We start from the raw sequence: 72,089 nt of genomic DNA on the forward strand, positions 1-72,089 counted from the left end.
GGTGTTTTCTTATTTAGTAATAAGCTGCTACATATTTGGGGGTTCTAGTGTTTGTAGGTCACTGAACAGACATTGAAATCTGATTTATATTGTATACCTGTAACATAGAAAAAAGAAGTATTTATATATTTTCCGTAAGAATATTGCATTGAGCTGTGTATAATTTAAACAGAGGCTTGTCCCAAATGGTATTGCCCACCCTGATTTTTTTTTTTTTCTGGTTTTCTTTTTTTTCCTTTTTTTTTTTTTTTTCCTTTTTTTCTGTTTGGTTTTGTTTTTTTTTTTTTCTTTCATAGTGTGTACAGTTCATGTCATGGGCATTAAAAGCCTTCTGAAGCGTAGTCTTATCAAAGGGATGCATTGTTAATAAAATGTACTTAAACTTCATACAACTGTTCCGGTCTCATGTGTACCTCTCAGCACTAGAAATGGATTGGAGTTCTATTTAAATTTTTAAGTTACCGTTTAACTAGAACAATCTGAAGCTTTGCAAGTTTTTTTTTTTTTCTTTTGTTAAAAATACATTTTCACATTAATGCTTTCCAAGATGTCTTACAAAAACATTTGGGAACTAAACAGTTTATAACAACATCTTTATTTTGAAAATGTAGCATACTGATAGTTTTCCACTATATGTGATGGTTTAAGTGTTATCATTTCAAAGGCAGCTGTGAAAGCTGAATTATAAACAAGAAGAGAAAAACAACAGTTTTGAATTCTTTAACCATTAATACAAGACAGATGTCTTAAATCTAAAAGTTCTACATACCTCTCCACAAAGGCAAAAACACGTTTCTAATCTTTATTCCTCGTCCTCATGGCCAGGCTGTGCCCCTGGAAAGGTCACTGTGTCCTCCTTGGAATCCTGTGTGTGTGCTTTTGAGCACAGGTGGTTTCACAATGTCAGCCCTCAGGGGCAGCCAACAGAAAGGTTTCTCATGGCCTCACCAGCCATCTGGTGGTACCTGGCAACATGTCCCCTGGCTTCCTGACAAAGCAGTTTCATCAGTGCCAGATCTCGGGGGAGCTGAGGTGGGATGTCTCAACAGGCCTTGGTGTCTCACCACCAGTAAGGAACAGCTTGTTCCATTGGCCCCTCCGCTTGCTCCCTGGATGGAATTACCACAGACAGTGTGTGGTTTTTCTCAGCCACTTCAAAAGCAGCGATCTGTGCTCTGATAGAGCTGTCCTGGTGTGAGGAGCTGCAGCATGTTGAAATTTAAAGGCTTTGTTGGGTAGTTTGACTTTTTTGGACTGACTTGTGTATCAGAGTTCCTTAGATGTGAGCTCTTGGTTTATGGTACCTTTCAAACCTCCTTAAATAAACACACCTTTTCTTGAAAGGCACAGCTAGGCCGTTTTATTTCAGTAGTGCCTAAACAGCTCACTGCTGTTTACTGTCCTTTTTCATAGCACTTAAGCTGTTAAACTGGGCAAGTATGTAGGATACGATGAAACACTGGAGAAGAAAATGTGTTCTAAGCCACAAGGATACTGTGGTATCAAACTTTCAGATTCACTGTAACTCAGAGAGAAATATAAATGGAGGGAAAACTCTGGGATGGCTCCACTGAACAGCATCACTCTTCCTTCTCTGTTCTCTGTGCTGTTTCCTTACCTCACTACCTGATGGCTGAAAGGAAGGACCTTTTTCCTCTTCTAAAGTAGATCTGCATGACCCACGTGTGGGCACAGCACAGTCTGCACTGACCAGATAGCAACCACAGCTAGCCACTGGCCTGCCTACCTTTCTTTGCACTGCTACCTGCCAGAGGACTTTTTTCCCTCTGCAGGCAACACTTGTCTCACCCAAAGTCTGTGCAAGATCTTGTGGGTTTTCCTGAGCAACACAGCTCAGGGACAGTACAACACCATCTGTAAGCAACACTATAAATCCTAGACACAGTTCAGTATTAACACTTGTTCCTCTCTGGCGCTGCTTTGTTTTTGTAAAGTTAAACACAGGAAAGATGAGTAACTGCATTTTAACAAATCAGCTGAAGATCACATTGTAGAAAAACACTTCATGTTTTCCCTTCTAAGAACTACTTGTCCTGTGCTCATAAACGAATTCAACTTACCTGAATCATGAAAGATTCTAGATAGTACAGCAGTTAAGCAAAACCAGTGAGTTCCATGTGTACTAAGGATGGTAATCTGCTAAGACACTCTGATCAATTCCAACTCTTGTGCTTCATTACAAAAGTACAGGTCTTTTTAACTCAAAATGGAAGACCAAATTCACTGTTACCTACTGTAGAGATTCTGGTTAGAATAAAAATACTATTTTCAGTACATGCAAAAGTAGTGGTGGGAGATCCAGCCAAGAGCCTGAATATGACACTCTTCACAAATGGAATTTATATACCTATGCATATAGGCCTGCTTACCTGGTTGGGTGGGGCTTGCTACGTAAGTGCAGGGGTTAATGATAAAAGAAGTTCATCTGCAAAAGCAGAGAAATAGTGCCATAGTAACACCTCTACAAACAGCTGTCCTGTTGATAACAGCTCCTTCCCACTCACCTCCCCACATCTCTGTTCAGTTTTGAGGATTTTGTTTAGGATTTCAAAGGGTCTTCTTCCTGCAGAGAAGGCAGTCACCAGAAACAGAGCAGCAGCCCACTAGCAGGGCCTGACCCTGTTAAAACTCTGAACCCTATAAAAACCTGTTTTCTGTGCTCTTTCACCCACCAAGTGTAGTTAGAAGACAAGGGAAGTAAAAGCAGGACAGTCACTGTATTTTGGTGTACAGGGTAGCACTCCTAGAGAAGTCAAAGTTCCTTTTAATCTTTCAGCAGTGTGCCACACACTGAGTGCCGGTAACCCTTCCATGCTGATTCCTTATATCACCTAAGAGAGGGAAAATACAACCCACACCCCCAGTGTTACTGGGCTGGAGCACACCCCAAAGCTGAGTAATGCTCCATCACAGCTGCAACCCACACTTGCTGGGGTGGCCAAAACACAGAGTAAGCACACTGTAATTTACTTCACAGAGTAAGTAAAATAAATACACTCTGTGAGCACGCCCGCTTCTTTAACTTGTTCCTCTACTTTCTGAATACATTTTTAATCTCTGCAAAATATAGTATTTCTCTGCATCAGACTATAATGAACTGCTGTGATCTAACTTTCTATATAATATAGGCCACAAAGCTGCCTGTAAAGCTGATATAATGCCTGTAACTTGTGATGAAACCATAGCACACATAATTTCTGTGCACAAGACAGTATTTTTAAACTAGTCCGCACAAGACAGTATTTTTAAACTAGTCCTTTTCAGCATTAACTGAAGTAGTGCAGGTGGGCTTGTGAAAGCCTTCATCCAAGAATGTGTGGGTTTGTAAATTCTTATTTACAATGTGTAACCAAAAACCGGATGGGCTCAAAGCAGGAGAGTACATCAAAGCTTCCTCCCTAGGCAGTGCACATCTGTTTGTGAAACGTATCTCAGGTTGGTCTTTCTGCTAGCTGTTTCTCTGGGCGTTGAGGCAACATCTTCCTTACAAATGTCAAAGTAGAGGTGTGGCTGGTACAGCATGACTGACAGTTCTAGCTTGCTTGCTTCTATTGTCTCTGGTAGTTGATAGGGATCAGATTCAACTGCAAGATAAGAAGAATAAGCAAAATTTTCAAACCAAGTATGAGTCTGAGGTGTAGGTGTGGGAGTAAAGTCTCTATCTTCATTTTCATTAAGGTAAATGCAGGAAGAATTGTTATCATCAATCTTATCATCTGTTTTCATTGAAGACAACTGGCTCCAAGGATGTAACTTCGGGGCTTCGGCCTTACTGTCCACTGCTAGCATGTCAGGAATGCAGTCACTTATTTTCAGTACTTTCTCAGAACCAATCTAGAAGAGATCATAAAACAAAATAATTACTCAAAGCAATAAGCCCTAAGTAAAGGACAGGGAACGATTACTTCAAGCACTTCTTCTCCTGTCTTATAATTTTTTTGAGCTTGGATTTTTCAAATAAACATAATTTGAAGGAAAACACATGCACAGAATGCCAACAGAAGCTGTATTTTATGTGGCATTTATCAAGAGTACTTATTTAGAGATATCTAAGTAAGTTCAGTATGATTACATTTCAAGAATGAACCATGTGCCTCTGCTTTAAAGCCTTTGCCAGGTTTTTGATGTGTGCACTTTTTACCCTGAACCAGTAAGTGACAGAAAGGCAGCAGCAGAGGTTAGGTGGTACAGTGTCCACCCTCTGGTGCTACTGCTCAGTGAACACCAACAGCCAAACCAGCAGCAGCCCCAGCCCTATCACGATGAAGTGTCCCCATTTTTTTGACCCCCCTGCATGGAAGGAGCAGACCCTGGTTCGAAAGGCCTGCAGAAGAAGCTGAATGCCTTTTGCCAGTCCTTTCCTCCCAGCCAGACCTCGCAGTGCCTGGCAGGTCTCCCTGCATCCTCACAGGGGCCAGCAAGTACGTCTCTGCAGTGCCCCCTGCTGCGATGTAGGAGGCAGGAGGATGGGGTAGAGTGCCATATCCTACGGTCTGTTGTGTTTGGACTGTGCTGGGTTTTGAACAGTAATACTGGATCAGTCACCTACTGTATCAACAGATTTAATTTATTCTCCAATTCCACTTTCACTTTTTGCAGTAATAGACTACAGAATATAGAATGACCAATGTAGAGTCAAATGAATATTCAAGAACTTTCCACTAAATTATGATATTAAATTATGTTGATTTCTGTGTAATAAGCATCACTCATTTTTAAATGTAGCCAACACCAGGAGAGTATTTTTCTGAACCTTCACTAATCAAAGAATGGGAAAATGAAAAATACTAGATTTTCAATGGCCTTACCTTAAACTCTTTGAATGACAGCACTTTGCTCTTGTTAGGACTAGGTATTACAGGACAGCACCACTCTTTCACCCTGGAAACAAATGATAGGTTTTTTTTCTCTCATCAAAGCATATTGTACCAGCACAAGCCACACGTAGGTGTGTACAGGAACAGCAGCAGACGATGCGTGTCACAAACGCCACAAGCCAAATGCTTAAATTGTCCATCCACACAGTTGGACAGCCAAAGGAAAAATGAATGAGGCCTCACAACAGGCTGGAAACAAGCTGCAGCTGTGGTTTGTGAATTACGCTAGTTACGTTCTCTGTCTACAACATTAAAATGCATTAAAACTTACCACTTCATCTTCCAGCGGCATATAGCTGCTACTAGTGCAGGAACTATCACTAGCAGGACTAGGAGGTACAGCATATTGGCTATGGAAGAAAAATAGTTTAAAAATTTGTTTTCAACTTCTACCCTTTCAATACAGCCTGAGTTCCTAAGACAAAAATAACATCATGCCCACATGGGATAGCTGCCACTAACTCAGCTGTAAAACTGTGTGTGTGGTCTCTGGTTGCAAGGTAGTTTGTCTGGAAGTTCTGGGATGCAGCTCTAAGTCTTGAACCTTGATTTCCTTTACCAAAATTGAATTAGTACTACATTGCTTTTAATTTGTTCTCATGTTGACACCTTAACTGTAAGGCTTAATTTCCAAAAGCTAAGACAACAATAACCTCATTTAACTTCACTTTAGGTTTCATTCCGACCCCCAGAGAAGACATTTTTACGAGATGCTGACAGAACATCCATACCTCTGGTACGGCTCATTTATAGCAAGACAGACGCAACACAAGTGTTCATGCTCTCCTAGGACTTACACTGACACAAGAAACACAATGTATTTCCTTCTTGTTGGAAGACACAGCCTTGGGCTGTGCTCTTCTCAGACAGCTGATGCTATAAGGAGGCAGAGGGGGAGCACTAGTTAGTGCTTACTGTCCTTCTGCCCCAGCCAGTGCCCTCTTGCCCTGTGCCAATGAGTCTGTGTGTCCTACCACACACCACAGCAGGGAATGGGCGTGCGTTGCATTCTCCTTTTGTTTTTTCCTGGTTAGCTAACGGTTTTGAGTCCCTCTGCAGTTGTACGTATGTCTGTGTCTACACAAGAGAAGGCTGGCTAATGGGAGCTAGACATAGGTCTGAGGCAGACACTGTTCTGCTAGTTAGTCTAAAACATCAAGTCTCCTTTCCTGAGCCAAGGCTTCACCCTTTCCTACCTCTCCCCTTTCACTTCCCCCCCAAACTAATTTTTCCAAACCAGGCATCTCTGGTTTGGACAGTAAGTTTCCCAACCACGACTGCTGAGCGGTACTTTCAAGTGAACAGAATTACAGGTAAGTGATATCCTGTTCTTCTTTGATGACCAGATCTGCCCAATTAGCGAACTATAATGCTCTAGCCAACAATCCCTTCTTACTGACTTACGCAGGAATTAAATTTGCAATGGATTTAAAGACTGATGAGAATAATAATCACTATTAGAAGTTCAAGAGCCCATTAAGAACTTACCTGTTTGCACACAGGTCTGTAGTTTTATACATTGTTATTATTCACATATACTATTTATATTAGAAAACTAGTTAAATCAAAATGCAATTCTTCAACACATTCTAGCAAACAGGACTCACTAGTCCAGTAAGCATGTATAAATTCAGCTACTTCCCAGAAAGATATAAAACTTCAGTAAGGATGTAATATTATTTTCATTCTAAAATGGGAAAAACAGCAACTTGGAAGTATCACAATGCCGTGTTGGTATGCACATTTTTGTTCTCAGCTGGATTCTTTCTCTATGTATGTCACATTGAATTAAATATTTTTCCTTCTGCTAGAAGACAAATTTTCCACAGCCAATACTCACAGTTAAGCGGTGTATCTATGTATATAAAGTTAACAATGGGAGTCTCTCCTCCACCTGTATATGCTTTAACTACAAGTTTGTATTTTGTGTTTGACAGTAAGTGTTTCACGGTGTATCTCTTTTCTTCTGGATTTTCAATCGTGTATTTACATAGCACCGAATCATCTAAAATGAAACAGATAAGAGAGAATCATAGAATATCAGAATCATAGAATGATTTGGGCTAGAAGGAACCTCAAAGATTATCTGGTTCCACATCCCTGCTACGGGCAGGGACACCTTCCTCTAGACCAGGTAGCTCAAAGCCCTGTCCAACCTGGCCTTGAACACTGCTGGGGATGGGGCAGCCACAGCTTCTCTGGGCAACCTGTGCCAGCACCTCAGCACCTCACAGTAAAGAATTTCTTCATTATATCTAGCCTAAATCTCCCCTCTTTCAGCTTAAAGTTATTCCCCCTTGTCATATTGCTACAGGCCCTACAGGTAGACACTAGACCACCAAAGCAACAAAACATTTGCAATTTGCAGATTCTTTTGAGAAGGATGATGTGTCCTGACTCACTGACACTTGTCCAAACTCACATTCCTTCTAACTGGACTGTCCACAGCATTGCACATCCTTCGACAGACCACCTAATAACTTGCTGTCAAAAGCTGAAACTGATTGATTTCCTCTTGCTAGAGCCTTTGAGCAGAGTGACTTGGGCTTTGCCATTTCCTTTTTCACCAGAATCTTGTAGCCCTTAAGCTTTGGTCAAGTTCTTGGAAGATAATCAAAAGCAAGAATTTGCCTGAAAAAAAAAAAAAAACCTCTTTTGCCTCTCTATTGTGCAACTTCCAGACCCCAGGGAGAAAAGGGTTATATTATTCCTCCTCTTTCCAGTCATGCCCCTTGTCCTGAGCTCAAACAAAGCAGGAAATCTTTGATTTAAACATTTTAAAGTCTAACTGGGATGACTTGCAGAAACCTGATACTTCTATGGTTAGGTTAGTTCTGACAGGAACTTCTATATAAGCCTCCTTCAGTTCAACATAATCTTTTCAACTTGGTACTAGCCTAATCACCAGAAGGATCTGACACAGGACATGACCCAACTGGAAGCAGAGACAAAGGGGAAAAGAAATTATCCTGAAACATGGTGGAAACATCTGAAAATTATAATGAAGCGAAGTCATCTGGGGCAGTTTTAACTGCAGAAGGAAGATCAGATATAAAAGTTTAAACGTGGCTTTGTGCCACCCAACAGCTCAGTTCTGCTGAACTCCTTGGTAGAGCACAGCCACAAATACTTTCACTATAAAAGAATTTAAATAGAGAATTACACGGTGCTACAATTCTGAAGGAAATAAACTGTATCCCATCTGTTTTTAAAATACCCCAAATCCTAGTAAAGCTAGCATGCTTCCTATGACTCTCATCCAAGTAGACCACAAACAGATGTTTTCAAAATTCACCCAGAACTCAGATCATAAGAGGCAGAACCTTGACTCCTCCTACAGTACTACAACAAGCTTTTCTGGAGCTTGCACTGGAGTTAAAAGGAACTATGGACAACATGACAGAGGCTATAAATCTGTACAAAGCCAGGACCCACTTCCATCCATTAGCACCTCAAGCATTAGAGAGCATTTAAAGGCAGCAGGTGTTGAAACCTGTGTATTGCCTAATAAGCCAATGTGCCTCCCTAATGTCAACTTTCTAAGAGGCTGCAGCATCAGCACCAGCCACACAGTTTTTCACCTGCATTAATGACATAAATTCTTAAATCCCAGAGCCCAGTTACCTGGAAGAACATGTTTTTGGGATCCTTTCAAACTGCAGTCCTCTTGTAGAGGTGACACATAAACATGGTAGCCTCTTACAAAACCAGACTGTGATTCATTTGTGCGATAAGAATCCCAAGAGAGTGTTACTGAATTGAAAGTCAGTTCAACTTTTTCCACAACAGGGTCAAGTACAGGAGCTGGAAGAAAGGAAATTCAGGTTAAACTTGCCATTAGTCTTCAAGAATGTTCACTTAAAAAACATCTACAGTCCCAAATGGTGTTTCTATCTTACTTGTATTTAAAAGCTGAACAAAGCCAAAGCTCTCCACAGAGCCTTCATGCAGTCCAACGTTATGCCTGTCCACATGATTGCTAATCACAGCTTTGTTCAGCTATTCTAATTAATGTAGACTCTATGTGGTCACTGCACTAGTCAAATATGCTTGACGTAGGGCTGTGTACACTGTTGTACAACTTTAAAATGCTTATATAGAGACAACATAACAAATACATTTTTAGCTACTTGTAGTAGGAAGGATGTGGTATTCTTCTGTTTGTGATAGATGAATTTAGCAAACACACAAACCCTAAGTATATTGCCAACTTACGTAGCTCCCTGAGAAAACCAGTCTTCTTCTCCAGTAAGGATGCTTCATTAGCAACAGATCCATAGATTTGGAAGTTGTATCTCACCCCCGGAATAAAAGCAGCTAGAAAATAGTGGAACTAGTTACAAAAATAGGTTACAGTTTGTCTTTCTGTTTTGCTTTTACTTAACTACTTTCTACAGAGGTCTATACTCCACTAGAAATCTTCTTTGTGGGCTATTGTGCTCTTAAGGCAACTGAAGGAGACACAGGGTAAACCAATTCTTAGTGTGTCTAATGTGAATTGAACAAATTTATTCTGTCTGAAAGAGGGTATTGAGGGGGATTATTACTATATTTTTGTTGCCCTAGTGTATTCAAGACAGACTCAGAATGCATCAAAAGCAAGATAATTTCAGTTCCATTTCTGGCACAGGCAAGGGTCATGTTTTGGACTGTTTATCACAGACACGTACTCATGCATCAGGATGACATATTACCCTCCCTGACATCCGCTCCCACTTGCGTTAACCAAGTGCATCCTACTGAAGAACTGAACATTTTTGCCACGTTACCAAACCCTGCAGTGAGGATGAAGGTTCCCACGTGTTTGTATGCATTGAAGTGCTGTTCCTTCATTGCATACTGAAATATGTTCAGTCAAATTTTGTTCAAACACGTTTCATTCCGAAGTGAACTTTCAGCTTTAGAGAAACCAGGAAGCCTATGTTCTTTCAGCTGTGGAAGTACATCAGAGCAACTTTCACACAGCTCGACCCAGCCACCACTAGGATGAAAAGCCACAGAACTGGTCCTAACCAAGGACTGGTTCTGAGACACATCACTTGTGGTACACTGACAGCACTAAACCTTTCACTACACAGTGGGTGTTAAATTGCTGCAGTCTAAACTTCTGAGCCATGTTACAGACAAGGCAGAGCTCAGTTTTGCATCTCTCCTGCTAAAAGGTTTTAACTCCTTCATCAACCTCACCATCCTCCCTCAAGACACTACCACAAGCCACGCAGAAGAGGTTTTTCTAAAATGCTGTACTGACTTTTCTAAAATACTGTGCTGATTTCCAAGGCTTACTAGTGCTGGTACATTTGTGGTGTCTAATTCACTTGCTAGGCAACGCTTGATGCCACATGCCTTTGAAGAATTACACCTACACTGCACAGATTTCAACATTCCACAGGATTTGTTTCTTAAATTCAGTTACTGCCCACAGCATGAAAGATTGTTGCACAGGCAGCAAGAAAGAAAAATGGTTCGTCTGTCACCTGAGTTGATCAGAGCACTGGAAGTGTTGGGCCCAAATCTCTTCCACTGCAAATCGCAAGGCTGTAACATTGGAAAGTTACACCAATCAACAATGTAATTCTCATATATATGTCTGGGCTCCCAGGTAATAAAAATGCCATCATCTGTACCATTAACCTGTTCTTCTTTAAGCGATTTGTTGTCTAGGAATGAACAAAACATAGTCGCTATTATTTTCCTGCATAAGACCCTTGATTCATATAAAGATCAATATAGTTTCTATGCTAAACTGCTAAAACAGTAATAATAAAACAGTCACATTCCTTCACTATCAGACATACTGGATCTTTCACAGGCTGAGAGTTGATTTCTTTGTATGCTGAAAGCTGACAGCTAACACAAAATCCACTAATTATTACTATATATCCATAAAACTTCAGAAACCTGGAGACATAATAACAAGAGGCTAATCACACACAAGGGCTCTCTGCAAGGCACTGGCTGCATCTTCACAGCACCAGCCGCAGGTCTGAGGCCCTAATTTAAAGCTAAATGTGTTTTGCTCTGCGGAGCCTCTCTGTGCAAAACAGACTGTCAGTTGTAAGGGACGGATCAAGGCACTTAAGCTGTTACCATTCATGCAGTTACCATCCTGTAGGCAATAACACATTAATAATTTTCAGAGAGCAGTGATGTGAGTTAACAGGCCAGGTTAGTTTGCTCCCCCAAGATGATAAATTCTCATACTGGAAAGCTTCAAAACTCTCATAATGGAAACTAACTGAAAACTGTTACCTGTAGTGCTAGGGATTATCAATACTGAAGGAAGTGAATAATTAACGTTGTTCTTCGCTGTGATACTGATTCTGTAAGAATGGTTATCAATAGAAATCCTTGTGCTATTGTAGACTGATGAAAAGGAGATGCTTTCAGACTTAGAACCATCTTCTACTCTTCCCCAGGTTACTTCATATGAAATATTTTCTCCATTTGCTTGAAAACTTGGTGCTTGCTGGGGAAAAAGTTATAGGGGTAGACACCAATTACTTACTAAATTTAGAAAAAAAAAAAAAAAGAAAAAGGAACATTTAGAACTTTGAATAACTAACTGGATATATTACTTCCGTAAGAAAATAAAGACTTGTTTCCATACATGCATACATATACTGGTGGAAATAGAAACATGGAAATCTCAGTAATGGGTTTTGTCTTGCTATAATAATTAGAAAAACAGAAGTATATGTCTGAAATGCCAGGACAGCACATAGCTACATATGTTCTAACATATGGTATATACGATATTTGCCTCCGATTCTTAAAAAGACATTTTCATACTGAAGTGGTATTAAGTGCACAATAACTTGTTAAAGTTCACAGGAGAAATTTCCAACCTGTTCATGAAAGGCTTTGCTCCATTTCTGTACCGATGCCTTACCTTCCAGAACAAGGTCACATTCCTGCCCCCCTGAACTGATGTAATTTCTCTCCAGATGTCCAGTTTCCCCAGTGGAACTGCAATTAATACAGCAAATCAAAGGTGTTCTAGGTGCAGAAAGGATAAACCATTCAATTGTTTCCTCCTATTTGAAGAAATTCCAACCCGAAACCCTCTTTTTCCATTTTCCCCATCACTGCCAGGTATTGCCAAATCATTATCCTTCAACTTGTTTCTCTCTTCATTATTCTTTCTGAATGAATGTCTCATTCCTCTCCCTAGAAAATCTTTCTTTGCTTGCAGTTCCCAGTTCTCTGCACCGTTCCTCCAGCCCTCACAGAACACTGTAATTCAAGTCTGCCCATCCTCCCAGTCATCTGCCTGCACTAGATGAAATGGCAGACTGGCAGCTAGGATAAGAGTTGCTTAATAAGAGACACCTTCTTAAATTTTGCTTAGTGTGCCTCTACTTTTATGCATGTGACAGGCCTCTGCTTTAGCTACACAGCAAGATCATAGCAACAAATAGTAAACAGAGGTGGCAAGTAAAGAACATCTTCGAGCTTTCCTACTCAATAGATTGGACATACTTGCTTCATTTGTTCTGATGGTTCGGGCTTCACTCCATTCACTCCACCTCCAGAAATGCTTAGCTGCCCCACAGTGCACTCTAGTTGTGTATTCAGTGTATGGCTGCAGTCCATCCAGCGTCATGCTCTGTGAGGCATAATGGAGCTGTGTGTCTGAACTATTATGCTGCAAGACAGAAAAAGAGAACAGTTAAGGATCAGTTCATCTTCGTTAGCAAGTGGTTTTTGTCTAAAAAATATAAAATAGTTCTTCCTCTAGATACTATAACAGCCAGTGAAGTTTCAGTTGGAAAAGATAATCATGCAACAATAGTCAAGAAAAACCCTAAAAAAGATGTTCACAAGATCAAAAGACTGAGAGATCCAAAAAGAAGTCTTCAGGCTGCCTCAGTGTAACTGAGTATGAGTCACTCACAACCTGTCAAATGACTACTTTTCACGTCAAGCAGGGAACCTACCGAGATCTTAACCTCACAGAGTCTGGGCCTCTTACTTAGTTCGTGTAAGTAGTATGCTGTTTCAGATCTATGCACAGCATCTATTCCTTCTATTTTTCCCCCACCCTTTTCCTCCACTCCCTCCCAAGAAACAGAGACAGTTCTAGCAAAAGTCAGAAAGTGAGCATGCTTTTAAGCCTCTCCTCTAAACTGTTTTCTGCAATGATCAACTGCAGCAGCCATTTGACCTAACAGTTCCTGTGCAATACTTAAGACAGGACGCAACCTGATCCTGATCTTCATAATGCCTTTGTAATACGCTAGAGGCAAGCTGCCTTCGTAAGATAAGGGCTACAGAGGAACAACAGTACACATACAAATGGTGAGACTGGCTAACTCTTTGCAAACAGGTGGAACAAGACAAGGAGGCCACTCAGATAATCTTCAGGGAGATGGAAGAACATGGTAAGAACTGTTTGAGGTTCCCTCATTAGAAACCAGACACTCTACCATCAAGTATAGTAAACAGTACACAGAAAGCTCCTGAACTAATACAAAAAAAGCCTTCAACATGCCTTTCAACATTTGTGTGTAAGATGAGATAAGTAATGAAAACATGATAAATCAAGATGAGCTATAGCTAACAGCTATCCTATCCAGCTATCCTGAGTGTAGAGCAAACAAATCCATAAAACAGACACATCAACATGGTCATGAGATTTAGACTGTATTCAAATTGCTGGGGAATTATTTTTTAATCTCACATAAAAAAAGATACTCGCTATGTTTTTGTGTTTGAAATTCAGGTTTCATACCAGTTCTACTTTCCCATCAGGTAGGAGCACTTCAGCCTGACAAAAGAGTTTAATTCCTTTGTTTTGAAGTTTCCAATATAATGTGATTTTGGTATCTGTGCATTCTTCCCACATCTGCGAAGGTGCAGCAGGATAAACTGTCAATGGAAGATCTGAGTTAGCTCTCATAAAACATAAGGAATTTTAAGGTATTTTAGCTGAGCAGTAAAAGCAAGTAAGAAATACAGATTTCTTTGCTAGTCTAGGAGAAGCATATCTAAATTAGTAAAAAATAATTTCAGCATATAAATGCAAGTAAATATTATAAAAAAAAAAACCAACCAACAACAACCCTTGAGCTGACTTGGAAATATTTTAGAAAATTGTGAACAAAAAGACAGACTCAGAGACTCTTATTGCACACACTGGAAAATTCTCTAATCCAGGAGCTGGTGGAGGCTCCTGATGTAGCACAGTGAGTAACATTTCCCACATTTCTATATCCCAGAATCCATCCAGCCTTTTCACCAGAAATTTTATTCATATCTCTTGACTCCTGACAGTAGTTACCCCTGGTAAACAATGACAATAATACTTCTTCCAGAAGATTTCTGAGATCCTTTCCTGCTATGTAAGCAGTATTTAGGGAGAGCAGCAGATCTCAAACTCTCCCATATTATCAATACAATTGTAAGGAATAAGACACGGCCATGTGAGTAAGCAGTATGTTTACACCTTTGGCTGTTATTCTAAATGGATAAAGAATTACTCCTTGAGGACTTCCAGACCCAAAGGAGCTTTGATACAGAGGGTCCCAGCTACCACCTACAGAATTGGAAATGATGGACATCAGTTTTCCTTTACTCACTGACAACCTTTAAATAAGGAAAATTCTACTGTAAATATGTCCAGGATCAGAAAAAACATAAAGGACTTTACAGCAACCATTATTTAAAAGGTTAACTCATAAATATATCACTTTTAAAAATCACTAGAACTGGAATACTAGTAAAACTTTAATGTACTTAGCACATTGAATGTAATCTATTTTAGCCTGAATTCCCATGAAAACTTACTTTATAAAATTGTGTTGTATCACTACAATCTCTTAGTTTGCTCCTTCACTTTCTTCCTGCTCTATTTCTTCCGCCCCCAAACAATCAAATACTCAACTTTTAGAACTCTCCTGCCTTTCTGAGACAAGTTTATCAAAGACAGGAGCTTAACATCAGTTCCTACAATTCATATGAAAAAGCATGTCTAGCAAAACTGTAATCAGTGCCTCTGAGGAAGGAAGCACTGCCAGAATGTAGCAGTTACACCAGACTCCCTGTCCATCAGATGTCAGCTTCAGGACTAAGCAAAGTACTTGTTGCCTCCTGCGTCTTCAAATAGCTAACGTGGCCACAGGATCTTCAGAACACTGAGGTGATGTGGTTTGGGCTAGAAGGCACAAGGAGAACTGGAAATACTGCTGGATACACAGGAAATACCCAGGTGTTTTGAGGCAGAAGTAGGTAGGAACTTATGGGACCTGGGGTACACTGTAATGAAGGGTAAAACTCAGAGGAAAGAAGAAACCACAGCCATCAGCTACTGCTCACAGAATAACCTGTTTTATTTCACTGATGATGAACTACTCTTCTGCCCTTACAGTAGCACTGCTGACGTTACTGCTCAGTATTAGCACCAAAAAAGGTTAGCACTATGACCTCTTTCCTGGCAATGGCTGTTTATACCTGCATCACAACTCATTTGGAGAGGTATTAGTAATTTTATTTACCTACTTTTCAAAAAGTGCATCTCCATTTTATATTGCCAAGACAGTAACATCAGCAATAATACTTTGGAGAAAGGACTGCATTCTCAAGTAACTGACACAGACATTTTTCTTGAACTTCCCATTTTATATCCTTGTATCATGTTGCTTCCTATACTATGAACCAGCTTTAGCAAACCAGCAGATTTTGAAGCATTTAGGGGTCATTTCAGTAACCAAATCTGACCTCTGCAGTGAAGCTGTTTTTTTACCATTAACACAACTTATCAAGGCTGAAACTGAAAAGAAAGCAGGTAACTATAGCACAGGGTCAGAAAACTAATAAAAACTGTGAAGATAAAAATCAAGGACTTCTATACTTTAAACTGGGAGACTCAAGTATTAGGATCAGGAGGACAAGAAAACCTCAAAGAAATAGAAAACACCTTACTTCTGTGAGTTACATCAAAAACATCTGTGGCAGTTTTCTTTCCCAGTGGGTTTTCCACAGTCACTGTGATATTCAGGATCCTCTGCTGGCCTATATCCCAAGAACACGAGCACTGCTCAGAACAACTTACTGTGCATGGAACCTTTTTCTGGGAAAACCTATCAAAGAAAGTGGGGGTGGAGGGGAGATGAAGAGAGAAAGACGTTTTTCCATAATGCACAATTGACACAGATGTTGAAAATGCCCAACCAGAATACAACATTATAAAAAATAAGGGGGAGGGGCACTAGAAGAGGCTACCCAGTTCTTTCCCCTAGCCTGCCATGGAATGTTTATAGTTATTCTTACAATTAGAATAAAATTTTCTTCAAAGACTGAGTTTACAGCCCAGAAAGCCAACCATATCCTGGGCTGCATCAAAAGGAGTGTGACCAGCAGGTCGAAGGAGGTGATCCTGCCCCTCTACTCTGCTCTTGTGAGACCTCACCTGGAGTATTGTGTGCAGTTCTGGTGTCCTCAACATAAAAAGGACATGGAACTGCTGGAACAAGGCCAGAGGAGGGCCACGAGGATGATCAGGGGACTGGAGCACCTCCCGTATGAAGACAGGCTGAGGAAGTTGGGGCTGTTCAGCCTGGAGAAGAGAAGGCTGCGTGGAGACCTAATAGCAGCCTTCCAGTACCTGAAGGGGGGCTATAGGGATGCTGGGGAGGGACTCTTTGTCAGGGACTGTAGTGACAGGACAAGGGGTAACGGGTTAAAACTTAAACAGGGGAAGTTTAGATTGGATATAAGGAGGAAATTCTTTCCTGTTAGGGTGGTGAGACACTGGAATCGGTTGCCCAGGGAGGTTGCGAGTGCTCCATCCCTGGCAGTGTTCAAGGCCAGGTTGGATGAAGCCTTGTGTTGGATGGTTTAGTGAGAGGTGTCCCTGTCCATGGCAGGGGGGTTGGAACTAGATGATCTTGAGGCCCTTTCCAACCCTAACCATTCTATGATTCCATGATTCTAAGATACAGCTAAATTGCCATACTTTTAAGATACAGTCAAGCTTACTTTATCCTCTTATGACACAGCTAAATTGCTTTTAGTTATTTCCTTGTGGAAATTTTAAACTAGGGACTTATTTGCCAAGAATTAAGTGATTCACATAGCTACCATTATGCTTTTAAACAAAGCAGTGATTTCAAGTGCATCTTCTAACCTTCCATTTTGAAATCAGCATCATAATATCTAAATGGAAGTGAATTATGAAGAGACCATGAAGGTATAATGCAGTGATGACCTGCCTTCTGCTGAGATCTTCTGATGAAAGTTTGTTGTTTCCCTTTCTCTGTAGGCCCTTTCCTCTCCATTTAGATGCCTCTATAGCAAGGAGCCAAGGGCCAGGTCTGATATGCCTCAGCTGTGTAGCAGCTGAAATTATAGAAACTATAGGCAGAAGCAGGATTGTCAGTAGCTCAAAAAGGAAAACACTAGAATGTAGTTATAAAATCCTAAAGAAAAAGTACTACAGAGGCTAGTCAGGCTAGCTGAGGATTAGCTGGGAATTATCAGTTTGCGTCAGCATTAGTGTAAATTGCTTGTGAACACACTAATACCAACGGATTTAATCCTAGTTACCTGTTGTGTGTTTTACCCAGTAATTACGATACATTTTTCAGTTAACTATATTGTGATTGCAGGGTGTTTTCATACATACTGAAAGATATCCAAACAAATTAACCCAAAAGAATGGTTAGAATAAGTTTTATCAAGCAGAACCTGGTCTGATGAACCTGCAACTTTGTTGTAAGTAGTCTAATTGAGAGCAGTTTTGCATTGCTCAGATTTTGTTCAATAAAGGATCAGTGAGCTGAAAAGAGGCAGCAGCCTACTGCAACAAGGATAAAACATTTTCACAGATTTTAAACAAAAGAACATAACTGTTCTGTACAGCAGAGGCCAGAGTTAATATAACAATGAGCACACTTACTCTTCATACAAGGTGTATTTTGGTGAATGAGATCCATAAAGATACGTGTCCCCTCCTTGGCTCCAAGTACATGTCACTCTTCTCATGTCTTGAGTTTGGCAGGAAAAATCATTAGGTGCATCAGGTGATTCTTGTCAGAAGGAATAAACAAAGAAAACACCAACAGCATGGCGGTCAAGGCAGAAGTCATCAACCTTTTTACTATATTAACAAACTACAAATAATGGATATTTACAAAGTTTAGGTTACTACAGATGTTATTATTTCAGTTATGATTATTCAATGACTACTCGACAGAGAAATCAGGATAACACCATAAACTAATTTCAATCTGAACACTGCTGTATGTTATTATTTTTTGTTATACACATATACTTATTAATTTAATCTGCACTGTCTTCTATCTGTAAAAATTGCTACTAGCCTTCAGAAGGGGACTGTGCAGAGTTTTTACCACATGTACACAGACAATGAAGCTGAACTCCTAAGTGGGTAGGTATACTTAAAAAAAAAATCAGTCACCTGTCGTAGGGTCAATTCATGAGATTAATCTGAACATATTTAATGCTATTCTTTAATGCTTCCTATATGCAAGGTACAGATATGAAGTCAGACATTAAACAGAGTTCAGCTGCATATGACAGGACAACAACAATTCCCCACAGCCATTCTTGATTAATAACAACAGGAAAATAGAATTGCAATAAGGCATTCACTTACTACCCACAAAGAAAACTGCATGATCATAGCATTGCTCCTCATCACAAGACTCTTGACAGTAGACAGTGATGTGAGGCACTCCTTGATGCGACACATTTTTCACAGTGAGAAGCCTGACTTGACTCTCCGTGTGACTGAAGACATGAACAGCTGGGGCTAGAAAGAATTCCTTAAGGATTTGACCTTTCCTTCCAATGCAACAAAGAGTGATGTCAGAGCCCTCCTCTACAATTTTCTCATCTGGAAAGATTTGTGGTCCACTGTTATTTGAAGTGTCCAAGCCTGCAAATTAATACATAATAGACCATTTCAAAATCTACTCATATCAGCAACCTTCAACCAGAACACATAACTGAGCATTTACACAAGAATCTGTTAATATTACATTATCCATTCATGGACTTCCATTTAGTTAACTCCACATGTAATTATACTTATAGTTCTCTTAAACCCAAAAACATATAATGTAGTCCAACAAACTACCTAAGAGACTAAACTCATCTCCCTTCCTGTCTTTCACTTAGGAGAAACAAAGAGTGTGCATTTAAGAACTGCCTTTGCAGATGAACACTACCTCCTGCACTGATAAAGATTCTGATGCTCAGCCAAAATGCCTGCTCTTGAAGATCATAAGCAGGGGACTTGAAAAGCATAATCTTCTGAAGCTCATGCAGCACTCAGCTAAGAGGAAACAACATCAAATGCATTAGATCAGTAAGGGGATACTCAACTTGGAATGTCCAATTGCAACTGAAAAAAATAAAATCTCCGTGACTGAGCTTACTGAGAAATCAAGGGAGACTTACATCCTATTTCTCATAATATAAGGTGCGGGAGATCAGCAATTTATGTGACACATTCCAAGTATAGAGATCTGCGATTCTTTTACTACCCATGATGTCTCCCGTAACTAAAAGCCCTTGTTGCTCCAAATAAAATTAGTGTTTCTTCATAAAGCCACTGTAGTAATTTTTTATAAAGCAGTTACATATTTTATTTTAAACAAATTATCTGGAAACCAAACTATTCTAGGAAGACATTGTAAACTAAAAAAAAGGGGTTTGTGCTATCATGAATTACGTTATTGACTCATTCCCTCTTTATGCTCATAATTCACAGAAGTTCATTCCAAGTGACATAAAGAGCAGACATTCTCCTCTCTCTCTGCTTCTTAATACAAATGAAAGCTATGAATTTCAGACAAAAGCAACAGATGCATCAGATTATGTAGTCATAGCTATGTGCTTCTTACCCTTTCCCTCAGACTGGGCCAGGGCTGCACCTCACCTAGTGACAGGCTATTCCAGCGCCTATTCAGTATCCCATGTCACTCTGTGTACTGTATTTTTTTAATGTATTAACAAGAAAAGATCTAAAACTTTTGATCTGACAGCTTTGGAAGACAGTCTCCAACTTAAAAAAATGGCTAAACTATTGCTATTGACCAGCAGGTCGAAAGAGGTGATCCTGCCCCTCTACTCTGCTCTTGTGAGACCTCACCTGGAGTATTGTGTGCAGTTCTGGTGTCCTCAACATAAAAAGGACATGGAACTGCTGGAACAAGTCCAGAGGAGGGCCATGAGGATGATCAGGGGACTGGAGCACCTCCCGTATGAAGACAGGCTGAGGAAGTTGGGGCTGTTCAGCCTGGAGAAGAGAAGGCTGCGTGGAGACCTCATAGCAGCCTTCCAGTACCTGAAGGGGGCCTATAGGGATGCTGGGGAGGGACTCTTCATCAGGGACTGTAGTGACAGGACAAGGGGTAACGGGTTAAAACTTAAACAGGGGAAGTTTAGATTGGATATAAGGAGGAAATTCTTTCCTGTTAGGGTGGTGAGGCACTGGAATGGGTGGCCCAGGGGGGTTGTGAGTGCTCCATCCCTGGCAGTGTTCAAGGCCAGGTTGGACGAAGCCTTGTGTGGGATGGTTTAGTGTGAGGTGTCCCTGCCTATGGCAGGGGGGCTGGAACTAGATGATCTTGAGGTCCTTTCCAACCCTAACTATTCTATATATTATATATCAGTATATATTATTATATGTAAGTGCATGTATTACTTACATAATAGTATATATTACTATTACTAGGAAAAAAAACAACACACAATAATAATAGTTGATTAGTGCTTAGAGATGAAAGAGTTCAAAATGGATTCTTGATTTGATACCATCTCTCCTGAACTACATTTTAGCATTACAGTCACCAGTGAATTACAATCTAGCTTTGTATTGGGAAAAAATAAAACCAATACTGCAAAGTCTTGTTTTGCTTACCTAGCACAGTCTCCCATAGACTCCACTGACTCCAGATTTTTGATGCTTCTGCTTTGCTCCTGATTCTCACTGAGTGTGCCATACATTCCAAAGGTATGTCTGAATCCCATATCCAGTGAAGAGGCTTTCCTGATTTATCAAGTGTGGTGTTATGAAACTCCTACAAAGAGCAGCAAGGCAAAGTATTGAAAACACGACTATGTGCAGACACTTTGAAAATAAAATACATGCAGTAAAAGAAAGCTCAAAAGAGAAAATTGCTTTTGAAAAAATTGATTTCTGAAATCCCACTTGCTTCACATGATCTCACACTAAGTAACTAGTAGCTGAGTAACTGCTTACAAATCTGTACTAGCAGCAGCGGTGTGACTGATGTGCTGGCAAGACTATTTGATTCCAACAACACAATTGTGAGTCAGGCCTTGCTTCTCAAGAAAGATTCACTCTCAGAGACTTTCTGTATGTTATTTGTGCAGGCTACTACATAAATAACAGCACGCACAGATGCAGCTGCCTGCAGGTGGACCTTGTGTAATGATCTATGTTACATAGTCCTGGTTTTGAATTACAGCCAATTAGGATTTATGCAGATAATATCTCATTGTAGATCCGAGGCACAACATCTAAGGACAGTGCTACCATCAGTGACAGGCAGAGTAGGAAAGTATCTGCTGATTTAATAGAATCATAGAATGGTTTGGGTTGGAAAGGACCTTAAAGATCATCTAGTTTTGAACACCCCTCCATGTGCAGGGATACCTTCCACTAGATCAGGTTGCTCAAAGCTCCATCCAACCGGGCCTTGAACACTTCCAGGGATAGGGAATCAACAGCTTCTCTGGGCAACGTGTTCCAGTGTCTCACCATCCTCAAAGTAAAGAATTTCTTCCTAATACCTAATCTAAATCTCCCCACTGACAATTAAAAGTAATTCCTCCCCACCCCTGTCCTATCCCTACATGCCCTTGTAAAACATCCATCTCCAGATTTCTTGTAGAACCCTTCAGGCACTGGAAGCTGTTATAAGGTCTCCCAGAGACTTCTCCATGCTGAACAACCCCAACCCTCTCAGCCTGTCTTCATAGGAGAGGTGCTCCAGCCCCCTTATTATCTTCATGGCCCTCCTCTAGACTCACTCCAACAGGTCCATGTCCTTCTTAGAGGGGGAAAATCACCTCCCTCAACCTGCTGGTCATGCTCCATACAGCTGGCTTTCTGGGCTGTGAGCGCACACTGACAGGTTTTGTTGAGTTTCTCGTCAACCAACACCCCCAAGTCCCTCTCCTCAGGGCTGGTCTCAATCCTTGCTAGGCCCAGCCTGTATTTGTGTTTGGGATTGCCCTGATCCAGGTGCAGGACCTTGCACTTGGTTGGCCTTGTTGAACTTCATAAGGTCCACCTCTCAAGCATGCCCAGGTCCCTCTGGGTGGCATCTCTTCCCTCCAGCATCACACTCCAGAACCCCGCTTAGTTGTAGTTATACAGCCCCAGTTTCTCACTTCAGGGTTAGATCTACTCATGGAGTACTAAAAATCCTACCCCATGTATCAGTGGTCAAAATTATCTGAACTGCACAGAACTCATCTGCAGTGAAGATGTGGTTCTTCAAACATAGAGACAAAATAATACCAGCTTGGCTGACCAGGGTAAGTTGTAATCCTTAACAGCGCTATCTTATTTTATTGACTTCTGGTTACAGAAAAAAGAAGCCCTTCTCTGCTTTCTGTGCTTTCTCACAAATCACAGAACCACAGAATCCCAAGGGTTGGAAGGGACCTAAAAAGATCATCTAGTCCAACCCACCTGCAAGAGCAGGGTAACCTACAGTACATCACACAGGAACTTGTCCAGGCGGGCCTTGAATATCTCCAGTGTAGGAGACTCCACAACCCCCCTGGGCAACCTGTTCCAGTGCTCTGTCACTCTTACAGTAAAGAAGTTCTTCCTGATGTTAACGTGGAACTTCCTATGCTCCAGTTTACACCCATTGCCCCTTGTCCTATCACTGGATATCACTGAAAAAAGCCTAGCTCCATCATCCTGACACCCACCCTTTATGTATTTGTAAACATTGATGAGGTCACCCCTCAGTCTCCTCTTCTCCAAGCTAAAGAGACCCAGCTCCCTCAGCCTCTCCTCATAAGGGAGATGTTCCACTCCCTTAATCATCTCTGTGGCTCTGCGCTGGACTCCTTCAAGCAATTCCCTGTCCTTCTTGAACAGAGGGGCCCAGAACTGGACGCAATATTCCAGATGCGGCCTCACCAAGGCTGAGTAGAGGGGGAGGAGAACCTCTCTTGACCTACTAACCACTCCCTTTCTAATGCACCCTAAGATGCCATTTGCCTTCTTGGCCACAAGAGCACATTGCTGGCTCATGGTCATCCTCCTATCCACCAGGACCCCCAGGTCCCTTTCCCGTTCACTACTTTCCAGCAGGTCAACCCCCAACCTGTACTGGTACATGGGGTTGTTCTTCCCCAGATGCAAGACTCTACACTTGCCCTTGTTAAATTTCATCAAGTTTCTCCCCACCCAGCTCTCCAGCCTGTCCAGGTCTCACTGAATGGCAGCACAGCCTTCTGGTGTGTCAGCCACTCCTCCCAGTTTTGTGTCATCAGCAAACTTGCTGAGGGTACACTTCATCCAGTTCCCTCATCCAGGTCATTGATGAAAATATTAAACAGTACTGGTCCCAGCACCGACCCCTGAGGGACTCCACTAGTCACAGACCTCCAGCTAGATTCTGCGCCATTGACCACAACTCTCTGCCTTCTTCCTTTCAACCAGTTCTCGATCCACCTCACTACTTGATCGTCAAGCCCACACTTCCTTAGCTTATCTATGAGGATGCTGTGGGAGACAGTATCAAATGCCTTACTGAAATCAAGAAAAACTACATCTACCGCTCTACCATCATCCCTCCACCTAGTCACTTCCTCATAGAAGGCTATAAGGTTGGTCGTACATGACTTCCCCCTCATAAAACCATGTTGGCTGTTCTTAATGACCCCCTCATCCTTGATATGCCTAGTGATGGAGTCAAGAATAAGTTGTTCCATCATCTTTCCAGGGATGGAGGTAAGGCTGACCGGTCTATAATTACCCGGGTCCTCCTTCTTGCCCTTCTTATGGACTGGTGTGACATTTGCCATCCGCCAGTCCTCAGGCACCTCGCCGGTTTCCCACAACTTACCAAAGATGATGGAGAGTGGCCTAGCAATGACCTCCGCCAGCTCCCTCAGCACCCGTGGGTGCATTCCATCCGGACCCATCGATTTACAGATGTCCAGATTGCATAGCTGATCCCTAACCCAATCCTCATCTACCAAAGCAAACTCCTCCTTTGTCCTGACTCCTTCTGGGGCTATAGGAATCCGGGGCCCCCGGGGAGAATCTGCAGGAGTAAAGACAGAGGCAAAGAAGGCATTCAGCACCTCTGCCTTCTTTATATCCTCTGTCTCCAGGGCACCCACCTCATTCAGCAGTGGGCCTATATTGCCAAATAGCAGCTTTAAATAAGCTAGACCAGTTTTCTGCTTTTACTAAGTTTTAACATGTGCATATTCTTTCACAGTTCAGTCAGCAGATGACCCACAGTAAGCTATAATGTCCCTAAAATATGCATTTAGTTCCCAAAGGATTTTTGTCAGAGGTAAGTTTTTTTGGAGAGGAAATTTTCTTTGGAGAGGAAATTTTCTTTGGAGACAAAAGTTCTCACACTGAAGTCACAAACTGGGGAAAACATCAGGAGCAGGCCTATGATTTGTGTGATTTCCACCTCTTCAGAAAATTTGGCTGGTTTAGGTATTAAGGAAAACCAGCAGTACAGGGACTTTGCAAACAAGTCATCACTATTTATTCCTTAACTGGAAGAGTACAACGTAACTGGGTATAACATAACTGCTAACAGGACCAAGCACAGGGCTCAGAAGGCTTCACTCACACTGAGACTACGTTTGGTTTGTAAGGTGAGAAAAGTTGCAGCAACATGACTCACACCCAGTCCCCAGTGGATAGTAACGATGCTACAAAAAAGACTGCTTTGGGGAGCAGCAGAAGGGATGTTTCTGGGATGCCACTTAGGAGACCTGCACCTTGAAAGGGAAGGAGTGGCCTTCAAAATCAGATCTCCTAAGTCTGCCCACCACAATCCCTCAATAAAGGTATGCAAGGCATATCTATGTTCTGCACAGCTGGAAATTACTTCATCTGAGCCAGTTTTCTTTGTTTTTTTTTGTACAAAAACTGTGCATAACCTCAGACCAAGTCTGGCACCTAGGAAGAAATACAGAGGTATTTCTAGTACAGTTCTGTAATTAGTGTGTTGTAAGTTGTAAACCTATATGGAAAAGTTATCTGCATATGCATGTGAACATTTGATTTTCCTTTAGCTTCCCTTATACTGTAAAAACTAATACGCCTTTTTTAAAAAAATACACTTACTGTCCACACAATACTAGTTTCATCTGTTCGACAGACTTGTATTTCAAAAGACATTGCCAGCTCAGCATCATGTGCTGACTTGCCAACATCCCATTCCACCAGCAGCCGCTGAAGAGCCAAATCCTTGGAAATGTTAAGGTACGTCACTGGAAACACAATGGATTCTAGGAGCACAAAAAGGACATGATAATATTAAAGTTTAGCTAAGTTACAAAGCAAATCCGAAACAACAGTGGCTAGTGAATAGGTTCCAAACTAGACAGCTCCGATTTGGGGAAGGAAGAGGGGGAGAAAGTAATCAAGTCCCATGCTATTGATATCAACGATAATTTTTTATGTTAAGCATCAGCAGCTAGAATGAGGTTAGTGAATCTAGTCAATAGTCCCCCTACCACTAGATCGGCTGTGCTATTTGATTTCTTTATGCCCTCAATTTACTAGCTAATTTACAGGAATACTGACCCATCCTCTTTATAGTCTTATGAAAAGGAATAACACTATGTATTAGCAGAGACTGAATGCCAAGAAATCCCAACCCCCAGCAAGCCTTCTCATCATTAGGCAGAAAATCCAGGCTCAGTTTTGCTCTCTGACCTAACTGAAGAGCTTGAGAGTCTCCCTGCACTAACCAACTCAGATGATATTCTAGTATTAGGCACATTCATGGGTACTCTACACAGAGCTTAGGTAGTTTAGTCAGGCCTGCGGATTCTCCTCTGGAGTTAGACACCTACTTAATAAATGTACCTGCATTCTTTTTGAGGGTCTGGAGTTAATTTCCAGAATAAAATTAAGTTTTAAAGTCAGACTGAAGTGCCTTTTGGTGTCAGGAAAGGAAAGGCCCTTAAGAAGACTAGTCTGCTGAAACCTATAGATCAGTTTATAAGTGATCTCTTTTTTTTTGTTTGCTCTGTCACTTCTCCCCCGAAAAACTAACTCTTGGGGGAGACAAAATATGGCACTCACTGATCTGTATCTTCTCTCCTTCCCAAAAAATAAACAAACAAGCAAACAAAACCCTACTGATCTGGCTGTTAATGAAGCCAGGGAGCTGAAATAGCCAAGTAACCAGGCTTTTTCTTTTGACACAGTTGCTTTCCAATATGCTTCTCCCTGTTACAAATGATAGTGTCAGAATGCTTACACTGACCAGGACACAGAAATCACAGAAATAACTCTGTATTCTAATAAAACAGAACCCATTCTGGTCATTCCTGTCCCACTACAGCCACATCCCTTAGGGACAGCATGGACTGAGGGATCTCAGCAGCTCCTTTCCCCAGAATGGCCTTCTCTAGTCATTCCTCCCGGTTGTGCTTCACCCACTGACCCAATGATTACCTGAGCACTTTTATAGAATATTACTGGCACAAATGCAAGCATTCAGGAAATTTAGTTTGAGAATCTACATTTTGATAGATGCTTCTGGCAGCAATCCAAACTGCTTTGTAATTTATCCTGTAGTGCCTAATTTCTGTGCAGCAGTTTCCCTACATATAGATCTTTACATTAACTGTAGGAAATTAAAGGCTCATGAGAAGCAGCAGTTATAACAATCCCTGATCAATCAAAGGAAGCAAGTAACACTTTATGAGCATATTTATTAGTTATGAAAACACAGACACTGACACAGCTTAGTTGTTCATGCAAGTTCAGCCTATAAAAGAACAAATGGAGGAAAGTGTATATTGTTCCATTAGTTCCAAAACTGATAAAAAACTGTTGAAAGAAAGAACTGTTTCTCTTTTAGCAAATCATCAACAAATTCCCCAGGTATATTTTTAATCCACCCCAGTTTGAATGATACTGAAAGTAATTTAAAGCAAATTAAAGCCATGTGTTTTCAATCTAGAGGAAACTACTGGCATGAGGTTTTAGATATGCTTGGAGGGAGAAATCAAGTCTTCAATGTTAAAACACTTGGTCTCAGAAACACAACTGTGGTAACCTATAAAAGTTTTTGAGGAAGAAGTATACACACAAGCATATATACACATACTTCCTATCAATTCTCCCTGTAGTCTTAATATATAATCACCAGAAAAGATGAATATGTGTAAATTGCATGAAAGCAGAATTTGACAGCATCTGTGTCTTCCACAAGGCTGATACAAAAATATTTCAGGTGCAGAACCAAAATTTCCTTTTTGGCAATGGTTATGACATGGTTTTTTAAAAAAACATACCTGATGCTTGACATTTGCTTTTGAAAAATAATGGCCATCAGTTTTACACTAGCATAAGGAAACCCAGCACCTATGACTACCAGTAGGCGCCTTGAACTGTACAAGCAAAGTGGAAGGCCTAGGGATCAATTTCACTTCCCTGAATGATGAGGGAGCAGCAATTTTAGATTTTACAGGCCAACAGAAATATTGTTATTTTCACCGCCAAGGACTGATCAGGTAAGGAGGCAGAACAACCAAGGCAACAAAATGAGCCATAAAAGTAACTGTGGAAGCAGGGTATCTTAAATTATTTTGGGAAGGTAAGACAAGGCATATTTCATCTCCCCACATTCTAGTGACCTTTACCATCAAAACAAGATAAAGGCTGTTAAAATCCCATTTATGCTTGGGAATTGACTGTAATGTTGTTCCTCTCCAATATGTAATTTTAGCTGCTCATTTTCTGGTCAAACTTACCTGTACATTCATCATCCTTCTACCTGAAGCACTATATACCAAGCCTTTGAGGGGATCTCATTTCACATATGCAAGTAGGTGGGTGATTTAAAGCTCTGCCTCACCATTCTTGTGTTTTCCTTTTGGAATGCTGAAGCAACTAAGAGAAACAGATGGGTCCAGCACAAATAAATTTTGACCTAAAGGAGGGGACCCACATAGTCTCTCAATGAAACTCATAAGCACAAGGTAATACTCCCGGGGAAAAGAAACAAATATGCCTCAAATTAAGCCAGGCAGTTGGCAGAAACCCCTTCCTTTTTCAGGGTGCACCATTAAAAGAAACTCATGCATATCTTCTGAATTTCCCTACCATCTTTTCTGCTCCTTCTCTAGAGAATTCTAGAGTGAGCCAGAATGTCACTACTCTGCCTACTGCATTGACGATGAGCTTGCCTCTCTTATGTCCCTTTTTGTCCAAGCTAAAATGTCTTCCCTTTTCTTACCACAGAGAATATTTTCACCTGCCACATTTAATTAAGAAAAAAACCCAAAAAACACCTCGTTAGTTTATGGTTTTTCACAATCTGTACAAATGTCCCTCTTTAGCTAGATGACATAGGATGTGGCCAAAGCATGCAGCACAGCACGCCTGCTTCCAGCTCATATCATGGGCTGTCACGCACCATATTCCATATGCTGCAGAATAAGACCTCAACCTGGCTGGCATAGTCATCCCAGTCCCAGAGAGCCACCAATTTCGGTGCTCTGCAGGCAGACAGAAGAGCTGGGGATGTGCTGCCTGCACCCTGACTGGTACCACAGGACAAAGCCTGCTTGATGTCCAACATTTGAACACTTCCATCCCTGGGAAGCATTCAAGGCCTGGCCAGACAGGGCTTTATGCAACCTGGTCTAGTGGGAGGTGTCCCTTCCTGTGGCAGAGGGGTTGGAAATACATGATCTTTAAGGTCCCTTCCAACCCAAACCATTCTATGATTCTATGATATCACTTCAGACTTTATACAATTTTGCTTTTAGCAGAGCCTGGTATATGACAATCTAGATCATCAATCAGGGCTTATACATAGCACCAGCAAACAAAAGAAACAATATAGCTAATGATATACCCAAGATCTTGAAGACCACTGAGTTACAATGTGGGGCTTAAAGACTTTTAGTTGTACGACTTACACACGCAGAAACATTTATAGCATTCACAGTTATAATCTTCCCCTCCTAGCAAACTTCAAGGCATCTTAAGACTTGTTTTTACTTGAAAGCTACCTCAAGACTATATGAATAGCTTTATGATTAACACAGTGACTAATTTTATACCTGAACATAAAATATGAGCTGCATGTGAAAACAAATGACCAAGTTGCTGTAATGCAGTAACTGTTTGGACTTGCCTGCATTACAAAGCTTTGCCACTTTAGGGGCATTGATAACAGTCTCAAAAGTGAGGAGCTGATACCTTAGGTGAACAGAGTGTGGATGCATGAATTTCAAGGTTGAAGAGAGGCAACAGTCTTGAAACAGATACATTACCCCTTCAGTATGATAACAAAAAAATCACCCTCCTTCACCAACTTCACTAAGGCAATAGAACTTCTATAGCACAGACTGTAGTCTGGTAAATTCTGTCTTTTAATAGGAGTTACAGAAAAGTCAATGTAAAATATTCATTCCTTTTTTTTTTCTTTTAAAGGAGTCACACAGAATGCTACCGCCAGCAGCAAGTGAGCAATCAGTAGTTTCACCTTAAAATACTCAGCATTCTGGGAAGTTACCTTTATACTCAAGTTTGTTCCCTCCAAATATACATGCATATGGCTTTTTTCTTTATACTAGATACATAGAAGTGTAAGAAATAAAAAACTGGTCCCAGAATACTGTGGCACAATCAGAAAAGAGCCAGCAGAAGTGCTGAAGTTTTCACAGATGAGACAAAAAAAAAAACCCAAACAACCAACCAAAAACCACAAACATGAAGAGGCAGAAAAGCATAGAAGTTATCAAAAAGGATATAAATTCTTTGAAGATGACAGAATACAGATCAAATCAATATGAGACAGAGGAGAAGCACATGAATAAATGCAATGATGTGAAGCCAGAGTGTAATTGATTCAAGAGGAAATTCTGCATTATGGGGTTACAAAAGGTAATTATACAAGTTGCTTAATCACCTTACCAAAGAGAGTAATTTCATTAAACATGTAACATGTTGCTTAATCACTGAAGACTTACAAATGTGCAAGTCCAAAGCTTCAGTTGTTGTAGACTGCTTCCAAATAAAAAAGCAAATGTTCGGACTTTTACCTTCCTGTGAGTATGTAGTGTAGCAAGTCCTCAGAGGGAGCAGTACTGCCAGAACCATGAAGTGATTCATCATTTATCCACCTTTTCCTGCACAAGACTTATCAGGAAAGAAGATATTTCTTTTTATTTGTTTTTTTTTTTTTTTAAGAGAAATGCATGCCAGTCAATAGTCCAGATAATATTACTGTATTTAAGAATGAATAAAAACCCAACCACACAGATTCTAAACAGTTTAAGAGAAATTCAGGAAGAATTGTTTTTAGAACCTGGTTATGATAGGAAAAATACGCTACACTCAAAAAGTTCAATTTAAGGTAAACAAAACACAGTCTCTTTAAATTTTCTGAGGAATATCAAAACAAAATTTTGTCCTGATATATACTTTACTCCTGCACAAATAACAAGATACTTTTTTTTTTTTTTCTGTCTTGGATATCAAAGATGCAAAAGGCCTTTTTCTGCTCCACCTACAATCTGGCTTATGAATCCAGCAGACTCTGGCAAACATGGTCTTGCCCTTTGCCAGCACACTATATGGAGGGCTTTAGTTAAGACTGCAGTTGAAATACACCTATTAAGACTTAGCAGCTTCCATTCCTAGGACTGTCACCTCAAGCATGACATAGCTCTATCTAGCATTCTTTTTACAGCTTTTACACTTACATTGTGATGAAATTCCTTTTGACTTGCACAGCTGAGTCCTGAAGGACTGATTGTATATCAGACCTTATAAGACATGAATAACCTGCAAATTCCATGCAGAAGGGAGAGGAAAACATTCAGCATCAGAATGGTTAGAAGCACTCAGGCACAGAGGGTACAGGAGTCCCAAAACCAGGAACAGAACTATGGGTACAGCTATCTTTAATTTCCACATTTTACATTTTTGGAGCTGTGTAGAATACTGATAGAATCTTCTACCACTGCTTCCACAACAGAATTTGAAACTGTTTCACAAGACAGATAACCAAGATGACTTTCTGTCTCCACAAAGCCAAGGACAGAACATTTACTGATCAGAAGGGCCAGTAACTCACGCTAGAATTTCTTCCTAGAAGAAAACCTCCAATTTAACACGTCAGAGCTACAGACACTTCAATTTATTGATCCTTAGGTTTTGAAAAGCTCTGAATTTCTCTAAAGGATAAAAAGAAAAGATTTCAAAGTATTTTTGCAGGTTTCTAAAGGTCACATGGAAATATAAAAGTCCTGCATGCACCACTGCAACCCAGGGCTCCAACAATGCTAACAACAAACACCCTTGTTGCAGTGTGACCCAACTTTTTACTTGAAAGCAAAATAATTCACGTGGAGCCCCCCCGTATTTAAAAGGTGAGCTTGCATTGCCTAATGTATAGGCTTTGCAGTCTTTCTTGCCATTACACCAATATCCTCAAAAGTATTTAGACAACACTAAAATCAACATGAACAAAGAATCTAAATATGCAATCGTATGCAACTAGCAGACTCTTCCACTTACTTAGGGAAATCTGTTTATTTATAGATTTTCTAAGTTTAAACTTACCACCTGATCAAATTTAATACCTAAAAGTGAAAATAATTTGATGCATTTTGCCTGGAATAAACACAATAGAAGGGCTCTTTGTCACAGAGTGGCAAATACGTGATACAAAAAAACAAGTCTTTTCAAGGCAGATTATGTTAAAGCTTCTGGTAACTCTCCAATAGACTGTTATTCCTTTGAATTATACAAAATTAATATTGAGACACAAAGTCAAATCTTGCATGCCCTTTTTCAGAATAAAAAATGTCAAGAAAATTGCCTTTAAAGTCAAGAGAGTTGACTCTCTGTTCTAAAACCAATTTAATTAATACAAAGGTGGTCAGTTAGGTTCAGCAGCGTAACTCCTGACTGAATTATATCAGCACAATGAAAACCTGGCCCCACAGGACCCTGATTTTGTAAACATCTCTGGGGTTGAACACACAAAATTTGGCCTATTTGTCATGTATCACTTTAAGCTAACACAGTGGCAAATTACTGTGGAAGTCATGACATACCAGACTATTTATTTAAAATGCTTCCTATTTTGAAAACAAATCCAAACCCTTTTCTGCTCTTGAGAGGCATTCTCAACTACCCTGTCAAAATAAATGTCTCATTTAACCATATTTCTCCAGTCCTCTAAACTGTCAGATCACTAATGACACAGCCTAGATCACTTTTATTGATGCATAGTACAAACACTGTATGCTACTATATGGCAGTGTAATATAATCAATAACCATCAGAATATATTTTGTACGGCTACAATGCTCTTCTCTATTCAGAATGTTAATAATCCAATTTAATATTGTATAATAAATTGTGATAATACATGCAATTGTAGGTATCGAACCATTTTTTCATTGGAAAAGTTCTGGAATTCTCTAACAAAACAAAATACAAAGTAAATTTAAATAAATAAAATGCTATTCAAGAAAAAAGAAACACAGTTGTTCATATACAAGTAATATTCTTACACCATTATTATGCAGAAACTATAATCACATGCAATAATTACTACCAACTAATGTCAAGCACTTCTTCTGTATTATCAATAATTAAGTACCTTTATAAAATCGTCTTTTAAAAAATCAGTCTTGGTTACAAAGATTAAAAGAGAATCAAAACAGTTGTACAAAATACAACTGTATCAATTTTATTAAAAAAGAAACCAAAACAAAACACATGATGCTAATAGATTACTGACATATTTGCCAAAAGTGAAAGTAATTGAACAACAAAGGAAATGAAGACAGGAAACCAGGGAAGGTTTTTAGGTATCTAATGCACCACCCTAAAAAGGCAAAGGACTACCTCTAAGAAATAGTGAGCAGCTATCAAAAACCACAAGAAAAGTGACAGCCACAACCTCTGTTCTGACAAATAGCTTGGGTCAGATTTGCCAGTCTGAAAAGATATGAATACACTACTAGCATGCCACACAGTTCTTCATCTGAGAATTAATTATCACTGACCTGGGTTTTTTTTAAGCCTAGAAGACATTTTGTCATCACATTCCAACCTGTGTGCTTTGTTTCCATGAACTGCAGGTAAGAACAAGAAGCTTTGTGCCAGTGTTTCTGAACATGGATGGCAGACATGCAATTTTAATGCTTTTTCCTTTCTACTTATTATTTATTGTTAAGATAATTTTGCAATGGCATTTCTCTATCACAGAATCACAGAGCAGTTTGTCCAAATGAGCTGTGAAGAATTCCAAGGATGGATATTCCACAACTTCCCTAAGCAATTTGTTCCAGGGCTTAACCACCCTCACTATGAAGGCTTTTTTCTCCTCATATTCATATATTCCTATATGCATTTTCTCCTCATATTTTGTTTGCACTTGTTTGCACCTGTTCTCTCCTGCCCTTTTGCTGTATACGTCTGCAAAGAGCTTACCTCCGTCTTGTCAGTAACTTTTAATTAATTAAGCAAGAACTAATAATATTAGAACTGCCCTTACCCTTCTCTTCTCAAGGCTGAGCAATCTCAGCTCCATCAGTGGTTCCTAGATGTGCTTCAGCCTCCAACGCCTTCTGGTGTGTCTCCACTGCACTCATTCCAGTCCAACAGTCTTTCTACTGTGAGCCCAAAACTGTACACAGGATTTTAGATATGGCCTCATAAGTATTAAATAGAAGGATATAATCACTCTCCTAATCGCTAATTCTTTGCCGTTATTAACAACAGTAGTTACAGTTCTAATCTCTGTGATGAATTTGGTTATTGGCTATCGTAATCACAGTGTGATTATTTCACACTGTGAAATGATCTATAATATGGGGGATAATACTAAGCCATAATTTGAAGATGATTGGCACAAAATGATCTGTCAGTGCTACTGAAGTTAGTTGAGCAAGAAATTTTTCATTTTATCCTATATTCTTCCTCTTTCTAAAAATCCAACATCTGTGAGGGAAAAGAAACAGACTTTTGTCTTGTCAGGCTGTAGCCTGAATCACTGATAGATTTTTAATTCATTAATATATTCTTTACTTGTCATTCTTCCCATTGGAAAAATGTAACCTGGGGGGTGACAAAACAGATAATAGATGGATTCAGGACTCCCCAGCCTAATTTGAAATTAATCAACAGTGACAGATATATCAATAGAACAGAACCATTTTGGAGATGTGGTGGCAGCTGCAGTAATATTCAGCAGCAACAAGAACTGCTCAGAGATCTTCAATTAAAGAGAAATTGCTCCAGAACTGGAGATAGGAGCAAATTACCTTGGGAAGAGATGTAATCTTCTTCAGTAGGTAGTTTGAAAATAGTCTAAATAAGTATCTCTGGGTAAACTACTTCTTCAGTCAAAAGGCTGCCTTAGATGATCCCTGAAGTCCCATCCAGGCCAATACTTTCCTGATGCCAGAGAAACAAAAAATTCCGATTACTCATCTGGTAAACATGTGCAAGATAAACATTTTGCCAACCTCTTTTCAAAGGCATTAAAGCACCAACATTTAACTGAAACCTCTTTCAAGATCAGACTCATAGCATTTAGTAGTCATTGGTTGGAAGCACCCATATGGTGCACATACTGCTGCAATACCTGGAATACTCATGTGTGCAAGAATAGGAAGCCCCTGGTATGAACATCGAGTCATAGCTGACCACAGAGTCAATCTGGTTTGTATCTGTCTTCCTCAAGCCACGTATTTCAAATCATACTTCATACAACTTTCCTTTCTCAGTGCCCTTTGCTTTGCTTATTTGAAACAGCTGCCAGTCACAACCCACACCCTCAAATGATTCAGAGCCTGTACGCAGGCTGGGAAAACAAATGTTTTCAGCTGCTAGGATCCAGAAAATTCTATCCATTTACAGGAGAGTATTAGGGACACCAAATAAACACTATTGATCAAACAAATTTTCCTAGAACAGACATGGAAGAGGCCTGTCAGAGAGGCAAAAGCAGTAAGAGTGCTACTTTGGATTTACATCACATTTTTCATCCCATATTCTAATTTCCTCTACTTCATAGACAGACTGAGGATAAAAATCACAATTCAAAGTATATACCATGCAGTAGAAGGTCGCTAACATAACTGACATGTTTGGTGCCAAAACCTAATAAACTATTTCCACAGGCACAAAAAAGACACCCCTAGAAAACAAGTCAGACTTTAGATAGACTAACTTGTCCTCTGGAGGTGGTTTTTAACTCTTGAATAGACAGATAACTAGCCAAGTGCCAAAAAGAGCAAGAATGCCCCCAAGGCAATGATTTGTACAAAGTGTTCCTCTGCTCTCCTCACTATAGCCCTTTGAAAACAAAAGTCCACAGCTAATTTGCAACAATTCAAAATTCTGAAAAAAATGAGTATGTGAAATACCAAATTCTAAAGCAAATGAACCCTTCCTTCAGGCCTTGTACTCAGGCTTTCTTCTCCCAGGCAATTTTAAAGATGGTTTCAAATACACTTAGAACACAAAATACATATAAGACACTGAAAGTTCCTGATAAGCCTTGGTGATCTAATGGGTGAGCAACAGTTTTAAAAGCTATATAGGGAAGAAATGTATTTCTATAATTAAGGTCTAGTAGACATTGTAATAATTTTATCACTTAGGGATAGATTTACCTCCTGCGGTTTTGTTTGTTTGTTTGTTTTTTACCAGAAAGTTCTTTGATGCATTCTGCTGATTTTCTAAAGAGCTTGACCAAAACAGGAAAACTGTATGTACTTCCCCACAAAGACTGCAACAAAACAAACAATCCAAACAAAAAAAGCAAATTATATTGGGGAAAAATGGGATCCAAAACCGTGAAGCTCTCAACAGGCTGTGTAAGACTACTCCTGCCCCATCAAAAAAAAAAAAAAAAAGCAAAGAAGAAGGAATCATGTAACATTGTGGCATGACTCATAAAAACAGCAGAATAAGTTTACTATGATTTTAGGCATGGTCTACTTGGAATGCTGTTAGGATCTGGTTTGCTCTGTTGGAGTATGGACTGGTCCAGGCATGCAACAGTTAGATAAAAAGAAAGAAAAAAAGGTTATACCAAAAAATAGACTCCAAAGAATGCAAGAACCACTCTGATAGTATTATTTTTTTTCTCATTAACTCTGATGGGTTTGAGATTAACTGATTGCAGCTGTTTAAAAGAAAGCAGGAGCAACCCTTTCTCAGTATGATGCTAGATTTAAAGATCCGAGCTTGCATGTCTGAGAAAGTCAACACCTCGACGTAGCAGGAACAGGAGAGTTTAAACCCAAACCTATTCACCTGGCAGGAGAGGCATCCACATCCCACGATGTACCTCACCTAAGTAATTGCTGCTCAAGTCAAGTTAGCAGCTTTTATGGTGTAGTTAAGCAGTGACATTTTGAAAGTAGAGAAGGTTAGCCGGTCATAGAACGCCTTAAATTCAACTAAGTACCTACCAGTGCTGTCGGGAGGATGAGGAACTCCCTGCCCGCAGCCCTTCCACACCCGCCGTGCCGAGGGATGCCTGTAAGAACGCGAGTTAAAGCACAGGCAAAGGGTGAAAAGAGCTCAGCGGGTACCAGAGAGACTAAAAGTCAAAGTGAAAACTCCACGGAGCGTTTCAAAACAGGTGCCGGGGTGGAGAAAGCGGTTTCCTCAAGCGGAACAGGCTGTGCTCCACTTAGCAAGAGCGCCGCGGCGCTCCGCGGGAGGAGAGGTGAAGGAAGGCGGCGATTACTGAGGGAATGGGGGTCTGCTGCGATAGGGGGGAACCGGCACCACTCACCTGCAGCCGCCGAGCTGCAGCCTCCGCACGGGCGGACAGACGGGTCCTCGCCCGACGGCCAGCGGGACGGGTCAGCCCCCCCGACCAGTGCCGGGAAGAGCTGCGGCGTGGCCGTCCCTCGCTGGGCAGGGCCGCACCGCCTCCGACCTCGCGGGGGCCGGGTGAGCAGCGTCCCGGGAATTTTCCCCTCTTCGGGAAGCGCGGCTGGTTCCCTTGGCAGTACTCCCGGGGGCGGGCCGCACCGTGTGCACCTCCTCGGGAGAGTCGGAACTCGCGGAGGAGGGTCGGGCGGTGGGGCATGGGGGTCAGCGGCGACAAGGGCCGGCCCTGGGGTGGCCAGGCACAGGGAGGAGGACAAGCAGGGTTAGCCTGAGAGGAGAGTGAGGAGCAGGGGACGGACGCTTTGCTCACAAGGCCACTTTCGCGATCTTCCCAGTCCCGAGCTGGTCAGGAGCTGCATATAGGAATGCTTCACCACCCCTGCTGCTCGGTGGAAAAGAACCTGGCGGTGCTGACTGACGGCGCTTAACATGATCCAGTTTGTGCCCAGGCAGCCAAGAAGGCCTGTATCAAGCTAGTGTCAGCAGTCTCCGCACCCCCCACCCCCCCCACCCCCCCACCCCCCCGTATTCGGTACTGCTGAGGTTTCACCTTGAATCAGGTGTTCAGTTCTGGGATCCTCACTACAGGAGAGAAATTGTGCTGGAGCGGGTTCAGAAAAGGGAAACAAAGGTGGCTCAGGGGGGATCTTACCGCTTTCTACAGCTAGCTGAAAAAGGATGGCTTGTCTTTTCTCCCAAGAAAGAAGTTTTAAGGATAAGAGGTAACAGCCTAAAGCTTCACCAGGGGAGGTTTAGATTGGATATTAGGTAACATTTCTTCACTGGAAGGGTGATCAGGTATTGGAACAGGCTTCCTTGGAAGGGTGGAATCACTGTCCCTGAAACTGTTCAAAAAACACGTAGAGGAGACCCTCTATGACATGGTTTAGTGGTCTTGGCAGTCCTGGAGTGATGGTTGGACTTGATGTTCTCAAAGGCCTTTTCCAACCTACTTGATTCTAGGTCTCCAAGATCCCTGTGTCTCTGGTACCATGGCCTTGGGGCTCCTGTGTCTCTTTGGCTTTCTCCAGGGAGAGGGACAGGCACTCTGGCCACCAAGGTTGATGGGGTGAGGAGATGGTCTGGTTCTTGCAGCAAGGCTTGCAGACAAGGCCATAACCTGCATGGTACCTCACCACTGCCTCACATGCAGCTGTCTGACAAAATCCCATTCAGAAAACACATTAAGGATGGGTACAGCTTGCCACTCCCAGAGTCATAGGACCATAAGGCAGGACAGGAGATGACGAGTTCACCACACCTTTAGGCATGCCCTTGGGCTGTGGGTCCCACCTGACAGGCCTCAGCAGCAGATTCAGAGAGGTATAGTGTGCCTCAAGCTCCTTGCTTCCATCAGAAGAGGTACCCATAAGAAAGTTTTGTTTAAACTTGTTACTTGCCCTTTTCAGGGTGTGCGTGGTGAAAGTTTCTCCAGTTTGTAGCACTTTTATATAAAAGAGGTCTTCTGTCTCTTACTTTTTCTAAGCTATGTTTATAGGTTAAACATAATGTACTTATTAAGACACTGTTTTCCTTGCTTTCCTTTGGATTCTCTCAAATTCTGAAAGCTTGGTTGCTTTTCATTGGAAGGATGGATGTGGAAGTGTTCCAGCTTACAGGCTGTATTAGTTTTTATGCTTCCAGCTATATAGTTTGCTTTTTTTTTTTTTTTTTTTTTTTTTTTTTGTCTTGGTAACAGCATAGTGTTGCTGACTTACAGTTTGCTTGTGATCCACTTGAGCACCTTGATGCTTTCCTTCTTCTGAGCTGCTGACTAGCTAGTTGATCCCAGCCTCTGTGTGCTGTAGGGATATCTAGTGCTTCCCTCTATTGAGTAACATCCTGTTCTTTAGTCAGGTTTTCCATTTTCTAATGATGCTTTTGCTTTCTAGTCAAGCAAATGATTAGTAGTCAAAGAATACTTTTATTCTTTAGGTATTTATTCTGGAGAACTACATCTGTTTCTTCCCCACAGTTTCTGTGTGTGCTGTGTGAGTCATGTAAACAACTTTTAACAGAGGATCACTACTTACTCATTTTTCATTGCCCCCATGCTGGCAGTTGCAGTTGTATAAGAATTCAGAAATATGAAAGATGTCTAAAATTGGATGCCAAAATTTTGGGGTTTTGTTTTGGTTTTTTTCCCCTCCCTTATGGTTATTCACAACTCTCTGTAATCTGCTAATAAGTTATTTCCTCTAATGTTTTTAGACAGCAGAATTAGAAAAGCATACTGGAAATTTACCAGTTCTGTATTTGAAAGCAGGATTTGAGAAATATGCCATAGATCAAACATGGGGGGGGTTGTACACTAAGGGATCTGATAGGAAATGGCATATCATCATGTAATGAAAACTAAAGGGAATAATTTAGGACAGCTTAGTTCCAGCACTTTTTGAATTTTGAATGGGTGTCATTGCATTCCTTTTTGTCTTCTGTAGGAGTGAAAATCTTTTGCAGACACTGTTTTTAAGATAATATATTAAGTCACTTTTCTGCTTTGAGCCCTCTCATTTGAAAATGTTTCTTCTTTTAGACCTCTACTGGAGATAGCTATGATATGTTTATCATTTTCTGAATCATTTCAACTCTTCTGCAGATTATACACATTCAGCTCTCTCTTGCCTCTCCATTTAGGTAGCAGCAATAATCTTGGATGCTGCTTTTGCACACTGATTAAGTTCCAGAATGAACAGCGTAATAGCTTATCCTTTGAATGCTCCAGGCTTATGAACATATGAACTCACTGCTATCTTGAAATAATGTTCAAGGTACTAATTAGTACTTGAAAACCTAACAACTTATTGAATAATGTTTACAAGGAATTTTCACGCCTTGTCAGAAAGTGTTTCAAAAAGCAAGTTACTGGATTTCTCATATTTGAGGTGGAAAAACTGAAAGAGAAAGAAAAGAACAAAGGTAAATCCATGAAAGAACTTGGTACTGCAATGTGTCAAGTGTCAGAACGTCTACAGAATTTAAAGCCCAAAGTTAGGTGCTAAAGTTCTTTATATATCAAATCATAGCAATGTAGTTTGGAAAGGCCTAGAAGGCAATGTCCAGTCCAACCTGAGACCTTCTTTCTTCATGCCACAGAAGAAGAAATTACCACAGTTATGAATTTCACCCCACATCTGCTAGGTGCTTAGTTGCCTGTGTACATACATCCAGTACCCAGCTCTGATACGGCACAGGTGCATAACTGCACTGCTACGAGAGAGCTATGAGAGCTATTTGTAGAGAGAAGAGAAAACTGAAATACAGACACATGTAAGGCTGTTAACATGAGCTAGTTAGTAGTTCAAGAGGGAAAGTACCAACATGGAAAGGTATAAATCCTAAAGGAAAACAAAAAAATCACTTTGGGAAGACTGGTCAAGTCTAGCTGGGAACTAGCTAGGAATCATTGTGTCATGTTATTAGTATGGATGGAGCTGGTGGAGCATGGCAACTTGGTGATTTTAGAAAGCCTTGAGAAGTTACCCTTCCCTTTTTGACTCACACCTGCCTGTCCAGCAGAGACTTTTCAGGTAGCTTAACAGGAGTGGCTTGTTTGCTAGTGGTTAGTCTAAAGCTTATTAAACCCTAACTAATAAGCCAATGTTTGTTTGCCAATAACTAACTGTTTTGTTTTGAATTATATATATTCTTCTTTCAGAGTCTCTCCACCTGGCTAAAAGTACCTGAACAAACTGACCAAGTGTGATGGATGCACTCAACTCCTTAACCAAACTAGTGGTAGTTGGGTACAGGCTCCAAAGAAGGTGTCCTGGGTTTAGCAATAGCAGTCATTTTTTCTCCTTCTTAGTAACTGGTGCAGCGCTGTGGTTTTGACTTTTGGCCTGGGCACAGCGCTGGTAACACCGATGTTTTTAGTTACTGCTCAAATGTTTAGTCTGACCAAGGACTTTGTGAGTCTCATGCTCTGCCAGGGAGTAGGGGAAGCCAGGAGGAAGCAGAGACAGGACACCTGACCAAAACTAGCCGAAGAGGTATTCCATACCACAGCGCGTCATGCCCGTTTAAACCAACTGTTGTGGTTTAAAACCCAGTCAGCTATACAGTCTCGCTCGCTCCCCTCCCCCCCACCACCTCTTCCCTTCCCCTGGCTCCTGGAGGGATGGGGAGGAGAATCGAAAGAATGTAACTCCCACGGGTTGAGATAAGAACAGTCCAGTAACTAAGGTATAACACAAATCACTACTGCTACCACCAATGATAATAATGATAAGGGAAATAACAAGGGAAATAAAAAGGGAAGAGAATACGATACCACCCGCTGACCGAACCCAACCGAGCAGGAAGTGCCCTTCCGGCTAACTCCCAGTTACATCCAGGGCATGACATGCTGTAGTATGGAATACCTCTTTGGCTAGTTTGGGTCAGGTGTCCTGTCTCTGCTTCCTCCCGGCTTCCCCTCCTCCCTGGCAGAGCATGAGACTCACGAAGTCCTTGGTCAAGATTAAGTATTTGAGCAGTAACTAAAAACATCGGTGTTAGCAGCAGTGTTCCCAGGCTGAAAGTCAAAAACACAGCGCTGCACCAGTTACTAAGGAGAAAAAATGACTGCTACTGCTAAACTCAGGACAGGAGGTAAAGGGTTAAGCCATAACTATGTCAAGAACTTCTTTAGTTCCAGTATGTTACCTGAAAACTCACAAAGGAGCAAGTGAGCATCAATGCATGCGATTAACACATGAATAGCAATGTGTTCCAAGACTCATTTGTCAAGGAACAATAACATTTGTGTGTACAAGGATATTATTTATACCTTTCCCATCACATGTAGTTAGACTACAAGCCAACGACTTTATTCCATTGGTATGACTGCCTAAGTGAGCTTTCTTTGAGCTATCCCTGCTAAGCAGCTGGCTGCATGGCAGTCTAACCTTGGGCTAGGGCACCTCCCATTGTTGCCGCTCGAAGCAGAGAGACCTCTCACCAGCTGCAGATTGGTAAGTGACCGATACTGTGCATAACCTGGCATTTGCTAAGCCACTGTCCATCACATTTGAAAAGTCATGGCAGTCAGGTGAAGTAACTGACTACTGGAAAAAGCGAAATATAACCTCCATTTTCAAGAAGTGGAAAATGGAAGACCCGGGGAATTACAGACCAGTCAGTCTCACCTGTGTGCCTGGCAAAATCTTGGAGCACATTCTCCTGGAAGGCATGCTAAGGCACACGAAAAACAACAAGGTGCTTGGTGACAGCCAGCATGGCTTCACTAAGGGGAAATCCTGCCTGACCAATTTGGTGGCCTTCTATGATGGGGCTATGGAACTGATGGACAGGGTTAGAGCAGTTGATGTCATCTACCTGGACTTGGGCAAAGCGTTTGACACTGTCCCACACGACATCCTTGTCTCTAAATTGGAGAGACATCAATTTGGTAGGTGGACCACTCAGTGGATAGAGAACTGGCTGGATGGCAGCATGCAAAGAGTTGTGGTCAATGGCTCAGCGTCCAGCTGGAGACCAGTAACAAGTGGTGTCCCTCAGGGACCAGTCTTGTTCAACATCTTTGTCGCTGACATGGACAGTGGGATTGAATGCACCCTCAGCAAGTTTGCCAATGACACCAAGCTGTGTGGTTGGTTGATAAGCTGGAGGGAAGGGATGCCATCCAGAGGGACCTTGACACGCTTGTGAGGTGGGCTGATGCTAACCTTATGAAGTTTAACCATGACAAGTGTAATAATCTACACCTGTGTCGGAGCAATCCCAGGCACAGGTACAGGGTGGGCAAAGAAGAGATTCAGAGCAGCCCTGTGGAGAAGGACTTGGGGGTGTTGGTCGATGAGAAAATGAACATGAGCCGGCAGTGTGTGCTCACAGCCCAGAAACCAACCATATCCTGGGCTGCATCAAAAGGAGTGTGACCAGCAGGTCAAAGGAGGTGATCCTGCCCCTCTACTCTGCTCTTGTGAGACCTCACTTGGAGTACTGTGTGCAGTTCTGGTGTCCGCAACGTGAAAAGGACATGGAACTGTTGGAACAAGTCCAGAGGAGGGCCACGAGGATGATCAGGGGACTGGAGCACCTCCCGTATGAAGACAGGCTGAGGAAGTTGGGGCTGTTCAGCCTGGAGAAGATAAGGCTGCGTGGAGACCTCACAGTAGCCTTCCAGTATCTGAAGGGGGCCTATAGGGATGCTGGGGAGGGACTCTTCATTAGGGGCTGTACTGATAGGACAAGGGGTAATGGGTTAAAGCTTAAACAGGGGAAGTTTCAATTGGATATAAGGAAGAAATTCTTTACTGTGAGGGTGGTGAAGCACTGGAATGGGTTGCCCAGGGAAGTTGTGAATGCACCATCTCTGGTGGTGTTCAAGGCCAGGTTGGACAGAGCCTTGGGTGAGATGGTTTAGTGAGAGGTGTCGCTGCCAGTGGCAGGGGGGTTGGAAATGGATGATCTTGAGGTCCTTTCCAACCCTAACTATTCTATGATTCTATGATTATAGTGCAGTAAGATTTTTGTGTTGGTAACTTTGGATCATTGTTACACCATTTGTGCAGTAAGTAATAGACCTGCTATTGAATTTTGTTGAGCTGCACTTTTACAACATCGTATTTTAATTAAACCACTTTTGCCGATACTTTTGGAAGTGGTACTTTAAGCAGTCTAAATCACCCATCTGTGACACCAAGAGGGGCCATAACAGACTTCCCATTCAAAGTAGGACTTCACCTGTCTGGTAAGTCTTGAAAGCCTCCAAGAAAGGCAATTTCAGAGACTTAGAGCTGAGCTGTTGTAGTGCTGCACTTCCTTCCTAGGGACAATTTTTTCCTAACATCCAACCTGAGCATTCCAAACCTCAATTTGTGACTGTTGCCTCATGTTGTCTTGTGCCATCTGCCATTACCATTAAGAAGAGCTGCTTGTCTGCTTTGTAACTAACTGTCTTCCATGTAGTTGTAGGTTATCTTTAGGTGGTCCTTTAGCCTGCTTTTTGGGAAACTAACCAGGTTTCTATTTCATGTTCTGTAGGCCACAGACAATTTCGGTACCCCTCTGCTATATCTTCTCCTTTTTCTCAACATCCCTCTTGACCTAGGGTGCCCCGAAATTAGTCTCTTTGCTGCTAGTTAAGGGCAATATTATAGCCCTGCATCAGCACACAGAGCCCTCTAGGTCCTCCTGTTTGTTCATTAACATAGCATCACTTGAGAAGGGCACCTGGGTGTGATGATTCCCCTCTGAATTATGAGAGCTTCCCCATAATGCTGTCCTTTCAGCTTCCTGTGCATAAGCTTGGTGTGGGCATCCCTTGATTGCCAACCCAGTCCACCTTTCCTCACTTCATTGTCAGTCATAACGTCTCTCCTCATCATTCCTAGTTTCAGCTCTTGTCAGGATAGCCAACCTGTTGGCAAAGATGCTTTCCACTTAGTCAGGTTGCTGTAATCTCCTCCTAGCAGTCCTTGATGGTCAGCAAGCTTTTATCCCTTGGTCATAAAACCTGATTCCTTAGTGTTGACACAAGCTGTGCTGTGTTAACCTACAGAATTCTCCACTTGCTGAGGCCACCATTTCCCTTCACTGACAGGATTGAGGAGATACCACCTGAGCTCCCCTGCCTTTGGGTCTAATCTCCAGAGCCAGGTGGTCACACTTGATACACTCAGGGTTTCTCTTCACAGTGTCATTGATATCCCATGGAAGATCAGTACAGGATACTTGTCTTAGTGTCCAAAAGATCCGCATGGGGTACTAGTCTGAGTGCCAGACAAGCCTAAGCAGTCTCTCCACAATATCCTGGATCCAAGCCCTCAGCAAGCAGAAGACCTTCCTAGACAGTAGGTCAGCAGATAAGAGCCTCTATCCCCTAGAGCTGTGACCCTGCCACTATGACTCACTCTCTGCATGCTTAGGCTCAGCTGGCTGTTCTTATGCTCTGTTAAACAGTTCCCAGGCCCTCATCTGCTCCCAGGATCACAGAGCCTATGCTGTAGTCAAAGATCTGCATGCAGAGAAGATATCCACCTGGTGCCAGAAGTCACAAGCTTACAGTCTTCCTTGTCCCAGTCCAGTGCACACAGATGCTGCCTATCCCGGATTCAGCACAGTTGGGGATTCAAGCTTTTGCAGCTGTAGAATCTTGTAGTTCTGGTGAGCTGTACTAAAAAGGCTTCTCTCTAACATCCTCCCCAGTTCAAGTCAGCTGAAGAAAAAAAGTCAAAGCACCCTTTTACCATGAATAGCTGATGGAACTCATTTGGAGTTGCTTAGACCTAGTAGAACTGAAGCTGTCTTTTCCTAGTAGCAGTAGACACACTGAAGTTCCTGAAAGAATTCCCAGGAGTTCTCCAGTGATCTAGAAATTCCCATAAAATCTAGAAAATCTAGAGGCAGAGCCTGGAGACTGCTGTGCAGTCTGTTGGCTGCGTCCATTAGCTGTCATCATTTAGTCATGTGTGGTTTGGGGTTGTTTGGTTGTTCTTTTTTTTTTTTTTTTTTGATTCTCCAAATACAAATATTTGCATGTTTCATTAGTAAGAATACTCAGGTAAAGAGTTTTGGCCATCTGCTTTAGGAAGGCAAGTGCTAAAATAATTACCATTCAAGGAACTACATCATCTTGTTGGACTTGTGTAAGAATCCTTAACTGGCTTTACACGATAACAGCTGAATTCGGGATTTTAAGCAGTGAGTCCACCGCATGTATAACACTAGCTTAACCACAGCAATGCTGTTTGGCAGATTACATGCATTGGATAAAGAAGAAGTGAATGTAAAAGAGGTAGGGGATGAGAGGTGTGCTTGGGCACCTTTGTGTCTCCTTTCATACAGGGATTGTTGATTTAAATGTTTGTGCTAGCAATATCCCACCCTGCCTACAATTCAGGCAGTGTAGGGGTGAACTAACTGAAAGTTCATCTCTGCAGAATTCTGGAGGAAAAAAAAAATAAGTCAGGGAAAATATTCAGATTTTTTTCATATTTTGCAAATGCTATTTACTGATATTTGGGTACATGGAGAAAATGACTTGGCCTAAAAGGGAAGAATAGCTTGATTAGGGTTCTGAATAGAAAAAAATCATGCCACTTAGTTTCCATGGGTCTGTCTTCCTTTGTTAGTTGGAGGTAATAGTATGTCCTTTTTGCTTCTTTGTAATTTCTCTTGTCAGTTTTTAGATGAAAGACTGCTTCTGGCTTTTGCTGCTGTGCTATATCATATAACTGGACATGAAGCCCAGGAGGATATTTTAGACCCAATTAAAATAAAACCATAAATTAATAAAGGATAAAAGAATAAATGAAAAAATAAGCATATTCACTATCAGAGGAGAGGGGCTGCTGGTGGTGGTGTTAAGCTTGAATTTCCATTTTAATGTTCTTAATTATAGCCATAATTTCAGAAGTGCTCTGTGTAATTTATGTATTTTCAATATTTTATTATCAGCTACACCTAAAATAGACTATTTCTCCTTTTACATATCAAAGTTTTGTAGCCTCTCAGCATCTAAAACTAATTTTTCTCTTTTGAAATCTGTGTTCAACAATGTGCTTATAATGTTATCTAATTTGCTTCCAGCATTTACAAAATCTACACTAATGCTGGTGTACTAATAGTTTTTTACCCATATACTGACTTCTACAGTGCTGTAAATATGCCCCTTATGAGTCATAAAAAGGCAATTTTCTGCTTTCTCCATCCTTCAGGAAGAAAGCAAGCCACTGGAACAATGCTATCTACATTAACAGGACCATTTCAAAGGAAAAAAGCCAAAACAACTCCAAACAGGATGTACAAAAGAGAATTCCCTTTCTCAGGCACTGAATCAGTGACTTGAGACACGAGAAATGGGGTAGGTAAAAGTTGCTCACAAAACAATGTGATGAAAGACTTAACTTTACGATGTTGTTTAAAATAGAAGCCGAAATATTGGCCTGTATTTCAAGAGTTTCTGATTCTAGTTAGCTAATGATCATATGCATGAGTTTCTGAACAGTTTACTAGAGATGTTGACAGCCTTATTAAAAGCCAGTAATTTGTATGAAAAAGTTTGAAGTCCTTTCAGCTATAAATTTATATTTAATATTGTGTGAAAGAGGCCATGTGAAGCCTCAACAAAGAATAAATCACACTCACAACCTCATTCTCATAATTCTTCCTTTAAACTTCTTTAAATTCTTCCTTTAAACTCCACTGCCTTCCAACGCAGTCCCTAGCTAGGACCTAAATATCCGTAGCAATAGAAGTTCTCTTATATGTAAACCAAAAATACTTACTAGCTCTTTGCACTCACTGTTTGCCTAAAACTAACTGAGACCAATTTATTCCTGTCTGTTTTGCAGCAGCCTTTGAATTAATAAGATTAGTAACAGGACCTCCTCAACCCTCTCTAGGAAAAACAAGATTTTCAGTGGTTTAAAGAATGCAGATCATGATCACTGCTATTCACATCTCTGTCCAGTTCTGAAAGAAGAAACAGAAGACACAGTACTCCCAACAGAAGCGTGTTGTCAACAGTTTATTAACTCACAGATGACACTTCTTTTCCTGCCTGTGTATGCACTGTTTCCTCAGAAGCAATATGTTGTTTATTTACGATACACCTGTAATGTTCTGTAAGCCAAACATCATGGACCATGCCAACTCTTCTCTTTCCTGGTTGTTCAATTATTTCTGCTAAAGACTACAACCTTCCAGGTTCCCTATTGAGGCACTGTTTTTCGAATTTTTCAACATGTCTTTCAATCTTAATCCAGATTTCTGATGTGCTTGTGATTCCTCATAGCTTCATGTCATTTGGAAATCCAAGGCATCTTTTATCAGATTGTTGACTGCTATCAGCCAAGACAGATCTTTCCAACTCCACTGAAGACATTATACGCTGGACTGCAGGAAAAGGAGCGTGTCCAACAGGTTGAGGGAGGTGATTCTTCCCCTCTACCCTGCTCGCGTAAGACCCCAGCTGCACTACTGCATCCAGCTCTGCAGTCTCCAACAGAAGAAGGAGGTGGACATGTTGCAGCAAGGCCAGAGGAGGGGCGTGAAGATAATCAGAGGACTGGAGCACCTCTCTTAGGAAGACAGGCTGAAAGAGTTGGGTTGTTCAGCTGGAGAAGGTCCCAGGGAGACCTTAGAGCATCCTTCCAGTACCTAATGGGGCTACAAGAAATCTGGAGAGGGACTTTTTATGAGGTCATGTAGGACAAGGGGGAATGACTTCAAGCTGAAAGAGGGTAGATTTACACTAGATATTAGGAAAAAATTCTTCACTGTGATGGTGGTGAGACACTGGAACAGGCTACCCAGAGAAATTGTGGATGCCCCATCCCTGGAAGCATTCAAGGCTGGATTGGATGGAGCTTTGAGTAACCTGTTGTAGTGGAAGGTTGGGCAGGGTTGTTGGAACTGGATGATCTTTGAGGTCCCTTCCAACCCAAACCCTTGTATGATTCTATGATTATTCCTTCCTAACAGTGAGCTATTGCTAACTGCTTTTTGACTGCACAGTGGCACTGTTTTCCATAACAATGTTCCTCATACAAGATTTAATTCCTAATGAGAAACCAATTCTGTGTAGAGTTAGTAGTTGCAGAAATACTCTTCCAGAGCAAAGGACAATAAAGTGTTCTTGAGTTAAACTGCACTGGGCTGAACAATTTCTGGTGTTCTTTTTAGCACAGCCAGAATGACAAAAGGTTTTCAGCACTATTCATGAAGTTCCTTTGGGAATAATTTTGGTCATTCCACAGCTGTAGAGGAGTCATTGAAACTGTACAGCCATGCTAGTGTTGGACTGTGCTTCTTTGCTTCTTAATGGCATCTTAGCTTAGAGTCAAGCTAGGATTCCTTGCTGCCAGCCTGAACTGTCTCATGAAACGTTGGAGGGAGGAATGGCATAATTGCATTTATTCTGTAGGTGTACACTAAGTGTCCTACACAAATATGCTTTGAGCTTTCTGTAGAGATTTCCATCATACCTGTGGTAGGTCATTGTAAAGGGCAAGGCCTGAGGTTTTATTGAATTGTGTATTGTACACAAACTTGTGTGGTTCCAGCAACAGTCTCTCCTGCAGGCATATCTCTTTGATCAAGTAATAATGGTGGTTCCTAAAAAGAGATAGTGCAGGTATTACGTATAATCTGATATGACCTCAGCTAATAGTAACAAGTGTTGGTGTGTAAAACTGAAAATCATAGTAGCATAAATAAGTTATGGAATTGCTGAAGAAAAAAGGATTGGTATTTGCCATTAACTAATAATTGCACAAAAATCCCTATGTGAAGCAATAAGATGAAAAAGCAGTGAAATGTAAAGAAAGAACATAAGAATTAGTATGCAACTTCAAGTCACTTTTTTTGTATATAATTGGTTATATAATGCTTAATTATTTCAGTTCTGCTTTTATTCATAACGTCCATTTCCCCAGTGAAGACTGAGGTACATGAAGTTCACTTGTTCTGTAGATTTTTCATATTTTATTTCCTCCCACTTATCAAGTGGAAAGGCTGCAGTTTAGTTATTCTGAATTCAAACCAAGTTCAGAAGCTAAAAAAAATTATTCCCTATAATCTTTTTGTTTATGGCCGTTACCTGTCATGTCATATAATTCAAATTTATGTACATCAATCTAATAACAATTTCCCATCTTTTCCCCATCTGACTTACTTCAAAGCTAAAGATGCTAAAGCTACCAGAATTTTTTGGTGGTACTAGAAATGCAGTTGCATTAAGCACAGTAATAAATTCATCATTAACTAATGAGTGTTTATACCATTCAGGCACTTACTTAACCTTGAGGGTGTTTGAGTTTAGAGACCAGCATCTTCCAAGTCTCTTTAAAAGTCCTAATTTCTCCTTTGAGTAGATAAATTCCAACCTGCTCACGTCTCAGAACTATTCTTTCCCATCAGGTTGCACCAGGCACAAGTAGGCTGCCTTTCAAACTCCCATAAGCTCTTTTTCTGAACAATGTCATAGCCTTAACTGGAGGGAAGTGGCTGTCTCCATCTACACCATCCTTAAATCTGTACCTTAGTAATTTCTGGGGGTTGTTCCAAGCGTATTTGAATTTCTTTCAACTGAAGAGAGGATTGAATCCTTCTATATACTTTCATATTAAGCACTCTGGTCTGTAGGTTATTATAAAAGGATGGTGTGCCTTCCTCTTTTACAAGAGGGTGTCCTCAGCATCTTCCTGTGAGGGACAAATATGTGCAATAGTCATTCCTTGAGAAATCAACTTCCTGGGAATTCCCCCACCTAGTTTCTGACCTCAGAAACATTTGTGCAGGTTTTATGCTCCTCACACTGAAACAGCTGTGTGAATATGAAGTCTAGGTGCTTGGGAAATTTGAATGAGGAGATGCCAAGTGCATTCAGCCTTTCAGATTAATGGGTACCTAGACGAATTGCAGAGGGGGAGCTAGCTTTTGCCTAGAAGCCTTTTTAAGTAGCTGTGTTGTTTACTGGTTCACCCTGAAGATATCAAGTTCAAAAATATCCATTCTCAAATTTGAGGCACTAAGGTCATTATTTTCAAATATGGTTGATTTTTTGTTTGGTGGGTTTTCTGGGGGAGTTTTTTTGTTGGGGGTTGTTTCTTTTTTTTGGGGGGGGGGGGGGGGGTGGTTCCTGGAGAAACTCTCTGCTACCATCTTGTGGTAAACTAGCGGAAGAGACATCAAGAGCAAATATTTTTAGTTGTGTGGGGATTCACGGGTTAAAATTCATTACGGATTTGGAGCACTGGACTAATATCGAAAGTGTGATAGATTTCAGTATAGGAGAGTGAGCAGTATTCTTGATCGAAGTCGTTTTTCTGTTGTCATATATTGAGATTGTGTGCTCAGATATTCTGGATATGCGCTATTTTTTTAATGTGAGAAAGTTTGCTGGGATGAAAAAGGGACTCAGGAGTTCTGACTGTGTGATCAGAACATTAGTTATAGTGGTAGCAGGGCTACATGATGAACTTTATAGTTACACTAGACTGCATTTATTTAGGTCATATATACAGCACTATCATGTTGAGGTACAACAGATATAGCCTGTTTTGAGTGATTGCGTAATGGACTTGGACATATCCAGGAGGAGAAGGTGGTTCCCTGTGGATTCCTGCTGTGCTATGGACTTTCACTCTCATGTAAGAACAGATGTGAAGTCTTCTGCTAACTCCGTATCTGATGGAGAAATCATGCATATTACCCACTGAAGCCATTAACAGTAAAGGAGGTCTAGTTGATACCCATTACTGTTTAGCACAGATGAAACTGGAGTAACCAGAGAAGAACCAGGCAAGGCACTGGGCAAGAAGGCAGTAAGGGAGAACGACGAATCCCGGCATTTGCATAACAAAAATCAAGGATGTAAGGTACAGGATCATATGAGTGTATGGACAGTAATGCTTTCAGATGCAAAAGGTAACATTCCAGCTGGAAATAACAGCTACCAAGAGATGACATATAGGTTACTTGTCTGCAAAAATCCCCCTGGTGGCTTGGGACTAACCTAAGGCCATTCCTGAGTTCTGGAGCACAAGAAGTCACTGACAAGACATGATGGAGTACAGGCATGCTTCTCTGACAGATAGTTACAAAAATGAGACTAAGGCAAAGCACTTTTTCCCACAGGGTGACTGTTGACTTGCTATAAAAAAGATAGTTGCTTCCGTAGGTGTTCCAATTTCCCAAATTAATGCTATGCTGTTCTAACTCATAAGGGAATTACTTGGTTTACACACAGCTTCAGAATATGTCTACTGTAAATTGAATTGAGAAATATGAACTAGCAGGCTAAATGGACTTGCCAAATGCTTTCAAGCCTCTCTTCTAGTTACTTAAAATTAGTGCGGGGATTTCCACCATATCAAGCCTTGAGGGTGGTGGAACAGCAGTAAATACTCTCCAGATTTCCTTCAAATGCCATTCTCAGAAACTATTAAGTCATTTGGACTGAAGTTTAAAAAAAACATACAGAGGCCTACAACAGAAAACTGGCAGAGAAAATTCCAGCCTTACTGAGTTTTTCAACTGGATAAATAACTGACAGTAGCATCTTCAAATGGTAATGCTACCTTTTATATACCTGCTTACATGTCAGTTCACAGTAGTCAGTAAAATGAATTGGAAAAGGGCTTTGTAAGCCCTTTGGTGTACCAATGAGAAAAAAAGAAAAAGTTTGTTTTGTTCCATGTCTTGGCTTTGAATTGCTTATTCAGCAGCATTGTTCGTGAAAGTCTTGACAGTAGAAAGTCCATGGAAAGCAGAATCAAGAGGTAAGCTTTATCAAATGCTGTATAATGTAAAATACATCAGAATCAATCAAACTCCTTTCTTTGTAAAGTGTTGATACATCCTGGATGATAAACCTCATGCATTTAATGGAAAAATTAAAAATGCTTGGTGTTAAGTGTATGTACTGGAAGTAGCAACCCGAACTCCTATCACTGAGAATTAGTGAGCTATCTCTTTCCTCTTCCTTCAAAATTTAGAGTCTGGCATAGGATGCATGACATTTAAAGAAAGAATGAATCAAAGTGCAGAAGGTCTTGAAATTTTAGGTACATCAGTGTTGTGTACTATTTCTTTAATAAGCTGAAGTTCTTAGATATTTAAACTCTACAACCATGGATAGTGCTATTACTGCTTGAAACTTGAGTGTGTATTTAGTGAATGAATAAGGTAATTAATAAATTAGAAATTAATCATAAATTCACCATAGAAGATAATACAATGTGAATGCATGTTGTAATGCATAAAAGGCTAGCTATATCATTTAAAGAAGATCGCAGCTTGGATTCTTTAGATGGTTATGCTCAGTGGTTTGATGGCCAACAATTAGTGCACTGTTTCCTATCTGCCATACTGAATCTCTCTGGCAAAGCCATGTTGCATTGAGCAGTGTATCTAGGCAAGGCTGCGGAAGGCTAGATTGTGGAAGAGGAGGTATTGTGAGAATATCCTGGAGTAGTCAACTGAGAGCATCAAGCAGCCTGTGTAGAGTGCCAGGAGCTGGGATCTCTGTGGCCAGTTAATGACCATTAACTAGGGAGGAGGCAGACTTTGGAAGGAACAGCTCAAAGAACATGTTATTAGCGCTGTTTGTGAACATACTCAGAAGTATTACCCATGCTTCTGGGGATTATGCTATTCCAGCCCTAGTGTTGTATCAGCAAGCCTCTGCTGGTGATAAAACTTACATTAGGAAGAAGTTCCGGTTGTCTTCAGTGTCTATGCTGCTGCCCTGAGAAAAAGAAATGCTGGTGGCTTTTCTGCTGATGTAGTGTGTTTGCCACACACAAGGTTGGACTTCTATGACTTAGCAGTATGATAGGACTTTTTCTGCTGACAAATGCATAGTGGATTGCAGAACATATCTTTTTCTACAAGGGTAGCTTTTCTGATTTAGCTATAAAGCTTTTCAAGACAAGAAATGCAGTGCGTACTTAGTGTTCAAATGCACTTGATACACTATTCTGAGGCAATAGATTCCAGGGGAAAACGTCCTCCAGGCAAGGCTAGGTGGCGCAGCAGGTTAATGCATTAAAGTTTTTCAGCCGTTTTAGGGTTTGCAAATTCTCTAAATTTCCAAGGCCTCTTACGTTTATTGACACATCGATGCATTGATTAATGTGGGGGAAACTAACTGCTTTTTGTGGCTTTTCTGGTTCATGATTTTCATATTTACCCAAGTAAAAGTCCACATAGAAAAGCTTCCAAGGTATTTTCTGGACAAGACAACATAAATACTTTTCTCATTTCTTGTACATTGCCTTTCAAGCAGAAGTGTAGTTGAGGGTAAACAGACTCTGGATGCTTCTAATTTGGGAAAATTACAGTTTATTTCATTCTCACTGCCCTCTTGAATACCGCAGGGGTATGTTTATAGATGTTTTATATACCAATAAACCACTGTCTCCAAATACTTACCAAACATTAAAGAAATCTCCAATGTCAGCTTTTTTCTCCACAGAAAAGGAAAATTTTCTGAAAACACATTATTAGTGTGCCCTTAGTACTTCTTCCATCTGTCATAAAAAAAAAAAAATAGAAAGCTGAGTCTAGTAGTGAAACATTGATGTTTTGCTTGGAAAAACTTGGAATAACTACCTGGACAGTTTTGTGAAGCAACTTAGTAAGTGTTACATGGAACAATTATTTGTTGCCAAATTAAATTGTAACAGACTGCTAATTTCTCAGATAGATAGAGAATATTGTTTACATAAAAAGCTCAAGATAAGTGTCTGTCTCATGTATTGTTATTTGCAGAAGATAACTAAGTGATGATTAATGAGTTATTTATATTCTTTGGAAGAGGTCAGGAGAGGAGTTATCAATATTTGAGCAGCAGTATGTGGCATTTTAAATAGCCCCCATTATCAAAAAGGTTGAGAGTAACAGTCAGATGGTTAATGTACTGAGCATTTAGCATCTGCTCCTATGAGGTGTCAAGTGCCTTTGGAAGGCACTGAGTGCTCTCAAATTACATTAAAATATTGAGGGAATTCACTTCCTTCCAGGAGATTCTCAGCCACTGGCAGGATAAAGCTATTAGCATCCAGGCAGTAATGGATAGTAGGAAAATCCATTTCCTTCTTTCAATTATTTTTTTTTTTTTTTATTTTTTTTTTTTATATTTCTACTCTTGAAATGGCTTGCAGAAGTTATCAGTGCTCTCTCTGTAAGCACTCGGCTGAGAGCTGAGTGCCTGCAAGCAAATTATTTGTCTGCCCTGAGACACAAGGTAAGCAACAAAAGCTGAAAGCAACAGTGAAAAACTGAAGAGTAAGAAGCCATGAAAACCTGTATGTGATAGATTTAAGCTCTTCACTACAATGTATTTCTATAACACAGGGCAGCTTTGGGCATCCCAGTGTGACGTGGCCTACTCCTTTGTGTGGAGACACACTGGTGTTAGCTCTCTGCCGCCAGGCTAGAAGTGCAATAGCTAAACAAGTTAATTCTGCACAAATCCAAAGAACACACAGCACACAGCTTGCATCAGCATTTGCAGCTCATATCTGTGTCTTGTTCCAGGATAACCTGCTTATCCCATCATGGGGTTAAGGAAGGAGCTGGTTTAGATCCACTTTGGTAGTGTTCTGATAGGGTTCCTACTCTTAAAATTGACAGAGCTGTGCCAGCTTTTTGTGGTATTGTCAACCATTACAAAACTGGCAGGTTTAAACAGAAGGAAAGCAACAGTAGTAATTCTGCAGCAGAGCAATGACAAAAGGAACTGTGTGGATACAGAAGAGTGAACCAAGGTGATGCTGCTTTAGAACAGCAAAAGCTTTCTACTTAAGCATTTTTATTGAGCCAGTTTTACTGAGCCAGTGTCCACACGCTTCATAGAGTGTAATCATAAGAAATTTTCTCAGGAGAAAGCTGCAGGAGGAAAAGTTCTGGAGTCTAAGGGGTAAGACATACTGATGAAAAAGTCAGCAGTAGGTGTTTAAATTATTGAGGAAGCTCTTTCCTGAAACCTCAATCTCCTCTATGCCAGGTCCTGCACAAATATTGGACAAAATAAATGTAAACAGCTGTGGAAGTAAAAGATAGCTGATGATTTTATGCAGAAAGGAGAACACAAAGAAACAGTATTGGTATGTGATAAGTATTGGCAGCAGGATTATATGACAGTCTAGTTATGGTTGAAATTTCAACATCCCTATGATATTGAGTGTAAAGGTGCTCTGGGGAAAAAAACACACTACATGTATTTCTCAAGCTGTTCCAGCATGGCTTCCATTCTAGGTCCATGTCATGTCACCAGTGGTAGGCTGGAACAGGCTGCTGAGTATTCTCAGTGCCTCTCTATGGGAGAAAGTAAGCCATCAAGGGTTTCTGAAGCTGACACTGTGACATAATGCTAGGACCCAGCTTAACACCAAACCACAGACAGAATTGTTGGTCTCCTGGGGAGCCACTGTCATCTTTGCAGAACTATGCTTGTTCTCCACACAGCCCTCTGAGGGATATGGTGGGTGTCTTGTGGTTCCTAGCCCTCTGGTTTGAGGGTCAGCAAGGTTGTCCATGCTTGGGTTAGTCCATGAAAGGCTTTGAAAGAAAAGATATTTCATATCACGAAGAAGGGAGTCAGTGGTGTGGTACAGAAAGGTAACCAGTCAAACTGAAAGATGTAGTCAAAATTCTGACAATAATATATTGGATAGGTATGAGCAAGGGTAGTGAAGGGAATTTCTTAGGGGCTGACATGGGAGACAGCAGTCTTCAGAAGAGTTTTAACTAGCTATATAGGTAGAAGAGGATAAGTTATAGAAATATTATGTAGAGAGGATGTTTAAAATTAGACCTAACCTCTAGGTAAAGACATGAGAAAGTGTAATCAGTGATGATTGCTAGGTTATTGACTTGAAAGGCTGGACAGTGTTATATCAGAAAACAAGCATGTGGAAAGTGTAGTGGATTTTTGAGAGGGTCAAGAGTGTCATCAAATTTACCAGCAAACAGTTTAAGATTGGAAAAAAATCTCTGAGTAACATGGTCACTTGATTATGAATTGAAAGAACTGGACAAATTACTAGTTATGTCTGGGTGTATTATACTGAATGTGTCACATAGTGAGCTTGTTTTACTGATGGGGTAGTGGGCCTTGGGTCATTCTCTATCTCCATTAGGATTTCTTCATATTCTGAGGTATGTGGTAGCAACAAAATTATGCTTGGGAATACATGATTATGAGAAGTTCGCTACCATGGTTTATGACTCAAAACTTACCTGTTAAGTCCATTAACATCACTGGAACACCAACTCTTATCCACTGATGAGACAGTCATGTGGAAAATGCTGCTCTTGAACTTTCCCTCAATATCTTTCTCCTCTTTGCTACTCCGTATGATTTTCTATCTCTTTACTGATACACTGCTTCGGTATCAACTTGTTTCCTGTCCCAGATACTGACTGGCCTTTCAGTTGTCAGCTCATAACTTCACACATATAACAGTTCTTGCTTTTGGCAGACATAAAGAAGAAATGAAGTGCCTTTAAATTAATGTAAACTCCATTTATACCACTGCAGTTGATAGCTTTTGTATAAAAAATACTTTTATTTTTCTTACTCATAGAATCATAGAATCATAGAATAATTATGGTTGGAAAGGACCTTCAGGTCATCTAGTTCCAAACCCCCTGCCATGGGCAGGGACACCTCACACTAAACCATGCCACGCAAGGCTCTGTCCAAAGTGGCCTTGAACACCGCCAGGGATGGAGCATTCACAGCTTCCCTGGGCAACCCATTCCAGTGCCTCACCACCCTCACAGTAAAGAACTTCTTCCTTATATCCAGTCTAAACTTCTCCTGTTTAAGTTTTAACCCACTACCCCTTGTCCTATCACTACAGTCCCTAGTGAACAGTCCCTCTCCACCATCCTTGTAGGCCACCTTCAGATACTGGAAGGTTGCTATGAGGTCTCCACGCAGTCTTCTCTTCTCCAGGCTGAACAGCCCCAACTTTCTCAGCCTGTCTTCGTACGGGAGGTGCTCCAGTCCCCAGATCATCCTTGTGGCTCTCCTCTGGACTTGTTCCAACAGTTCCATGTCCTTTTTATGTTGAGGACACCAGAACTGCACACAATACTCCAAGTGAGGTCTCACAAGAGAAGAGTAGAGGGGCAGGATCACCTCCTTCAACCTGCTGGTCATGCTCCTTTTGATGCAGCCCAGGAATATATTTGGCTTTCTGGGCTACAAGCACACACTGCCGGCTCATGTTCATTTTCTCATCGACTAGCACCCCCAAGTCCTTCTCCACGGTGCTGCTCCGAATCCCTTCTCTGCCCACCCTGTACCTGTGCCTGGGATTGCTCTGACTCAGGTGGAGGACCTTGCACTTGGCATGATTAAACTTCGTAAGGTTGGCATCAGCCCACCTCACAAGTGTGTCAAGGTCCCTCTGGATGGCATTCATTCTCTCCAGCTCATCAACTGAACCACACAGCTTGGTGTCATTGGCAAAATTGCTGAGGGCGCACTCAATCCCACTGTCCATGTCAGCGACAAAGATGTTGAACAAGACCGGTCCCAACACCGATCCCTGAGGGACACCACTCATTACTGGTCTCCAGCTGGACATTGATCAATTGACCACAACTCTTTGCATGCTGCCATCCAGCCAGTTCTTTATGCACCGAGTGGTCCACCTATCAAATTGATGTCTCTCCAATTTAGAGACAAGGATGTCGTGTGGGACAGTGTCAAACGCTTTGCACAAGTCCAGGTAGATGACATCAACTGCTCTACCCCTGTCCATCATTTGCTGGCCCCATCATAGAAGGCCACCAAATTGGTCAGGCAGGATTTCCCCTTAGTGAAGCCCTGCTGGCCGTCACCAAGCACCTTGTTGTTATTCATGTGCCTTAGCATGCCTTCCAGGAGAATCTGCTCCAAGAGTTTGCCAGGCACAGAGGTGAGACTGACTGGTCTGTAATTCCCCGGGTCTTCCATTTTCCCCTTCTTGAAAATGGAGGTTATATTTCCCTTTTTCCAGTCGTCGGGAACTTCACCTGACTGCCATGATTTTTCAAATATGATGGCCAGTGGCTTAGCAACTTCATTCGCCATCTCCTTCAGGACCCGCAGATGGATTTCACCATGTCCCATGGACTTGTGTACATTCAGGTTCTTAAGATGGTCTTGAACTCATGCTTGTAAGGCATTATCCCAGAAGAAGTAACGTCATCATTTGATCACTCCACACAAAAAGGAAAGTACTCCTCAGCAAACTTGTGTTTCTAACCATAATGCCACCTCATCTGCTTTCTTACCAATCCTATTCACCCAGAAAGTTTTCTGAAGGATGCATAAACCCTACATGAGAATACACAAATGACAACTTGATGATATAAGTTTTTCTGTTTTGGCCTCAGTGAATGTTATCTTTGTAGCTATCCCAAAAATCCTATGTGGCTGGAGAACAGGAATGGTGAGAGACAAATTATTTCTTTCCTGTGTTATTGACATTAATCCATTGAGGAGCTATCGAATGCTTAGAGGTACTTTGAAGAGTTTGTGTTTGCACTGGTTTTGGTTCATTCTGACTACTCAAGGGAAGGGAACAAAGGATCATGATAACTCTGTTGTGGTTGCCCATTGCTGCACGTTTTCTTTGTGGTAGTATGCAGTAATAAAATGCCTTGAAAATTTGCCCCAATGGCTTACCTATTGGTGATGTCTCACCATATAGCAGTGAAATTGGGAGTGTAGTTGTGTGAATGTTGTGCAAGGAGGAAACCATGGCTGAGAGACAGGGGAAAAAAAAGATGTTTTAACATGACCAGCAGAGAGTGAGAACAACATCTGGGGTATCTGAACTAACAGTTTTAGGGATATCCATTATATCCCAAAAGTTTTTGATCTGCACGGTTATATTAAAACTTCAGCAGTTTGAAGTTATATTCAAACTTCGACCTAATGGGTTAAAAACTCTTACATTTCATAATTTTGTGTGATCCAGGTTTCACTGATGCATGTATGGTGATTTGTACTTTCATAAAATCATAGAATCATAGAATAGTTAGGTTTGGAAAGGACCTTAAGATCATCAAGGTCCAACCCTCCTGCCATGGGTAGGGATGCCTTACCCTAAGAAGGATTTTTAAGAAGCACTCTGATAAAAGGCAGCTTTGTTTGGATTTCACTCAAAGCATTTGGAATATTGAAGCACAGGGAAGGCAGGTTCTGCCTATAAACTCAAGCACAAACAAAAATGCCCACAGTCAAAACCTTATCAGCAGTAGTCTGATTGTACTGTATGAGATTAGAGATGCTAAACTGTAAAAAACCCACAGTATTTTCTTCTCTTTAAAATGCAGATATAGTGACAAAACAAGCAGAGTTTTGCAATCGTCATATTGTGCTCTGACATGTGGGCAGCTTGGTAATAGTGATGGAAAGTGATATTGGAGCTGATCAGCTTTCTTCAAGAGCTGAAAATCCAAACCTATACAGAGAACATCTTGTTTCTCAAATAAGATATTAATTTGAACTTTAATAACCACAGCTCTGTCTCCACAAATCAGCACTGCAAGCATTTAATAATCCTAGGCTAAAGCGGGAAGTATTGCATCAGTTAATTTGCTAGAGTAGGGTTGAAGGAAGTGCATTGGGTCACCTGCGAATCTTCTGAGAGGTTAGAAATGGTAAGGCCTGCCAGAAATGATTGAATTTTTCATCTGCAGTAAAACTCCCCTGCACAAATGTCAAGTCTCATCTTTATCTGTGTGTGCATGTGTGAGTAGGAGAGATAAAAATGAACCTAAAGATGCTACAGGATATGACTAGCTGTTTCTAAATTGAAAACAGTAAGAGAGAAAAGCAGTGCTGCCAAAAGTCATGGATCTTGCATGACATTTGTGTACTCAGCAGGCTCATCTCAGATTGTCCAGTCACAGCAGGATTCCTGTGCGTTTGACCAAGCTTCTGGAGACTTCTGACAGTTGTGTACAGGTCTTCATATCAGTCCAGCAGGGACAGTGCAGCATTTCTATCCTGTTAGCTAATAAAAATGTAGCTCAATGGAGTCACACAAGATTCAGAAACAGGCAGGAGTACATGTCTTGCCCTCTGCAATAAGATATCCTCAAGAACTCATACTTTGCACCTTCACAGTGAGTGTTTTGCTATCTAGCTCAGCATCCACCAACATTTAGAATTTTAGCTTTGTGAGAAAATGGCTTTTGTACATATGAAATCACAGTACAATAGCACAAAATGCTCCAGCAATAGGCAGAAACCTCCACAATTTTTCTTTATAACCTTCAGTCACAGGACAGGAAAAAGCTAGAGGACAGGAAAGCTAGAGGTAGAAGGCCAAAGTGCAGACATGAAAAGCATATCTGCTCTTATCTGTTTTCAGCACAAGGAGAAATGGTTGCAGTCTCTTTCTACTGACTCAGTTCTTGGCAGGTCAGGAGTTGGTTAGGGTGGAACAGGGAGAAACTCCTCAAGTTCTCAAAGTTGCGTGTGGCATAGACCCACTTTTGTCGTGTGCTTAATTGGTCCAATCCTTATGCTTGGAAAATGGCTTTGAAAATTATGATTTTTGTAAAGACTATTTTTCTTCACTGTAGTACCTGGAGCTCTCTCTGGAGCACATGGAGAAGTGCATGTAATGATTGGAACTTGTGCAAAATTATTGACTGACCTGGGGTGAAGTCCTTACATTTTATCTTTTCCGGGGCCTTTTCTCTGAACAACAGTCAAGTTCCCTCTCTCTTGTAATAAGACAGTTTTATCTGAAAGGGACTGTGATCATTAAGTTCTGAACTGTTTAAATCTTTTGCAGTACCAGAAAAACCACTAGTGACTTTTATAGCAGAGGATAATTTGTTTTGGCAACACAGCACAAATGCACACTCCAGCAGCTTAACTGTATCTCAGGGATAAACTCATTAATGAAACTACTTAGCTGTAGTCTTGCCAATTTACTCTTGATATAATGAGCACCATTCAGTTTACTGTTAACTGGAGCCGATTCGTTTTGTTCAGACAATGTCATAGTTCTAGTTTTCTCAAATCATTGGAAGAAGGAGGTGGCCTTCCTTAGTCATCAGTGTATTTCATGGAATCATAGAATAGTTAGGGTAGGAAAGGACCTTCAGGTCATCTAGTTCCAAACCCCCTGCCATGGGCAGGGACACCTCACACTAAACCATGCCACACAAGGCTCTGTCCAAAGTGGCCTTGAACACCGCCAGGGATGGAGCATACACAACTTCCCTGGGCAACCCATTCCAGTGCCTCACCACCCTTACAGTAAAGAGCTTCCTCCTTATGTCCAATCTAAACTTCTCCTGTTTAAGTTTTAACCACTATCCCTTGTCCTATCACTACAGTCCCTAGTGAAGAGTCCCTCTCCACCATCTTTCGAGGCCCCCTTCAGGTACTGGAAGGCTGCTATGAGGTCTCCAACAGCCCCAACTTTCTCAGCCTGTCTTCATATGGGAGGTGCTCCAGTCCCCTGATCATCCTCGTGGCCCTCCTCTGGACTTGTTCCAACAGTTCCATGTCCTTTTTATGTTGAGGACACCAGAACTGTACACAGTACTCCAGGTGAGGTCTCACGAGAGAAGAGTAGAGGGGCAGGATCACCTCCTTCGACCTGCTGGTCACGCTTCTCTTGATGCAGCCCAGGATATGGCTGGCCTTCTGGGCTGCAAGCGCACACTGCCGGATCATGTTCATTTTCTAATTGACCAACACCCCCAAGCGCTTCTCTGCAGGGCTGCTCTGAATCTCTTCTTTGCCCAGTCTGTAGCTGTGCCTGGGATTGCTCCGACTCAGGTGTAGGACCTTGCACTTGGCATGATTAAACTTCATAAGGTTGGCATCAGCCCACCTCACAAGCGTGTCAAGGTCCCTCTGGATGGCATCCCTTCCCTCCAGCATATCAACCGAACCACACAGCTTGGTGTCATCGGCAAACTTGCTGAGGGCGCACTCAATCCCACTGTCCATGTCAGCGACAAAGATGTTGAACAAGACCGGTCCCAACACCGATCCCTGAGGGACACCACTCATTACTGGTCTCCAGCTGGACATTGATCAATTGACCACAACTCTTTGCATGCTGCCATCCAGCCAGTTCTTTATGCACCGAGTGGTCCACCTATCAAATTGATGTCTCTCCAATTTAGAGACAAGGATGTCGTGTGGGACAGTGTCAAACGCTTTGCACAAGTCCAGGTAGATGACATCAACTGCTCTACCCCTGTCCCTGAGTTCCATAGCCCCATCATAGAAGGCCACCAAATTGGTCAGGCAGGATTTCTTGTCACCAAGCACCTTGTTGTTTTTCATGTGCCTTAGCATGCCTTCCAGGAGAATGTGCTCCAAGAGTTTGCCAGGCACAGAGGTGAGACTGACTGGTCTGTAATTCCCCGGGTCTTCCATTTTCCCCTTCTTGAAAATGGGGGTTATATTTCCTTTTTTCCAGTCGTCAGGAACTTCACTTGACTGCCATGATTTTTCAAATATGATGGCCAGTGGCTTAGCAACTTCATTCGCCAGCTCCCTCAGTACCCGTGGATGGATTTCACCATGTCCCATGGACTTGTGTACATTCAGGTTCTTAAGATGGTCTCCAATCAGATCCCCTCCTACAGTGGGCCTAGCATCTCCATCCTCACAGTCCCTACGTCTGCCTTCCAAGACTTGGGTAGTGCGGTCAGAGCCTTTGCCAGTGAAGACCGAGGCAAAGAAGTCATTCAAAACCTCAACCTTCTCCAGATCCTGTGTACCCAGTTCTCCCAAGAGCTTCCTCAGGGGGCCTATGTTGTCCCTAGTCTGTCTTTTATTCGCTACATACCTATGGAATCCCTTCCTGTTATCCTTAACATCCCTAGCCAAGTTTAATTCTAACTGGGTCTTAGCTTTCCTAACCTGGTCCCTAGCTTCCCGGACAACATCCTTGTACTCTACCCAGGCCGCCTGTCCTTGCTTCCACTTCTTATAAGACTCTTTTTTCTTTCAAAGTTTCCTCAGCAGCTCCTTCTCCATCCAGGGAGGTCTCCTGGCCCTCCTGCTGCACTTCCTTCTAGTTGGGATGCAACACTCCTGAGCTTGTAGCAGGTGATCCTTGAGTATCAACCAAGAGTCTTGGGCCTCCCTGCCCTCCAGGGCTATATCCCATGGAACCTTACTAAGCAGGTTCTTGAAGAGGCCAAACTCTGCTCTTTTGAAGTCCAGGGCAGTGAGCTTGCTGCACGCTCTTCTCACTGTCCTGGGGATCTCAAATTCGACCATCTCGTGATCGCTGCAACCAAGGCTGCCCTAGAGCGTCATACTTCCTACCAGCTCTTCCCTGTTGGTGAGCACAAGGTCAAGCATGGCACCTGCCCTTGTCGGCTCCTCTATTACTTGCAGAAGGAAGTTGTCTTCCACACAATTGAGGAACCTCCTGGATTGCTTGTGCCATGCAGTACTGTCGTTCCAACAGATGTCAGGCTGGTTGAAGTCCCCCATGAGGAGAAGGGCCTGCGAACGTGAGGCTGTTCCTATCTGTCTGTAGAATGCTTCATTCACAGATTCCTCTTGGTCAGGCAGTCTGTAACAGATCCCCACAATAATGTCCCCCGTAGCTGTTCTCCCTTTAACCCTGACCCACAAACTCTCTGTTGAACACTCATCTGTCCCCAGACAGAGTTCCATACTCTCCAGCCTATCTCTAACACAGATAGCAACTCCCCCTCCCCACTGCCAGGCCTGTCTTTTCTAAAGAGCATGTATCCTTTCATTCCAACACTCCAGTCATAGGAGCCATCCCACGATGTTTTTGTGATGCCTATTATATCATACCCCCGTAGACGTGCATATATATCCCTAATTCCTCTTGTTTGTTCCCTATGCTACAGGCGTTTGTATAGAGGCATCTGAGCCGAGCTCCAAATGAAGCCGGCTCATTGGCTGGAGTGGCTGGAATAATCTCTACATTGCTCCAAGCATTTATTATAGGTGCTGGCAACTGACTGGGTGTGTTGGGATGGAATGATGCCCCCCTGCCCCAACATATCTGGTTTAAAGCATCTTTGACCAGTCTGTCAAGCCTCCTACCAAAACCACTCTTCCCCTCCTTTATCATCAGACCAGCTCCACCAGCCCCCAGTAGACCTGCCCTACTAACTTGGGTCCCGTGTTCAAGACACCCAAACCTCTGACTTTGGCACCAGCATTCTAACCATTTATTAACCTGGCCAATCCTCCTAGCCTTTTTGGGGTCCTCCCCTGTATCCTGGAGAACTGAAAAAAAGACAATTTGAGCTCCAGAGCCCCTAACCACCTCTCCCAGGGCTCTGTAGTCCTTCTTTATGTTCTCCAGGCTACCGCTATCTATATCCCTAGCACCCACATGGATCACTAGAAGTGGGTAATAGCGGGGCTTACTAGAGCAGGCGGCCTCTCTGCAACATCCCTGATCTGTGCCCCTGGTAGGCAACACACCTCCCCTGAGACTAGGTCAGGCCAACAGGTGAGTGCTTCTGTTCTTTTCAAAGTACAGTGCCCTGCTACTACGACCCCACACTTTTTCCTGGCAGCACCAGTAGAGATCTGCTTTAGCAGTGTACCAGCTGGTTGTTCCTGGTGCGTGTTTCCTCATCAGCCCCCTGCAGGACAGCAAAGCGGTTCTGGGTGGGGGCATCAGATTTAGGAGGAAGCCCCTTGCTTTTAATTGTCCTCTTCCTCTTTTTTTTTTTTTTTTTTTTTTCTGTAACCCCCAGCTTCCTGGGTTACCGGCTTCCTTCTTTCCTCCATGAACTACAGTGGACGCTTGAGGCCCCTGCACAGTTTGGGCCTGGAGCAAGCAGCCCTGCTTCCTCTCAGCTTCCCTGACATCTTTTATCTTATTAATAGCATCCAGCAGCTCAGCCCCTGCTGCAGGAGGGGCTCCACCATGGAGCAGCGAGTGCAGCCCTGCCCATCGTGCACCTTTCCCTCACAAGCCCAGTGCAGACACTCTCTACGCTCCGAGCTCTGCACTGCAGCCTCCCCTCATCGGCTCTGTCTGGGTGCCTACGCTGGCCACTGCCTAAGCAACCAGAGCAGAAGTCCCAGAGCGGGCCCTGGTCATAGGGCGAGTGCTCACCATCCCGCTCGCCTGCCTGCGCGAGCTGCCTTTGCCTGTTCGCACGCCGTTTGTCCACCCCGTTCGCTCGCGCTCCTGGGGCAGGTTTTACCCACTCAGGGCTGGTGCCGCTGCTCCTGGCTCCGCCCCCTGCGAGTCCCTGCTCGTGCCAGCGGAGCTGCCGGCTCCTGGGCAGGGCCTGTCGAGGACCTGGGGCTCCCTCGGTGGCTGTCGCCGCTCTGAGTTGAGGCTCCTGGGCGCTGAGCTTCCCCCCGCTCCGGTGTTGAAGGCTGCCTCTCTCGAGCTGCTCGCCTCAGCAATTCAAAATATCTGCACAAAAGAAATGTGGGAACACCTTTAAATGCCTATAAACTTCCTATGGAACAGCAAAATCATTCCGTTCATTTGAAGACATGATCAGGAGAAACCCAATTCAAATAAAAGAGATTATTGAGTTTCTTAGGTTTTGAAAGATCTTTTGTAACACTCAGAAAATCTAAATAATCTAAAGAAAAATAAAGTTTATACAAAGACCCTGGCAAAATAGGTTTTCACAGCCATTCTGGTAGTGTTTTTGTATCTTTCAATTCAGACTTATTTCAAGGAACCAGCACTCTCTTGAAGAGTAACACACAAATCTCAAGCAAAGGACAAAGAGTCAATGAAACTCGGGGCAGTAGCATAGATCGTGATACTTCCTGTCTTCTGGTTGGTTTTCTTTTTCATTTGTTTGGTGTGTTGTTTTTTTTTTTGGGGGGGGGGGGGGGGTGGTAAGGGAGTCTTGGGAAAGGTCTGGATTGAAGGAAAAGAAATATGAGAAAATTCTTTAAAGAAAAGCTAAACTGTAGCTTCATTAAAATTGCAGCTGACAGCAAGTGGACTTATGCTTTGCATTCTGATAAGAAAGTACAGAGAGGAGAGGAGGCCTGAAAAATACATTACAAGGACTGAAAGCAGGAGGGCACTCAGTGGTAGGGAAGAGGAGAGAAAACAGCTCCAAAGAAGAAGCCATTCAAGCTTCAAGAGCTTAAGAATGCTTGGGATTCCAAAAGGAAAAAGAGCCAAACAAACCAAAACTGATCCAAAACCCAAGCCTTGTACCTTGCATCTGAAGGCAGCAGGAAAGGTGCCTGTGTGGGACTGGCCATGTGTCTATAAAAAACTGTTAGAAAAGGAGATTTTAAACAAAATCTCATCTTTCTTTATAACATTTCACTGCAGAAAAAAAAATCTTTATAGAATAGACTTGTGTTTATATCCTAAGCACATCCCCTTTTTCCTACATTCATTCTAGTACAGCTTAATTTTTTTTTAATAAGTTTTTTTCATTTCCTGCTGAAGCGAAGCACAGACACTAGTTTCAAAAAGGAGCAGTAACTACCTAACAGCTTGGAGGGTGGGGTGGGGGGAGGGGGTATGCTGCATCTGGATTTAATAACATTTTTTCCTCACATCATCATCTGAGCAGATATAGGTACTTGCTAAGTGTTGCTGCTGTCACCACTCAGAAAAAAGGACAATGGCTTGGTTAAATTCCAGCTGTCATTAGAAAAATCTTTTTAAAAAGAGCTCTGTGGGATTTTCTTTTCATTCCATCTGCCCTTCTCCATGACTTTAAAATACCAGTATTTGTAAAAGCCAAGCTAAGTTCCTTCTAGGTCAGTCATGATCTCCAGAGACGAAAGTCAAAAAGGAAAGCTTTAGAAGAGAACTTTATCAATGACATATGAGGCAGAACAGAATCCAGCGTTGTTTTCTATATCTGAGTTAGTTATGCATTGCTGACAATTAAACATAATTTTCAGCAGTAAAGTAAGCTAAACACAGGAGTTATGGGTGATTTCTTATCCGTTGAAAAACTCTGCCATACTGGCAGACAGTAATCACAACACAGCAGCAGTAGATGACTTTGGAAAAAAGGATTTTCAAGGAAAACAAAGAAATAGACTTGCATGGTTGCATATGTAAGGTCAGAACACTCATCTGAAAATTGTGCAAGAGGTATGGAGACTGCTATTTCAAACTAGTCAGCCTTTAGATTCTGAAGAAGGGATGACAAATAAGGAGGTGATGAGACACAGTTTAATGTCACATAAGAGAAAATAAGGGGGCTGGTGGAAGAAACTCATGGAATGGGAGGGAAAGAGAAGGAAAGGAGGGGAGAAGCACGGATGGTCAGAATCCTGGAGGGATCTAACAGAGCTAGAAACACTGCCTCATACGGGGGCAGATCTGTCTACAAATAGTTAGAAAGTGATGACCTGGGGAAAGATGTTAGCAACTCCAGTGGATTCCCTGGGAAATGAATGAAGAGATTTCTGTGAATAAGGGATGTATGTGGGGTGTGTAGCTTCTCCAGGACCTTGGAGCAGTCTGCTTGTCCCGTACATATCAATCAGCTGGAGTAGAAGGGAGGTTCTCTAAATCCTTTTTCTCCCTGAGGTTGGTGGGATCCCAGCACTGGCTTGGCTCTGAGTTATTAGCTAATCAAGTAAATAGGACATACATCACTTTCTTAGGGCCTTAGCTGAATGCCAGTAAACACACCGCACTTCAGATTTTCAGAAGCTCAGCTTGTGAAGCAGTCTAGTTAAAATAGCTAGTCCTACTGATATTCTCTGAAGATGATATATTTTGAAGAGTATTGAATTAGACATTATATGCAAAGGGGAATAAGGGAATATAATCTGGGAAATACAACATCTTAATTCTGATACCAAAGCTAGGCTGCAAGATATTGGGAGTGGAGTTTTACTTTTGCAGGAAGTAAGATGCCTCATAATTTGGCCTGGGCATCCAGAAGCAGTTCTTGTCCACAAAGGCAAGCATTCTCTTTAATTTTGTCAAATTTATTTAGTGTTGAAGAAAATTATTCTTTTCTTGGTCTTTAGTTAGATTGTGGCTGCCCTGTTTCGGGATTGAGGTAGTGTCATCACCCTCAAAGTTGTGAATGAAATCAGACTTGATACAGCCTTTTGGGCATGGTCAACCAGTGGTTTGTACTTTAGACTGGGCTTTCACAAGGGGATAATATTTCAATTTTAGCTTTCAGTGTAAAATTATACTATTGTTCTGTTTCAAGATTTATTGAGCATTTGAGGATAAGTGTTTTGCACTAGCCTGCAAAAATACCAAAAACAAAAACAGAAAAAACCCAAAATTTCAATCTGACAAATGGGGGGAGCTTAACTAGATTTTCCCAAGAACACCAGAGAGGAAGGTGAAGAGAGGACTATAGCTGTGGGACCTGCTGAAATCCCTCAGCTTCTTTTTGGCTAATCATGACTAGCTTTGAAGGGAATGATTTAGTGCAGGAATGTAACATCTCCTCAGGTGGCTAGAGAAAGTAGAGTTCAGGCATTTAATGTAGGATCAAATATTCCTTGAGATCCCTAGGCCTCATTTAGAATTTTGAGGAGCTTTGAAGATACTTGCACTTCTATTTCTCCAAGTCTAAACATCCTATATCCATTGATGCCCATCTGAAACACCGAATCCCTTACATAAAAACAGGGGGAATTAGTACCATCATTGAGGATGCTACAGTACCATGAGGATGCACATACCATACAGTACCATACAGTGTCATAGGACCATATTGTCCCATAGGCTTCAGTGGGATATTTTATGGATGGGGCTGCTACTCAACACACACATGGAATTTTTGTGGGCTTTCAGTGACTCCACAGTTCTGTGGAGCACACTGGAGAAATAGTCATGTGAATTACTTATGAAATATTTTTTTTTTTCTGCACCAGCCTGGGTATATCAACTGCTAAAGCTGTACTGAGAAACCATATCCAAAGACTTTGCTAAAACAAACCTTGAGGTCCATATTTTAGTTTGTTCTATAGCTGAACTAAGTCTTTTCTTTTGGGCTGGTGGCTTAGAAATGCTTTCTGTCCTCCCAAATAATGTTTCTAGGGATGGAGTCCTTACTTGTAATATTCTGCCAGGAAGAAAACCACATATCAAGGTCATGACTGGCATCTGAATGTTCAGAATTGATTGAACACCAATAGCTTGCCAAGCAGCTTACCTTCCAAAACTCTGAAGAGATCAGCTCATGACCTTTTAGCTGCTGAACTGAACACCAGTTCTGGTTCTCTGTTTTCTTGGCTAACCAGCACAATCTAGGAAAGAAACTGCACAGAATATTCCATTTCTGAGAAACTGCTAACCACTTTTAGGAGTCTTAGGAGTCTCCTAAGAATCTGGTTGGTTGGTTTTTTGTTTTTGTTTTGTGTTTTTTTATTTGAGACTTTTAATTTGCTAAAGGATAGTTTCCTAACACAAAGTTTAGGGATAAATACCATTTCCATCTTTCAAACATCTGAAGTATCATCAGACAAATCTTTAGTACTTCTAAGCACTGCTCGAGGATGACAGCCCTGATCCCATGTTACGGCACAACTAATGCAGGCCTGCGCATATTGCCTCTGAAAAGTGAAAGAGGTTGGCAGAAACATGAAATAAAGATACTTATCTCTTGGAGCACTTTCTGGCTGTAGATAATCAAGGTCTCTCCAAGTGTTATTGCAGCATATTAAACTACAGCTGATAAGTGCAGGTAACCCCTTCTTTTTTTTTTTTTCTCAGTGCTGTGGTGCTATCATTAACTGACTTACCCCAGGAAACTGTTCACAACAAGGAATTAAAGCTCCTTGTTGTTGCTGGGATGTTGCTTTTTTGCTTTTGTAGAAAGTTTGGAGCTTATGATTCCTCTCTTCAGAGACAAACACTGAACAGAGACTATTTTGTCTCTAATTGGATTCCACTTTCCATCCTAGTGTGGGATAAGAGAAAAACCACAGACCAGCTAATACTAGTGATGCTACCCTGCATACAAATTCAGGGAAGAGGTTTTAATTAGGACTGTGTCCTCCCATTGCATGTAGGCACAAGTGTAGCTTTTATCCCTACAGGCTTCTCTGCATGCCAGAAAATGCCTAAGGAGCAGTTGAAGGCTTCTGACAACTCCTGCAGAAAGGTAGTATTTCATGGTTCCTCTATGGCATATCACAGCCCTCCATCAGCTACCAATACAGGTTTCACTTCCTTGTCCTGATGTTTTCTATAAGTGATATTTCTTGTTCTTTTCAATTCAGCAGGTAAAGACAGAAGTGTTGATTCTCAGATATGCACACATTCTTTTCCTATAGATTCTGAGGAGTAAATAGGGAGCTTCATGGTAAAAATGAAAGTTAACCCTGAGGTATTTCCATTTTTATTTTGTAAATCAGAATGTGCATTAGGTTTAACAGCTTTCAGTTCTAATTTGCAGCTCTGCTTGATTCCTCATCTATTTCTGACTTCTGCTTTGCTTCCCAAATGGAATGTCCTGCTGCATCACTGCCTCGCCCCCCACTTGAGTATTAAATTTAGTACTTCTGATCATAACCTTCTACTACTTAGAAGACCAGTAACTGCCAGTAGAGGCCTGTCATGCATTTAAAGAGTTTCAGAAAGCTTAAAAAGTTTCACAGAATGAAACAATTCCATGAGCATATTCCTCCCTCCAAAAGAGAGAAGCTTCAGGTGTTTTCTCAAACATGAAGAATTGTTCTCAAGCAAGGCTGTCAGAGCTGTCACACAGTAAAGCTAGGATGGTCTTTGTGTAAGATGATCTAGAGCTTTTCAATATCCTTTTCTTCATCTGGAAGGTGCAGACATGTAAGTTATTGTTCTTCCGCCAATAACTTGGTAGGTATTTTCTGCTATACAGAAACCTTGCAATATGTGGTTAAGTATATTCAAATATAGTGTAGCCATCACATGGGAACATATTCATTTGCCTTTAAGATAAATAGAGTTTTGTCCAAGTTTGTTCTGCATCTGTACTAGCAGAGAACTGAATCTGAGGGTTCAAATAACACCATGTTTGAAAATGTATTTTCTTGTTTGAAAACCTGAGAGTAATAACTTGCTTAGAAATTCCAAAGCAAATCAAGTGAAAGTCATGATTGAATGAGCATTCTAAGGGAGAAGAGATCTTGTGGGAAGGTCTACTGGGAAAGAATTGTTCCAGCCGCTGAAAGTAAACACTGTTTTTTTCAATGTATAATAGCACATTTTCTTCTCTTTGGTCTGGCTTCCCTCTAGAAAATGTTACAGAGCAACTGAGTGGTAAGGAAAAGAAGCTGACTGTCTCAAAGCAGTTTTACTTGGCTTTGTATTGCAGTTACGCGCTGGAATATAGAAATGCTCAAGACAGACCTCACCTGTGTAACAGAGGTGAAAATATCTTCTATCCATCTATTCTTTCAGTGATCTGAAGGTCTTCCACGACTGCAGTCAGGAAAAGCTTTCCCAATTCTTAATGCACAGCCTAAAACACATGAATCAGAAGGTAATGGTTGAAACAACATAAAGCCCCTACATGTCTTGGTCCTGATTCTGCTCTGTGCAAATAATTTCCTATTTGTTCTGTTAGAGCAGCCAAAGGACTAAACTCTACATCCTCCAGAAATCTATTACTTTCATGATTATGCAGCACTATGTATGCTTCATCCTCTTAACTCTGTGTGTTTCTCTTTC

The 72,089-nt window shown here is 41.6% G+C and overlaps 1 protein-coding gene and 1 long non-coding RNA gene across 8 annotated transcripts; one reads left to right on the plus strand and one right to left on the minus strand.

Moving 5' to 3' along the window:
- Positions 1–269: 269 nt before the first annotated feature.
- On the minus strand, positions 270–36,652 carry OSMR (oncostatin M receptor). 5 transcript variants are annotated; one of them, XM_065663902.1, is made up of 22 exons: positions 36,582–36,652; positions 34,422–34,554; positions 33,653–33,784; positions 33,162–33,230; positions 30,843–30,924; positions 30,180–30,276; positions 25,234–25,397; positions 20,788–20,947; positions 18,517–18,798; positions 17,797–17,926; positions 15,822–15,979; positions 13,633–13,769; positions 12,381–12,546; positions 11,791–11,867; positions 11,151–11,367; positions 10,376–10,558; positions 9,114–9,215; positions 8,523–8,702; positions 6,739–6,903; positions 5,170–5,248; positions 4,830–4,902; positions 270–3,855 (listed from the first exon to the last, which is right to left on the minus strand). In XM_065663902.1, the coding sequence occupies exons 6-22, from the start codon at positions 30,250–30,252 to the stop codon at positions 3,406–3,408; spliced, it is 2,796 nt and encodes a 931-aa protein (XP_065519974.1). In that variant the 5' UTR covers positions 30,253–30,276; positions 30,843–30,924; positions 33,162–33,230; positions 33,653–33,784; positions 34,422–34,554; positions 36,582–36,652; the 3' UTR covers positions 270–3,405. The 5 variants fall into 5 exon arrangements, with proteins under 5 accessions (XP_065519974.1, XP_065519973.1, XP_065519976.1 ...); XM_065663901.1 differs by lacking the exon at positions 33,162–33,230; XM_065663904.1 differs by lacking the exons at positions 33,162–33,230; positions 36,582–36,652 and adding an exon at positions 35,778–35,858.
- Positions 36,653–36,930: 278 nt separating this feature from the next.
- On the plus strand, positions 36,931–48,603 carry LOC136006001 (uncharacterized). Of its 3 annotated transcripts, none has more exons than XR_010608940.1 (3): positions 36,931–37,071; positions 46,677–46,822; positions 47,313–48,603. It is a non-coding gene; the product is annotated as an uncharacterized LOC136006001 (long non-coding RNA). The 3 variants fall into 3 exon arrangements; XR_010608941.1 differs by lacking the exon at positions 36,931–37,071 and adding an exon at positions 41,857–41,966; XR_010608939.1 differs by lacking the exon at positions 36,931–37,071 and adding an exon at positions 44,632–45,123.
- Positions 48,604–72,089: the final 23,486 nt, after the last annotated feature.

Source organism: Lathamus discolor, chromosome Z (genome assembly GCF_037157495.1).
Source record: "Lathamus discolor isolate bLatDis1 chromosome Z, bLatDis1.hap1, whole genome shotgun sequence".
In the NCBI taxonomy this organism is placed as follows: Eukaryota; Metazoa; Chordata; class Aves; order Psittaciformes; family Psittacidae; genus Lathamus; species Lathamus discolor.

Excerpts from the sequence above, each read along its gene's own strand:
- OSMR (XM_065663905.1), bottom strand. The coding sequence starts at position 30,252 with ATGATGAATCACTTCATGGTTCTGGCAGTACTGCTCCCTCTGAGGACT. Across the intron at positions 17,927-18,516 it reads TGCAGTTTTCTTTGTGGGTA|AATCACCTGATGCACCTAAT; the intron begins GTAAGTGAATGC and ends CCTTCTGACAAG. Across the intron at positions 11,868-12,380 it reads CATCAGAACAAATGAAGCAA|TTCCACTGGGGAAACTGGAC; the intron begins GTATGTCCAATC and ends TATTAATTGCAG.